Raw genomic sequence first — 72,089 nt, forward strand, 5'->3', positions numbered from 1 at the left:
CACCAGGGGGCCACAGACGCACACATAATATTGTACAAAATTCATTTTCGTCCGATATTCGGTGTGTGTATGGTGATGGGAAAGAGCCGACCGGTATCGGCAGAAGACTTGGATATTGATCGGGCTGGACGGCAAATTTTAATCGGGAGCCTTTGAAGGGACCCAAATATGAGCCATTGTTAGTGCTGAATCATCAGATCCAGGTAGAATTGTATTGTCTCTATATCTGACCATTCAGCTCTACACGTGTGTAATGAAACCAACATCTTTTCCAACAACGATCGTAATTGTTACGTCTATGGCCTCCTTAATATACAATTGCAATAAACATTGGTACAACAGCTCAACCTCTAGACCTGGTGCTGACCAGCAGATTTCTGCCCCAAAACTGTCTGAAATTGAGGAAACTCACTGGAAAATGGGAGACGGGAGACTGGGGTACAGAGGCCAAAATGTGGGAACTCCCGACTTCTACACAAGTCAGTCCCAGTGCATGCTGGGTATTGTAGTCTTACATTACACGTGGCAAATTGTTACACAAAAACTACATTACCCAACATGCACTGGGAGACACAGACTTGGCACATTAGGGAGCCGCGCAGGCAAAGTGGGAATAGTAAATAAATGTGTCAGTAGTGAGAGGAAGCGACTTTAGTGCGGAAATGTTTATTGGGGAAATGTTTATTGGGAAATGTTTATTGAGAAATGTTTATTGGGGAAATGTTTATTGGGAACTGTTTATTGGAGAAATGTTTACTGGGAAATGTTTATTGGGAAAAGTGTATTGGGAAATGTTTATTGGAGAAATGTTTATTGGGGAATTGTTTATTTGGAAATGTTTATTGGGGAAATGTTTATTGAGAAATGTTTATTGGAGAAATGTTTATTGGAGAAATGTTTATTGGGAAATGTTTATTGGAGAAATGTTTACTGGGAAATGTTTATTGGGAAAAGTGTATTGGGAAATGTTTATTGGAGAAATGTTTATTGGGAAATGTTTATTGGGAAATGCTTATTGGGGAAATGTTTATTGGAGGAATGTTTATTGGAGAATGTTTATTGGAGAATGTTTATTGGAGAAAGGTTTATTGGGAAATGTTTATTGGAGAAAGGTTTATTGGGGAAATGTTTACTTGGGGAAATGTTTACTTGGGGGAATGTTTATTGGAGAAATGTTTACTTGGGGAAATGTTTACTTGGGGAAATGTTTACTTGGGAAAAATTTTTGGGGGGGATTTTTATTGGGGAAATGTTTATTGGGGAAATGTTTATTGGGGAAATTGCTAATTGATATATTCGCTGGATGAGTAATAGGAAATATCTCACCCGGTAACAACAGTGACCTGGGTGTAAAAACCCCAGGTCAATCACATAAATAAAGATTACGATGTGGAGTCTCTAGTATGCACCTGTGCACTACTGTTTTTCAACAGAGCTGATTACTATACTATATCATTATATCATTATGATTATTTCTCTTAGGTTCTATTTTATTTTTCTGATGAGCTTTTTTTCAACAACATTTTTTCCTTATAGTATAAAGGTTTTAAGATTATTTGTTTAAAAACTGCATTTTAAGTTGCACTACAGCTTCGAAATAGTTAATATCAGGAGTTTCCAATGAATGTTAAACACCGGCTTTGATCGGATTACCAGCGTATGATGATGTCATTTCCTCAAAACTCCTTTAAAAAGCCGTTAGAAGTTTCTGTAAAGTTATGCCTATGACTACGTATCGCTTAGATACGAAACGCGTCAGGATGCAATGGTTTTAATGTATTTGAAATAAAGCGATAATTTTTACTTACTACAAGAGGCTTCCGGAGTGCTTGCTGACTTTTTCCTAAACTCCGGAAATGTTTATTGGGGAAATGTTTATTGGGGAAATTTTTATTGGGGAAATGTTTATTGAGATAAATGTTATTTGGGAAATGTTTATTGGGGAATGTTTATTGGGGAAATGTTTATTGAGATAAATGTTATTGGGGAAATGTTTATTGGGGAATGTTTATTGGGGAAATGTTTATTGAGATAAATGTTATTGGGGAAATGTTTATTGAGGAAATGTTTATTGAGGAAATGTTTATTGGGGAAATGTTTATTGAGATAAATGTTATTGGGGAAATGTTTATTGAGATAAATGTTATTGGGGAAATGTTTATTGGGGGGATTTTTTTGGGGAAATATTTATTGGGGGAAATGTTTATTGGGAGAAATGTTATTGGGGGAAACATTTATTGGGGGGAATGTTTACTGTAGAAATGTTTATTGAGGTAAATGTTTATTGGGGAAATGTTTATTGGGGGGAATTTTTATTGGGGGCAATGTTTATTGAGATAAATGTTATTGGGGAAATGTTTATTGAGGAAATGTTTATTGAGGAAATGTTTATTGGGGAAATGTTTATTGAGATAAATGTTATTGGGGAAATGGTTATTGCGGAAATGTTTATTGGGGGGAATTTTTATTGGGGAAATGTTTATTGGGGGATTTTTTTGGGGAAATGTTTATTGGGGGAAATGTTTATTGGGAGAAATGTTATTGGGGGAATGTTTACTGTAGAAATGTTTATTGAGGTAAATGTTTATTGGGGGAAACGTTTATTGGGGGACATGTTTCTTGGGTAAGTTTGGGTTCAGCCCAGCAGAACTGCTTCATGTCTAATGAGTAGCTCTAGTTTCAGTGATTAGTGAGAATGTTATATATTATTATATTGGGGTTTGGCTGGTGGAAAGAAATATTTTCTAGGGATGAAAAACTGAATGGGGGAAGTTTTGGGGTTCATGGGGGAGGAGCTTGTTAAACAAGTGGATTAAGGATGATACAAAGTTATAGTTATAACTAGAGATAAAAGGGAAACAGATGAACTCACTTTATGTTGCTGAACCAGACACACATATTATATTATCCTTATATTACTGCCCTGGGGCACTCAGCAGGGACCCCAAAACCTTTAACATGAGCCGCATCACAAACAGATGAAGCTAAAAAGAGGGTGACGGAGAAGGCGACATTTGAGGTGCAGTCGTGGGTGACGATGATGAAGACAATAATGAGACTTTCATAACAACTGAGGGAGTCGCTCAAGAAAATGCCATAATAAGTGCTGGGAATATCGCCCCCTGCTGGGAGTCAATGGGAAGACAATGAATATTAAAGGTCCCAGTTGTCGGACACTTGGCTGGAGATCTGGTGCCACCGATTCCCTCTATTAGAGAAATAAAGTTTAATTTCAACAGAATATTTCATAAATATTTCCATATAGAGCAACCAGTAACCTGCCCAATAGAGCTAACAATCTAACAAGAGAAGGGGTTGATTTGCAGTTGGGATCGTTGTGCTCTGGTGTCCGATTTAGTCATTCAGAGGTTAATGTCAGGCACAAGTCTGTGACTTTTCTTTCCAGTAAAACCTGTAGCCAGTGGTGGATTCCGGGGTGCAGGCCACTAATTTACAGCCAGGGGGCGCTACATCTTGCGGGGGGCTCTGAATGCTGCTGCCAAGACTCCTGGGCACCAACTCATTTCCATTCCATTAGCAGTACAAATTCCACCGCGCGTTTCTCTAAGAGTCGCAACCAGCAGTGCAGAGAATGACACAAAAGCTTTTCCTGGGGCAGGAGGTCACTTGGGTTAGACCTGGCGCCGGTGTTCTGTGCTTGGCATAATGGGCAGAGCTGAATGAAAGAGAAGGAGATAAAGTGGAAAGTCAATTACCATCATAAAGGAGACCTCAGATGTAGCACAAGATAAACCTTCACAATGTTGTTTCACACGGAACAAAGACTCGCACAAATGCTGCAACTGATGACTTTCAATGTATAAGGGGGAGATGCTCAGAATTAGGTTTTCGTGTATTAGGGAAATTTTTGTTTTGGGGTTGACATTTGAGTCACCCTGGGACTATGGCAAATCCCACTCGAGTGGCCTCCCAGGAGCAGCACCAGGATCTACGGGAGAGAGAGAAAACGGAGTGTGAGTGGCACCCCAATATTGTCACTCTGTGGGGCTCCTGTAGTCGTATACACAATTCTATATTATGGAATTATCCAGAAGAGGCAAATAGGCTGGAAATGCCGTGGATCCCTGTGTGGGTCACTGTGCCAAAATCCCCTAGCACCCAATCCCCTAGCACCCATTCCCCTGACACCCATTCCCCTAGCACCCAATCCTCTAGCACCCATTCCCCTAGCACCCATTCTCCTAGCACCCAATCCTCTAGCACACATTCCCCTAGCACCCAATCCCCTAGCACCCATTCCCCTGACACCCATTCCCCTAGCACCCATTCCCCTAGCACCCAATCCTCTAGCACCCATTCCCCTGACACCCATTCCCCTAGCACCCATTCCTCTAGCACCCATTCCCCTAGCACCCATTCCCCTGACACCCATTTCCCTAGCACCCATTCCCGTAGCACCCAATCCTCTAGCACCCATTCCCCTGACACCCATTCCCCTAGCACCCAATCCTCTAGCACCCATTCCCCTGACACCCATTCCCCTAGCACCCATTTCCCTAGCACCCAATCTTCTAGCACCCATTCCCCTGACACCCATTCCCCTAGCACCCAATCCTCTAGCACCCAATCCTCTAGCACCCATTCCCCTAGCACCCATTCCCCTAGCACCCAATCCTCTAGCACCCATTCCCCTGACACCCATTCCCCTAGCACCCATTCCCCTAGCACCCAATCCTCTAGCACCCATTCCCCGAGCACCCATTCCCCTAGCACCCATTCCCCTAGCACCCAATCCTCTAGCACCCATTCCCCTGACACCCATTCCCCTGACACCCATTCCCCTAGCACCCAATCCCCTAGCACCCTGTGATAAAACAAATTTGTAATCTAGAGGGTAACAAGTGTCAATTTATGTGATTGCTGAGTTGCCCCTAACTGCTTCAACAAATGGTAAGTGTATAATAACCTTTGCTCCTTTCCCTATGTGGATTCTCATGTTGGACATATAAATAAATATAAATATAAACAGATGAAGACACTTTGGTTTGTGTGTTTGACACAGAATAATGAAACACAGATTTTTCCCATTTAACAAAGAGAACTGAGTCACAGAATCCCATCTTATGCTGATAGCAGAAAACTTCTCTTTTATATAAAGTTGAGGACAAAGTTTGGCTTTTTACGAGAAACATTCATCTCAAAGTTCCTTCCCCCAAGTTGGGTCCAAAATGTGTGGGTCCATTCCCCATTGTGGAGATTGTTAATCGTGTGGCTGTCAGACGTCGGCTTCTCCCTGAGAGGCGAATCCCTAATGTGTTCCATGTGTCTCTGGTGAAACCGACAATCACTAATCGCTTCTCTTCTGAGCAGACCCCTCCTGCTTCGGTCACTGTAGATGGTCAACAAGAATACGAGGTGGAGAAGATTTTGGATTCAAGAATCTCTTCAATTCCTGATCCAATGGAAGGGTTTCGGCCCGAGGAGTGTTCTTGGATTAAACCAACTGATGTCCATTCTCCTTGACTGGTACTGGAATTCTACAAATAGTTTCCAAGGAAACCACAACCTCTGGCGTGTCCGATGGCGTTCCCATCTCCAGCACTGTCACGTCCAAGACGGCGGCACAATGACATCACGCGCCTGGCGCAAAAACATTTAAATAAGAAGATGCCAAGGTCACGGGTTCAATGCCCGATTATAGGAGTTGCTAGATTGTGTTCCTGGGTGTTCTTAAATTGATTATTAGTATTTTTCTGGACTTTTGACCCTGCCTGAACCTTCTGACTTTGATCCTTGCCGCCTGCCTTCTGAACTACTGCCTGAACTCTGACTACGATTACTCTTCATCCCTTTAGTTACCGCAAACTTGAATTGTGTTCTGAAGCTTCTTCCTTGGTCTGGACTTCCCTGCGTTAGGCCCCTGGCAGACACTAGGATAAAATGGAGAAAGTAGAGAAAGATGAAGACAGTAAGGCAAGATGGAGACAGTAGGACAAGATGGAGACCGTAGGGTAAGATGAAGACAGTAGGACAAGATGAAGACAGTAGGACAAGATGGAGACAGTAAGGCAAGATGGAGACAGTAGGACAAGATGGAGACAGTAGGGTAAGATGAAGACAGTAGAGCAGGATGGAGACAATAGGGTAAGATGGAGAAGGTAGGACAAGATGGAGACAGTAGGGTAAGATGGAGACAGTAGGGCAAGATGGAGACAGTAGGGTAAGATGAAGACAGTAGAGCAGGATGGAGACAGTAGGGTAAGATGGAGACAGTAGGACAAGATGGAGACAGTAGGGTAAGATGGAGACACTAGGACAAGATGGAGACAGTAGTGCAAGATGGAGACAGTAGAACAGGATGGAGACAGTAGGGTAAGATGAAGACAGTAGAGCAGGATGGAGACAGTAGGGTAAGATGGAGAAGGTAGGACAAGATGGAGACAGTAGGGTAAGATGGAGACAGTAGGGCAAGATGGAGAGACTAGGGTAAGATGAAGACAGTAGAGCAGGATGGAGACAGTAGGGTAAGATGGAGACAGTAGGACAAGATGGAGACAGTAGGACAAGATGGAGACAGTAGGGTAAGATGGAGACACTAGGACAAGATGGAGACAGTAGTGCAAGATGGAGACAGTAGAACAGGATGGAGACAGTAGGTAAGATGGAGAAGGTAGGACAAGATGGAGACAGTAGGGTAAGATGTAGACAGTAGGGCAAGATGGAGACAGTAGGGTAAAATTGAGACAGTAGGGCAAGATTGAGACAGTAGGACAAGATGGAGACAGTAGGGTAAGATGGAGACAGTAGGGCAGGATGGACACAGTAGGGTAAGATGGAGACAGTAGGACAAGATGGAGACAGTAGGACAAGATGGAGACACTAGGACAAGATGGAGACAGTAGTGCAAGATGGAGACAGTAGGGTAAGATGGAGAAGGTAGGACAAGATGGAGACAGTAGGGTAAGATGTAGACAGTAGGGTAAAATTGAGAAAGTAGGGCAAGATTGAGACAGTAGGACAAGATGGAGACAGTAGGACAAGAGGGACACAGTAGGGCAAGAGGGAGACAGTAGGGCAAGATGGAGACCATAAGACAATATGGAGAAAGTAGGACAAGAGGGAGACAGTAGGACATGATGGAGATTGTAGGGCAAGAGAGAGTCAGTAGTACAAGATGGAGACATTAGGGTAAGATGGAGACAGTAGGGCAAGATGGAGATAGTAGGGCAAGATGGAGATAGTAGCAAAAGAGGGAGACAGTAGGACAAGATGGAGACAATAGGACAAGATGGAGACAGTAGGGCATGAGGGAGACAGTAGGGCAAGATGGAGACAGTAGGGCAAGATGGAGACAGTAGGATAAGATGGAGAAATGAGGACAAGATATCGATAACACCCAGAGACAGCAGATAGTTGATAGGGGCTGATGGGAGATGTATTGCATAGTAGACAGCACAACCCTAATCTCTATATAAATATCTTTTGTGCTTCACACTGGGGGCCACATCTCATTCTGACTCACAGCAGTACAATGACCCTGTTAATTTCCCACGCGCCCAGAAATTAATTGTTCCCTCCCCCCCAATGACACAGTTTGACCCCTGTCACTTTCAGTCTGTCTCATTCTAAAGAGAGAGGACAATGAGCCCCAAATTGCAATGAATGATTCTCTTCTTCTGGGGAGAAAGGTCACCGGGGGGGGGGGGGATAAGGAACAGCTTGTGCTGCCATTGTGATTGCCTTCAGCTTGTTCTGGGTCCCAGTCTCCTCTCATTCCTGCACATTACACTTATTTATTAGTCACACACACTCACCCCCCAGACTTACTGTGCCCCCCACACCCAAACACACACAGACTGACACATAGACAGTCAGACACAGTCTATTAGACACAAAGAGACCACACAGACAGACACACACAGATACAGACAGACACAGACAGTCAGACACAGACAGAACTATGTTACATTTGCCCATGACCTGTATGACAGTGAGACCATGCAGCACCCCCACTAATGCAGTGAATGCAGCTGCGCATGCCCCGTGCAACCCTGTCTGTGCCAGTCTGGACCCGCTGCTGAGACACAGGTTCATATACAACTGTGGGATTTATATCAGACTGGGCCTCTCCCTGCGGCACCTGCAATTGCACCGGGATTCTGATGGGATTGTGGGTAAAATACATAAGGGGGAATTCACAAAACTGGAGAGAGACCATTTTTGGAGAAAAACTGCTGTAAATTACGATCTCCGTATTCACAAACAGAAATCGGCCTAAAATCCGACTTATTTGCCACTTTTCCATTTTTAAGTGAAAGAAAGTTTACTGACACTTTTATGAATTTCTCTTTCAAACAACATAAAAATGGCGCAGAAATGACCAGTAAAGTTCAGTGTAATGTCCCCATGAGTCAATTCTAAGAGAACTTGCTCTGCTTTGGGTCAGACAATCCTCATTTCACTCCTCTTGCACCAACCCACTATTTTATACACCCCCAAATCCTTTGCTAAAGATTCAGCCAAATACTGAACCCAATACTAATTTGCATATGCACATTAGGGGTGGGATTTTTTACCTCCTTGTTTTGTGACAAAAAGTCACACAATTTTCCTTGCCCCCTAAATTTCAATATGCAAATTAGGATTTGATTTGGTTCAGCTGAAGGGCAGAAAGTTTGGCCAAATCCTGGTGAAAAAGGCACAATCCGGAACTGAAACCTGGATTCAGTGTATCCCTACTTGTAGGTGCCCCATTGGGGAATTATTATCATATTAATGGGGATCAGCACTTTATAGTCCGGGCACAAGTCTGTGTCTAACCCTATACGTGTAAAAGCCTCAATAACAAAACAAGTAAAAAACTGATTAAATAAAATAAGTGTATTTTATACCATTTGATATGTAAAAAGTTTTATAACACTTACATTATTTTACTAGTTGTAGCTTAATGAATGAGACAATATTAGCAATTTGAGTGAATGGATTATTTAAAGGAAAAGTAAAGCCTCGCAGCAATTTCTTTTAGTTTTAGCAGCAACTTGACCTGAGATAATAAAACATATTTCAGATGCAAATCCCTATAATATGCAAAATAGCATTTCTTGTATCTTGTTACTGAAGTGCAATTACACAAACATGTAGGAGGTTTTATAAAGCCCGAGTTATTCCAAAAAAAAAATATGTATAATGTTTTTTAAGTAAAACCCCTCCCCGAAATCCTAATTTGATGGCTGATTGACAGGTGTAGTAAGAGCGAAAGACAAATTCACAAAAAGTGTCCTTAAAATGTCACGGAAAAGACAAAATCTGAAAACTATTAAGTTTAAAAGACAAATCCACAAAAGTGGAGGTTTGTGAATTAGGTGGGAAATCTGGGGTGAACTTACCCCATAGATTTAGATCCAAACATTCGACAAAAGCCGCCGTTTTGGGATGGGGCAAATCCTGGGTTACTTTCTAAGTCTTCTGCTGAGCCAAACTCAAAGCTTAGTGACTAGAAAGCTCCACAAAATGGAACCACTTTATGTCTTTGTTTCTCTCCTATTTAAATGTGCTGAGTATTGAAAACAATGTGTTAATACTCTCTGCACTGCTAGTTCTGACTCCTGAATGTAACACAAATAAGTTTCCAACCAGGTCTGTCCATTAACTGTCTTGCAACACTGTATCAGGAGTCAAAACCAGCAGTGCAGAGAAAGGGAAAGACACAATGACAGTTACACAGAACTATAAACCCAGTGAGAATGAGGAATGAATGGATATTGGGAAGTTGTATCAGGAGTCAGAGGCAGCAGTGCAGAGAAGAGAAAGGGACAGACACAATGACAGTTACACAGAACTATAAACCCAGTGAGAATGAGGAATGAATGGATATTGGGAAGTTGTATCAGGAGTCAGAGGCAGCAGTGCAGAGAAGAGAAAGGGACAGACACAATGACAGTTACACAGAACTATAAACCCAGTGAGAATGAGGAATGAATGGATATTGGGAAGTTGTATCAGGAGTCAGAAGCAGCAGTGCAGAGAAGAGAAAGGGACAGACACAATGACAGTTACACAGAACTATAAACCCAGTGAGAATGAGGAATGAATGGATATTGGGAAGTTGTATCAGGAGTCAGAAGCAGCAGTGCAGAGAAAGGGACAGACACAATGACAGTTACACAGAACTATAAACCCAGTGAGAATGAGGAATGAATGGATATTGGGAAGTTGTATCAGGAGTCAGAAGCAGCAGTGCAGAGAAAGGGACAGACACAATGACAGTTACACAGAACTATAAACCCAGTGAGAATGAGGAATGAATGGATATTGGGAAGTTGTATCAGGAGTCAGAGGCAGCAGTGCAGAGAAAGGGACAGACACAATGACAGTTACACAGAACTATAAACCCAGTGAGAATGAGGAATGAATGGATATTGGGAAGTTGTATCAGGAGTCAGAAGCAGCAGTGCAGAGAAAGGGACAGACACAATGACAGTTACACAGAACTATAAACCCAGTGAGAATGAGGAATGAATGGATATTGGGAAGTTGTATCAGGAGTCAGAAGCAGCAGTGCAGAGAAAGGGACAGACACAATGACAGTTACACAGAACTATAAACCCAGTGAGAATGAGGAATGAATGGATATTGGGAAGTTGTATCAGGAGTCAGAAGCAGCAGTGCAGAGAAGAGAAAGGGACAGACACAATGACAGTTACACAGAACTATAAACCCAGTGAGAATGAGGAATGAATGGATATTGGGAAGTTGTATCAGGAGTCAGAAGCAGCAGTGCAGAGAAAGGGACAGACACAATGACAGTTACACAGAACTATAAACCCAGTGAGAATGAGGAATGAATGGATATTGGGAAGTTGTATCAGGAGTCAGAAGCAGCAGTGCAGAGAAGAGAAAGGGACAGACACAATGACAGTTACACAGAACTATAAACCCAGTGAGAATGAGGAATGAATGGATATTGGGAAGTTGTATCAGGAGTCAGAAGCAGCAGTGCAGAGAAGAGAATTAGGAATAAATGGATATTGGTAAATTGTATCAGGAGTCAGAAGCAGCAGTGCAGAGAAGAGAATTAGGAATAAATGGATATTGGGAAGTTGTATCCGGAGTCAGAAGCAGCAGTGCAGAGAAGGGACAGACACAATGACAGTTACACAGAACTATAAACCCAGTGAGAATGAGGAATGAATGGATATTGGGAAGTTGTATCAGGAGTCAGAAGCAGCAGTGCAGAGAAAGGGACAGACACAATGACAGTTACACAGAACTATAAACCCAGTGAGAATGAGGAATGAATGGATATTGGGAAGTTGTATCAGGAGTCAGAAGCAGCAGTGCAGCAGTAAAGACAAGGGTCAGACTATGTAGAAAGGAGACAGTAAGTGTCAGTAAGAAGTGTCTAATACATTGGCTATTGCTGCAGTAACTTTGCACATACAGAACTCAGCCCAGTGATACCCCAGTTATAGAATGAGAGGGGGGTCACTGCTAATAAAATTCCATTGTGCTGCATCTGTATCCCAAGTCTGTTTCCATGGCGACACATTAACGATGCAGGAGAGGAAATATGACAGTTTGCAGCATGGAGACACAGTGATTGGGAAATAATTCTGCCCCCCCCACGTAAAGTCCTCTCCGACGCTGTGCCAGGGTGGGTACAGGTGGAGACTACACAGATGATACGAATAAAGGGCAACTGCAGGGAGTGTCACAATATCACTGTCTGCATCACGTTATTCTCCTGTTTAACTTGCCCTTTACTTCATTTACTGTACAGAGCCACAACTGGCAGTTCCCTCTTCCTTCTGTTTATAGGCCACATTATTATATATAAGGCAGGGACTAAATTAAAGAATGAGGAGAGCACTTCTCAATAGCAAAAAATGTGGTGGTTGTGTTTATTTAGGGCTACTACAAGACAAGACACTTGAGAAAGGTTACGTAATGACCCGAAACATGTTGTGTAGTAGCCCTAAATAAACACAACCACGCGTTTTTTTGCTATTGAGAAGTGCTCTCCTCATTCTTTAATTTATTACCAGATATTGGGATAGCGGTATACCCAAGAGAGGGTTTGATGCATTTTTGACAAACTAAAAAGGCAGAGCAGAGAACGTCTTTTGCTTATTAGACCTCAGTGCCCCTTGAAACCCCCAAATAACTGCTTAGAAATGAGTGAGCCAATGGGATATTGGCTCTCGTGCTGGTCAATAACGATGTCCAGTCCTTTCTCTAAATTATATTGTCTCCTGCCTGATCTGCCCCTAATATACAGAAACTGGAGAAAAGTGTATGAGGGGTTACTGCCTGCTCTTAAACCTCACCTTACTGTCTCCATGTTATCCCACTGTCTCCATCTCATCCCACTGTCTCCATCTTGTCCTACTGTCTCCATCTTGTCCTACTGTCTCTATCTTATCCCACTGTCTCTTTTGTGTCCTACTGTCTCTATCTTATCCCACTGTCTCTTTTGTGTCCTACTGTCTCTATCTTGTCCTACTGTCTCTATGTATTCCATATGGATCTTACCCAACTGTCTCCATCTTGTCCTACTGTCTCTATTTTATCCTACTGTCTCCATCTTGTGTATGCCAGCATGGTTTTATGTGTAATAGATCTTGCCAGACTAACTTAATTTCTTTTTATGAGAAGGTAAGTAGAGACCTTGATTCTGGGATGGCAGTGGATGTGATTTACTTAGACTTTGCTAAAGCATTTGATACAGTGCCACACAGAAGGTTACTGGTTAAATGAAGGAATGTTGGCCTGGAACATAGTATTTGTACCTGGATAGAGAACTGGCTAAAAGATAGACTACAAAGAGTGGTGGTAAATGGAACATTTTCTAATTGGACCAGTGTTGTTAGTGGAGTACCGCAGGGCTCTGTACTAGGTCCCTTGCTTTTCAACTTGTTTATTAATGACCTGGAGGTGGCCATTGAAAGTACAGTTTCTATTTGTGCAGATGAGACTAAATTGTGCAGAACTATAGGTTCCATGCGGGATGTTGGGGACATGATTATTTTGTACATTAGAGGGATTACAGACCAATAGCGGGTTTTTCTTTCCATAACAGAATATCCAAGTGACAGTAAAATGTACAATTGGTAGAGATGTTGGTATATATTGTTTCTATACATTGAGGTCGATGTTGAACTTGATGGACTATATAATATCTTGTATTACTGTCTCCATCTGATCTGATCATACTCTATAACCCAAGGAGCCCACTGTGCTGAGAAAGAACAAATTATCATAAATGCTGGAAGTGGCCACTTATTACACATGTCGGAGGAAGCAAAATAAATACAAAAGATCCTCTAATGTCCTAGACATGAGCCCACCTTAAAACAAATGTGCCATACCCCTCAAAAGGTTGGAAAAAATTGTTAAAAAGGATGTGAGGATCTCCAAAAATAAAGAAACAAATGTAAAAAGTAGAAAAAATAGAATAAATGTTTCTACTTTTTAAATTTGTTTCTTTATTTTTGGAGATCCTCACATCCTTTTTGGATACAGTGGTTTTGGTCTTTGCACCTTGGGACTGAGGTGAACTGTGAGTGTTTTCTCCTTCATTTTTTTTATCATATTTTCATATTTTTGATTTAATACTGATTTGTTGAGTGGTACCATAGATATTTGCTGTCATGTGGCAGTAGCACAAACCTAAGCTTGAAACGGCACTAGCCCTCTATGTCTGTTAATAACATACATAGTAAGTAAGGTTGAAAAAAGACACATGTCCATCGAGTTCAACCTTATATAATTTATTTTTTTATTAACTACCTATCTGCCAGTTGATCCAGAGGAAGGCAAAAAACCCATCTGAAGCCTCTCCAATTTGCCTTAGAGGGGGAAAAATTCCTTCCTGACTCCAAAATGGCAATCGGACCAGTCCCTGGATCAACTTGTACTATGAGCTATCTCCCATATCCCTGTATTCCCTCACTTGCTAAACACCATCCAACCCCTTCTTATACCTATCTAATGTATCAGCCTGTACCCCTGATTCACTTCCCAGCTCTCCCTGTAACACCCCTTTCCCTCCTCTAATCTCATTGGCTCCCTCCTGTCTGCTGGGAGGAGCTACTGGTGAATAAAGCATCCGACCCTTCCTTGTACCTATCTAATGTATCAGCCTGTACCCCTGATTCACTTCCCAGCTCTCCCTGTAACACCCCTTTCCCTCCTCTAATCTCATTGGCTCCCTCCTGTCTGCTGGGAGGAGCTACTGGTGAATAAAGCATCCGACCCTTCCTTATACCTATCTAATGTATCAGCCTGTACCCCTGATTCACTTCCCAGCTCTCCCTGTAACACCCCTTTCCCTCCTCTAATCTCATTGGCTCCCTCCTGTCTGCTGGGAGGAGCTACTGGTGAATAAAGCATCCGACCCTTCCTTGTACCTATCTAATGTATCAGCCTGTACCCCTGATTCACTTCCCAGCTCTCCCTGTAACACCCCTTTCCCTCCTCTAATCTCATTGGCTCCCTCCTGTCTGCTGGGAGGAGCTACTGGTGAATAAAGCATCCGACCCTTCCTTATATCTATCTAATGTATCAGCCTGTACCACTGATTCAGGGAGACAATTCCACATCTTCACAGCTCTCACTGTAACAAACCCCTTCCCAATATTTAGGTGGAACCTCTTTTCTTCTAATCGGAATGGGTGACCTCGTGTCAGCTGGAAAGACCTACTGGTAAATAAATCATTAGAGAGATTATTATATGATCCCCTTATATATTTATACATAGTTATCATATCACCCCTTAAGCGCCTCTTCTCCAGAGTGAACATCCCCAATTTGGCCAGTCTTTCCTCATAGCTAAGATTTTCCCTTTACCAGCTTAGTTGCCCTTCTCTGTCCCCTCTCTAATACAATAATGTCCTGTTTGAGTGATGGGGACCAAAACTGTAGGGCATATTCTAGATGGGGCCTTACCAGTGCTCTATACAGTGGGACCCCCTCCTCCCGTGACTCTCTGCCCCATTTAATACAAGTCAAGACCTTATTTGCCCTTGATGCTGCTGACTGGCATTACTTGCTACAGACAAGTTTATTATCTACAAGGACTCCAAGCTCCGTCTCCATTATGGATTTGCCTAGTGCAGTCCCATTAAGGGTATAAGTGGATATTGTTACATCCCAGGTGCAGGACTTTACATTTATCAACATTGAATCTCATTTGCCACTTAGCTGCCCAGATTGCCAGTTAGTCAAGATCCTGTTGCAAGTGCCACATCCTGGATGGAATTAATTGGGCTGATAGTTTTGTCTCATCTGCAAACACTGATACATTACTTACAATACCCTCCCCTAAGTCATTAATGAACAAGTTAAATAAAAGTGGCCCCAATACTGAGCCCTGGGGGACCCCACTAAGAACCTTACTCCAAGTAGAGAATGTCCCATTAACAATCACCCTCTGTACCCGATCCTGTAGCCAGTTTCCTATCCATGTGCAAACGACTTCATTAAGCCCAACAGACCTCAGTTTAGAAAGCAGTCGTTTGTGGGGCACAGTATCAAACACTTTGGCAAAATCCAAATAGATCTACTGCCCCCCCCCACTGTCCAGAATCTTACTTACCACATCATAAAATGCAATCAAATTCGTCTGACATGACCTATCCTTCATAAAGCCATGCTGATTGCTGCTCATAATGACATTCATTAGAACAAAATTTTGAATGTGATCCCTTAACAAGCCTTCAAATAATTTGCCCACCACAGATGTCAGACTTACTGGCCTATAATTGCCAGGCTGAGATCGTAATCCCTTTTTAAATATTGGAATAACATCAGCTTTTCTCCAATCCATAGGCACCATACCAGATGAAAGTGAATCTGAGAAAATCAGAAATAGGGGCTGGTCTAAAACTGAACTAAGCTCTCTTAGAACCCGGGGGTGTATGCCATCAGGCCCTGGAGCCTTGTTTACATTAATTTGTATTAAAGCTTTATGAATCATATCCTGAGTCAGCCACTGACTAGATTGAGCTGAGCCATTAGTGCAGTTATTAAGTGAGCCTGTGAACTCACACTCCTCTATTGTATACACTGAAGAAAAGAACTGATTTAACACATTTGCCTTATCTGTATCTGTTACAACCAGACTGGTACCATTATTTAATGGAGCAACACTCTCAACCTGCATCTTTTTACTATTAATATATTTTAAAAACCTTTTAGGGTTAGTTTTCACCTCCACCGCAATTAACTCTTCATTTCTTTTCTTAGCCTTTCGGATTGCTGATTTACAACATTTATTACAGTGAATTGCCAATGTCTCTGTGGATGCGATTACTTCGCCGTTTAGTAAATCTGTCCCATTGTGCACAGGCAGAGTTGTTCCCAGAGACACAGGATTAAATTATTTTTGCTGAAAGGCAGAGGTGCCGCACTGGGAGGCATCTGACTGGTTTAAGTCAGACAGCAGGAGGGCACAGCTCAAGCATCTCTCTTGCCATTCACTGGCATTAGAACCAGTCCGAGCTCTTCTCATCACTATTGTTGCAGTGGAAGCAGTGGGAATGATATGGGCGCTGTGCCTACATTTACTGACAGCAAAATACAAAATGTGCCCAATCTCCCAGGCTGAAGTTGGGCGGGTGACACATTGTCTCTGGTAGGGTGGCAGTGCCCCACAGCTTCCATTATTGTACAGATTTTACTTGGGAGTGAATAATCCGACTGTGTAATTGTTGTGCTAAAATAGCTGCTGCACTTGGCTTTATATTTAGAATTTCTGCTGCTTCCTATTTAAACACACGGCTCCTTCTCGAGTCTATTGGAGCAGATGTAAGTGCTGCTATTTCTGCTGCCTCCTCTGTACTGCCAACACATTTATAGCACGGATCAGTACCATCAGCACCAGGCTGCATAACAAGTGTCACCAAAAACAAAATCCTGGTCGCTACTGGCCGTGCCACCATTCAGCCCGGACTCACGCTCAGCTTTTGCACCTATTATTCTTTACACGTTGCTTTTTATATAACTGCTGTTTCCATATTATTCTTTGTATTGATCCATCCCTAGGGATAAGCCCCTCCCCCAAACAGCAGAGTAGGGCAAATAAGCCCCCTGTACACCAGCTCCATTACTTTCCCAGCCCAGGATTCATTGAGAATATAAATGATACTGATACAAACTAACAGCTCACATCTGCCATATACAAACCCAAAAGAAAGGACCCAGAGACTCGGGCAACAGCTTGTTGGCTCCACTCTTGCGTCCTACTGATCATCAGCTCAGAGACCACCTTTGGTCTAATAATTGCTTCTAAACCCCTTTGTAATCCATCAAAGAATCACTGTGCAACCTTACTGCTGAAACCTGTGCTGATGATGAAATCTCCTTTCCTCCTGTCTCATGGGTTGTCTCCTTACTTGCACACCCCTGAGGGTGATGAGGTTTATTGCCCCTCACTTGAGGATCATATCTCTATTACAGGCCATTGCTTGAATATTACACCATCCCCTTCATTAATTTGGCTGTGTGCTTCTGGGACCTTTGTCCAGTTGCTTTCTATTGTTTCATAGATGCACTAGCCGTTACACCATTAAGACTTATATACATGTTGAATGATTCCAGTAATTTAAAATGATCTGGATGCACTCGCACACCCTGGCCTTCCTACAAAAACCGCTCCCTAGTGCTGCAATAAACTCTAAGGGTTCCCCCTGCCGGCATTACCTTGTGTGCCAGACATTTTCTTTGCGCCAGCCCTATCTTGATGCCTTTACAACCCCGGCCTGGCACTAAATGCTGCCACCAGCTTGCCATGCAATATATTTGCTACTAGAGCACAGTGTCACCTGCACAGCTCTGCGCTTATCCAGCATGAGCCCCAAGAGCTTACAATCTATACTTTCACCACAAGTGGAGTCAGTAGCACAATAATGATGGCAAAGTCTTGTAAGCAAAGCTAAAAATTTGTGAAGCCGTCATCCACCATCGATGCGAGTTGGCACTTGGCTTCGTTAGGGATATGCGCCTTGGGCCCTTCTGTAGATGTTGGGGGGTGTACAGTCCTGAAGGGAAGAAGGAATCTAGGACTCAGCTCAGCACCCTATAACTGGAGAAGCTGCACAATCCTCTGTGTTCACCTTTGCTCAGAATAAAGAAGCCGCAACAGAGAAGAACGAAGAAGCCGATACGGAAAAGAACGAAGAAGCCGCAACAGAGAAGAACGAAGAAGCCGATACGGAAAAGAACGAAGAAGCTGCAACAGAGAATAACGAAGAAGCCGCGACTGAAAAGAACGAAGAAGCCACAACAGAGAATGACGAAGAAGCCACTATGGAAAAGAACGAAGAAGCCGCGTCTGAAAAGATCAAAGAAGCCGCGACTGAAAAGAACGAAGAAGCCGCGACTGAAAAGAATGAAGAAGCCGCGACTGAAAAGAACGAAGAAGCCACGACTGAAAAGAACGAAGAAGCCGCGACTGAAAAGAACGAAGAAGCCGCGACTGAAAAGAACGAAGAAGCTGCGACTGAAAAGAACGAAGAAGCCGCGACTGAAAAGAACGAAGAAGCCGCGACTGAAAAGAACGAAGAAGCCGCGACTGAAAAGAACGAAGAAGCCTCGACTGAAAAGAACTAGGAAGCCGCCACAGAGAATAAGGTAGAAGCCACGACTGAAAAGAATGAAGAAGCCACAACAGAGAATAACGAAGAAGCTGCTACGGAAAAGAACGAAGAAGCCACGACGAAAAAGAACGAAGAAGCCACGACTGAAAAGAACTAGGAAGCCGCCACCGAGAATAAGGAAGAAGCCGCGTCAGAAAAGAACGAAGAAGCTGCAACAGAGACTAACGAAGAAGCGGATACGGAAAAGAACGAAGAAGCGGCGACTGAAAAGAACGAAGAAGCCGCCACAGAGAATAAGGAAGAAGCCGCTACGGAAAATAAAAGTCACGTGATGAAATGTAAAGGTAAGTCCCACTGAACACCAGTGTTTCATTGTAAGACAGGGGGTCTGAGTGTGGTGGGCGGGGCCCAGAGATTGTTGTCGGAAGGGGCGGGGCATAATCATAAGAGGTAAATAAGGGCAAAGCTTTGTAAATTCGGCCGCTCAGTCCTCCCCACACTCTCTCCGTGATTAAGGGCAGAAAACGCGCCTGATTTCCCTTCCGTTAGATGAATAGAGCGGCCGCTGTAACGGGAGGAGGGTCCGTGAGAGAAATGAGTGAGAGAGAGAAAGGCTGGGTCGGTCCGTGTTGTCTGTAGGACGAGGTGTGTCCCGGGTGCAGGCGATACCGTGTGAGTGAGTCCGTGTGAGTGAGCGGGAGAGCGGCACGTGAGTGTGTGAGGCGGGAGGCGTGTAGGACAGTGTGAGGTACCAGTGAGATGTGTGCGGGGCGCGCGGCCCGAGGAGGCCGTTGATTGGCTGAGAGGAGAGCGCGCGTTCCTGTGTTGTGTCGGGAGCGCGCCCAGTGCATCTCCATCCTCCGCCCGGCCGGGCACGTCCTGGATCCGCGAGCAGCGGGCTGTCCCCTCGGGATCTTCTCCTCTCTGCTCCTCCCGCCCCGGGGACACGCCCACACACGGACTGGCCCGGGAACATGGCGGAGAGGTAACGTGTCGTGTCTGTGTCAGACTGAGGGGAGGGAGGGCGCGCTCCGGCCTCTGGGGAATCATCACTGACAGGAGCCTCCGGGGTACACGAAGGGGTTAATGACTGTCCGGGGGCTATTAGTGGGCACTCAAGGGGTTAATGATGAGCAGGGCGCCCAATGGACATACACTGGTTCCTCTGCAGCAGCCTCAGCCTGTGTGTGGGGAGGAGAGGGTTAATCTGTACTGGGGGGGTCCCACAATGCACCAGTCCCTGTTGTGAGGGGGAAGAGCCTGTCATTGAAGGGAAGGGGCTCAGTAACAGGTTGTGGTGCCTTTGAGGAGAGGAAGGGGATGATTTGGGTAAAGCTGAATATCCTTTTCATGAGAGAAGAGGAAGGGGTTAACAGGAAGTGAGCAGGAGCAACACTTGAGTGAGGGGCTTACAGGTAGTCACCCTATAGAGCCTCAGTGAGTGACAGTGGGAGGGGCCTGCAGGAAGGGGCCATGTAGGGGAGGGGCCAGAAGGGCCCATCATTATCTGCATTTGCCTTAGAAAGTGTCTGGGATTGAGAAGGGGAGGAGCTCATATATGGGGGTTGGTTCATGTAGGGTTAATATTTGGGATTCTATAAAGAAATTAGTCAATTCCAATTGGGGCCAATCCATAGCTTTCACCAAATGACAAATCGCCTACAGCCACACGCAGCGCTTTGTATTCCGAAGTCGCCAGAAGTTTCCTCGTGAGACAACTTCGGGTGACTTAGGAAAACGAAGCACCCCATGTGCCAGGCCGCAGGCGATTTGTCATTATAGCCGGCGAAAGACAGGAGGAAGCCATTCGGGGGAGATTAGTCGCCCCAAAGAAGAGGCAATTAGTCGCCGGGCGACTAAATCTCCCCGAATCGCCAGGTGTGCCCTTACCCTATGGGGAGATGTTAGAGACGGGGACAGGAAGCTGCCAGGGGCCCCATGTGGCTGCACAGGCCAGGGTGTCTCAGCTGTACCCCAATACGATCCTTGTTCCCCACATCACTGCAGCAGCCATTCATTTACATACACGGGTGCTAAATTGCACCAGAGCAGTAACCCATAGCAACCAGTCTTTGCTTTTATTTTCTAATGTGTAACCCTCCAAGCTCAGTTATACCAGGGAGCTGTCAAAACAGTATGGGTAACCTGCAGTTCATATCAATTTATACACAGGGATAGTTGGGCGGGGTAACTTGGGGTGCATGTCAGTATATACAGAGGGGAAGTTGGCTGTGGGTAACCTGGGGTGCATGTTAGTATATATATAAATATATATATAGTGGATGTGGTTAACCTGGGCTGCATGCACTGTATTGTCTGCTTCTGGGTGTGACAGATAGAGTGCTGGCGGGTGCTCTACATTCAGGGCACATATGTATCTGCAGTGCTGCTCCTGTTTCCTGACGCACGGCAGCAGCAGTGGGGGTCTCAGCACAGACGTTGTATAAGCACAGGGGTGATACCCCATCACTGAGCGCAGTACTGTAGGGGTGCAACTGTAGCTGCATTCTATGGTTGCTATGGAGATAGTGGGAGAGATGTATGACGTTGTGCCAAGGGATCTGGGCTTGGGTTCCTCCCATGAACACCCGTTGCTGTTGATACATGGGGGCGGGACTCACGGTTATTCCAGGACAGTCAGGACTGCGATACGATGTGATTCTTTTTAACCCTCTCCATGCTGGTTATGGCAGAATCTACAGTGCTAACACATGCACAGGTGTAGGCTCCATTATGCAGAGAGCTCCCAATACAGGAATGACATTTCCACTGAGCTCTATGTAAGGAACCAATTGTCACTGATTGGCTGAGTAATGACACAGAACCATCTACACCAGTGGCCCCCAACCAGTAGCTTGCGATTAACATGTTACGCACCAACCCCTTCCATGTTGATCCCTGTGGCCTCAAAGCAGCTGCTTATTCTTAAATTCCAGGCTTGGAGGCAAATTTTGGATTCATAAATACCAGGCCTACTGCCAAACAGAGCCTCAAGTAGGCTACCAGTCCATAGAGGGGCTACCAGCCAATCACAGCCCTTACTTTCTCGTGCTTGTGTTGCTCTCCAATTGTGGCTCACGAGTAAAAAAGGTTGGGGACCCTGTTCTATATAAACCCTTGTTGGGGCACAACTATCCTATTGGAGTTTCATTGATGACTCTTAAAGCATTCCGCATAATAGATCCTATACCTGTACCAGCGTGCAAGTGCCAAAGATTGAGAGGGCTGTCATTGGAAACCGGATGTGACATCATTGGAAGTAGACGTGATCAGAAAACAGGAGTAAAAATGGCTATTGAGAAGATCCGCGGCCCGACCAGCAACCCGCAAAACAGCCGACCCACGTCTGTACCCGAACCCGGAACTTCTACCAGCAACCCGCAGGGTATCTGACCCGCTGCAGGACTCTACCTTGTGTAATACTCTTGTACTCATGGAGTTAATCCGCATTAACCCCTGTCCTGTATAATTAGCTAGAGCTGGGAACAAGCCTGGATTGCTGATATAATTAACTGCGCTACTGCTGCTGTATGCACTGCATGGTACAACAGGGCTGCTCCTCCCACTGATAGCAACTGTAAGCACAGCACTGGCTGGAGTCTCCTCTGCACTCTCACCGGTACCTACAGGGTTAAGTCGGGCTGCAGTCAGTGGCTAGTCATAGCCCACCATACTGCTTGCCTTGTTGCCTCCAGGCTCATGCTGTAATGCAGTGGTTAGGGAGACACCCCTGGATGTGCAGGATTAGAGTGTAAGCTTTGCTGGTGCAGTGGCTGATAGGAGACAAGTTATGTGACTATTCCACAGTCTATGTATCTGGGGGTGTATGTGGGGGTGCTTGTAGTGCACTGGGGGGGGGCACATTTGGAATTTCTTGCCCCTGTGCCAAGAGAATGTGGCTCGTTAGGCCGGGGATTAATTCCTTTCCATTGTGCAGTTAATCTCCGGCTGTGTGACCAGTGCAAGTGCTGACAATATCCCGAGTGTGCGCGGGGGAGAGAAATGCACCTGTTCTGCAGCTGCCAATAATGACCTTCCTCCTCATTCCCCCAATTCTCTGGGGTGTTCTCTAAATAAGGGCCCCAGTATGAGCTGCACAGGGACCCGCGCCTCCCATTTCTACCCGACATAACCAGCACCCAGTGTCTCCTGTTTGTTCTGCTTGTACGGGTCACATGGTACAACCGAATCCCATAGAACTACATGTTAAATGGGGATTATTTCTCCCAAAATAAAAATGAGTCAGCGCAGAGACATGAGACTAATGGGGGGGTTACATGATCTTCCAGCCCAGTGTGACCTGAAATATCCCAGTCCCTATAGACAGGAGCAGATGGAGGGCCGCACCCGCGCCTGGGAATGTTACTAGAAGGCCAGTGAATGGGCCCACTGGTTATTATTACTGATCTCTGGGCACATTCCGTGTTGCCTTTCAACTGTGCATTCTTTGCTTTCTGAGTGTGCGCTGCCCCTTTAATTGTCAGCTGGGTGTAACACAGTGCAGCAGCATGGCATGTTGTTCTCTATGCTGATCTATAACTAGCTGCTGTGTAACTGATCTCTCTGTGTAACCCTTTCCCTCCCCGCAAAACAGTCTCCCATTGAGCAGAGTAGGGCACAGACAGCCTGTTAACCCTTGTGCTGGCAACATACAATATATATTTCATTGCTGGAGATAGAGGCCTGCATATGGCTTCATGTAGAGCTTTCTCTTTGTAACGTCCCAGGACAGAGTTAATGATACGGATATGCTGATATGTGTCATTATTATAGGGCTTCTATGTAACATACTGTATTATATGCTGCCTGCGGGTTATAATGCTCACATTGCCTCCTCCTGTTCTCTATGCTCGGCTTGTACCATTGTACTATATGCAGGCAGGGGTTGTACCATTGTACTATATGCAGGCAGTGGTGGTACTATTGTACTATATGCAGGCAGGGGTTGTACCATTGTACTATATTCAGGCAGGGGTTGTACCATTGTACTATATGCTGGCATGGTTGTACCATTATACTATATGCAGGCAGGGGTTGTACCATTGTACTATATGCAGGCAGGGGTTTTACCATTGTACTATATGCAGGCAGTGGTGGTACTATTGTACTATATGCAGGCAGTGGTGGTACTATTGTACTATATGCAGGCAGGGGTTGTACCATTGTACTATATGCAGGCAGGGGTTTTACCATTGTACTATATGCAGGCAGTGGTGGTACTATTGTACTATATGCAGGCAGTGGTGGTACTATTGTACTATATGCAGGCAGGGGTTGTACCATTGTACTATATGCAGGCAGGGGTTGTACCATTGTACTATATGCAGGCAGGGGTTGTACCATTGTACTATATTCAGGCAGGGGTTGTACCATTGTACTATATGCTGGCATGGTTGTACCATTGTACTATATGCAGGCAGGGGTTGTACCATTGTACTATATGCAGGCAGGATTTGGGGGCACATTACTAACCTCTGAGCCTATTCTTTCAGTTATTCTTCATTTTTAAAGGCAATGAGATAAAAATAAATTTAGAATCCAAAGCGGAGCATTGTCTTTAAATGCAATGCACATTAATTACAGTAATTAAAGCAACACTAATGAATTCAGGTTCATTCCAAGAATATTTAGGGAGTGAGAGAAGTATGTATCAGTCATTTAAAGGGCAAGCTCACCTGACAATTAACCTCTTGTGTGATGTAGCCATTGATACCCTAGCATTGTCATTTGTTTACGTTTTTTTACCTGATTTTGCAATTGGCATACTGGCTGCCTGGGGTAAAGGTAATACATGCCCCATTATTTACCCAGCATTGGCATTTATACTGAGGGCTTTATACTTTATTGTCACTTGGGGCAATAATTAGTTCTGGACTTTATATTCACTGGGAGTGATAATGAGTTCTGGACTCTGTAGCAATTGGCTTTAATACTGAGGGCTGAACTTTATAGTCACTGGGAGCAATAATTAGATCTGGACTTTATAGTCACTGGGAGCAACAATGAGTTTTGGACTTTTTAGCAATTGGCTTTAATACTGAGGGCTGAAATTATAATCACTGTGAATGATAATGAGTTCTGGACTCAATAGCAATTGACAGTGATACCAAGGGATGGACATTATAGTCACCGGGAGTGATAATGAGTTCTGGACTTCATAGCCCCTGGCATTGACACCCAGGACTGGACTGGAGTGATAATGAGTTCTGGACTTTATATTCACTGGGAGCAATAATGAGTTCTGGACTTTGTAGCAATTGGCTTTAATACTGAGGGCTGAACTTTATAATCACTGTGAATGATGAACTGTACTTTATAGTCACTGGAATGATAATGTTCTAGACTCAATAGCAATTGGCAGTGATACCAATAGTCACTGGGAGTAATAATGAGTTCTGGACTTTATATTCACTGGGAGCAATGAATTTTGGACTTTGTAGAAATTGGCTTTAATACTGAGGGCTGAAGTTTGTAATCACGGTGAATGATGAACTGGACTTTATAGTCACTGGGAGTGATAATGTTCTGGACTCAATAGCAATTGGCGGTGATACCAAGGGATGGACTTTATAGTCACTGGGAGTGACAATGAGTTCTGGACTTCATAGCCCCTGGCATTGATACCCAGGACTGGACTTTATAGCTTTATACAAATGGCTGGAGTTCTAGTCACGGGCAGGCTAACTATATGGTGATACAGAGGAATGGACTTTATAGCAATGTAACCTGCTGTCAGCGCAGGAGTGGGTATGGCTGCCCTGCAGTTGGTGAGGTGGGTACAAGGTTAAACCTGTCAGGTTAGTGGTCCCCACGCTGGGTGTTAGAATTAGGGCTCAGTAGGACAGGTGCCAGTGTGACTAGGAGATATGATGCTGTGCCCATGTGCCAGGGGCCAGTAAGACTGCATGGGGGGAGTATGATAGGATTCATGAGAATGAGCAGGGAATGTCATGTTTCTGCAGCAGGACTAGTGGAACAAGCATCGGAATTCCTAGTATGGGTGCGCCCATTCCAGTAAGGAGTGTATGTTCCCGGGATGTTTGGGAATGTCGGGATAGTCTCATCAGTGGACTGTAGATATTGTGCTGATATACAGCGCCAAGCTCTTATACATTTATTTACAGTGTGTGCAAATGATGTCATACTGACCCCTGTGACCTCACACTCTCTTTCCTCTCTCAGCTGATTAAGTACAATATTGTCCGACTGCAGTCTCTCCATCCGGAGCAGTATCTGTGCCCGCTCCTTGCAGCCTACCTATGGGCATCATGTGTCCATTATACGGCACAAGCACCCGGTGTACCCGGTGGTACAACTGTAGGGTGACTAGGGTGCAATATTATCACTTCCTATTGGTGGGATGATCCTGTTGCCAGAGTAACGGTGCAGTACAGGTGAGGGCGGGGCATTGCATTGTGCAATTACTGCCTCTTACTAATATGCTCTTATTGGTTGTTTTACCATCGGTCAATCTTATTATTCACAGCTCTCCACCAATCAGGAAGCAGAATCATTTCTCTTTCCCAAAGACTGCATTACAGGAAATCTTCTGCTTGTCTGACCAGCACATGATGGGTTAACCAACGAGGCCCTCCTGCTGATCCTAATCCTGTTCCCATCACTTCTTGGCCTTTTGTCTCGTGAACCTTCCATGGGCGCAGACACTGGGTACAATGGCATATTATGGGGTAGCACTTGCCCAGCTAGCTCTCCTTCCCTCGCTGGCGTTAGTATTGCCGGCTACTGGGAATGGAATTGGGTGAGGGGGTATAAGGCATCGCACCCCTGTCTAAATCACACTGCGCAGGTGCCCCCCAGGTAATAGCCCCCAGGCACTTCCTCTCTTGTCTGAGCCCCCCTCCTGGGTCCAGTTTTACAATTCCAGCATATAACCTTGCCATTGCACTCTTTATCTCTTTATTCACTCTTTTATTTTGTTGCTGCACTTTTTATTTTTGTCTTTTCTTAATTTTTTTACACATGGATTAAAGGTGCTATTGGCCCATAAGACCAGGGTATGGCCATTGACACTGGACCTGGTTCTGTCAAGAGTTCCAACTGCAGGTCTGTTCTGCAGTATTTCTAAAGTTTTTCATTAGGACACAAAACGCTGTGATTCTAGGGTTAAACACTAGTGACGCTGTAATTCTGCTCTGTTTGTGTTTCAGGAATACGCGTCCCTCGCTGCTGGGCATGTCAGGAGGTGGCACCTGTGTGTATGGGGGTGTGTGCGGCACAACAGGGAGTTGTAGGGACTCTGACCTCTGGCATCACATGAATGAGGGCACCTGACAGACCCCAGTTGCATGTTTAATGAAATTACATTGAAAGTTGCCTCCTGTGTGAATTGAGCAGTGAATTAACTGTGTGTACGTCTGTACGACATGCTGGTATTACACCGACTCCGAATGAGAAACTGGAATCCCATCTGTTATAAACAGGGACTTCATTAATAATTCATAGTCTCCCAGTGTTTAACATCCTGGTGCCCCAGCAACTGTGAGATCCTATTCAGTACCTCCTATGTATTATAAGGGATACTGTACCCCCTACTGTAAATGATAAGGATATTAGAAGTCACTGAGGGGTTGGTCTGTGACCATATAAAGGCACAAGGCTGCAGGCTGAGTTATACAGGGAACTCTGAGTATCACTCATGTATTATAAGGGATAATGTACCCCCTACTGTAAATGATAAGGATATTAGAAGTCACTGAGGGGTTGTTCTGTGACCATATAAAGACACAAGGCTGCAGGCTGAGTTATACAGGGAACTCTGAGTATCACTCATGTATTATAAGGGATAATGTACCCCCTACTGTAAATGATAAGGATATTAGGGGTTATGAGACCATATGAAATCTTTTAACTGCTGTAAACCGCTAATACGCACACATGGGTGGGTATTTGCCTGGCACAGCTGTCTCAGGATCAGGATCTCAGGGCCAATAGTTGACACTGACCCAATGGATGTTAGTGACACAATAGGCAGGTTGCTGATAAGCATTTGTATCAATAATGAAGGGAATCTGGTTGTGACTGACTCATCCCTGATACTCACTTACATGCTCTTCTGGACAGGTCTGTTGTAAATCACAGTAGGAGATGATTCAGTAAAATAATAAAGTCATTAGGCAAATGGATTTCATATACATTAGAGATGCAGTGAACCGTCAGGATACTAATGGCTTATAATATTGTTCAGCATAACTATATCGGTTAACCTATTATTCATTGGTGGGGGGGAAAAGAGATTTCACCATCAGCATAGGAAGGGGTTCTTTACTGTAAGGGCAGTCAGGTTATGGGATTCCCTACCAAGAGAGGGGGAATGAGTGATTTATTGGTGGGGAGGAAAGGAGATCTCACCATCAGCATAGGAAGGGGTTCTTTACTGTAAGGACAGTCAGGTTATGGGATTCCCTACCAAGAGAGGGGAATGAGTGATTCATTGGTGGGGAGGAAAGAAGATCTCATCATCAGCATAGGAATGGGGTTCTTTACTGTAAGGACAGTCAGGTTATGGGATTCTCTACCAAGAGAGGGGGAATGAGTGATTCATTGGTGGGGAGGAAAGGAGATCTCACCATCAGCATAGGAAGGGGTTCTTTACTGTAAGGACAGTCAGGTTATGGGATTCCCTACCAAGAGAGGGGGAATGAGTGATTCATTGGTGGGGAGGAAAGGAGATCTCACCATCAGCATAGGAAGGGGTTCTTTACTGTAAGGACAGTCAGGTTATGGGATTCTCTACCAAGAGAGGGGGAATGAGTGATTCATTGGTGGGAGGAAAGGAGATTTCACCATCATTATAGGAAGGGGTTCTTATTGTAGGAGGAGGAAGTAAGATGGTGCAAAGGAAATAGATATGACAAAGTTACAAACATGTTTGTTTCCTCTCTCCAGGCTGGAATGGGTGGAGATCATAGAGCCTCGCACGCGGGAGTGTATGTACGCCAACCTCATCACTGGAGAATGTGTTTGGGACCCCCCGCCGGGAGTCCGGATAAAAAGGACCAATGAAAACCAGTGGTGGGAGCTGTTTGACCCAAACACGTCTCGGTTCTACTATTACAATGCCAGCACTCAGAGGACTGTGTGGCACCGGCCGCAGAACTGTGACATTATCCCTCTGGCCAAACTGCAGACCCTGAAACAGAACACGGATTCCCCCCGAGCATCGACAGAGAACAGCCCCGGGCGGGGCAGCAATATTAGCAGGGAGGGCAGCACGAGCTCCTCTCTGGAGCAAGAAGTGGAGGGCGGAGGAGAGAGATGCCCAGATCAGGCCAAAGCCAATCGCCATTCAGCGCCATACTTTGTGGTGAAAGAGGAGACAGACCGGTAATGTACATTCACTTCTGTGGGGCCCGGGGGGGGACTGGTACTGCTTGTTCATTGGTTATGGGCCGTGGCTGGGGGCATAATACAGCTGGGACTGGTTTCTCTGCTATATACAGTATATAGATACATGTGCAGCCAGCGTTTGGGGCTCATGGTATAGGCTCACGGTATAGGCTCACGGTATAGGCTCACGGTATAGGCTCATGGTATAGGCTCACGGTATAGGCTCATGGTATAGGCTCATGCCAGGCAGTCCATAGCAACCAATCAGGTATTTCTGTTCAAACAACAGAGCAGTCTATTTCACCAGGGGTGCAAATGTACCAGGGCCCGTGGCCCCTGCACCCCCGATGGGGCCAGTCCTGGGAGGTAAATCAAGCAGCCAAAAGAGGTGTTTTTTTTTCTTTTTACGTGCCCTGCATGACCTCAGCTACAGCCAATGGTATGCACAGAAATTGGTGCAACTGTAAGTTGATGTGTCAAGGCTGACAGACAAGATCTTGGAAGGATTCTGTACTCTGTGCTGCACATTGCCCATCCCCCAGACTATTAGTAAATAAAGAATGTGGGACCTCACACCTGGTAAGGGTACAAATCACATTTATTGCACTACCTTGTGCTGTTTAACCCTTTCCTTGCCTTAATGTGCAAAGTTGCAGTTGTGCCGTCCCGCTATGAGTTCTGGGTTATTTATACATAGAATTGTCACTGGGCCATCCTGCTATGAGTTCTGGGGATATAAATGGGGGGGGGGGTCCAGTTGCATTACGTTTTTTCCCGAAGCCGGTGTTCGCATGTGTGAGATCAATCAGCCTCAACCTGTTTGTTACAGTACTAATATACAGTATATGTATTTACATACATATGGACACACCTTAGAATGAATATGAGCCACGTGTAGTTCTTTTTGGTATCAATGTGCAGACATGCAGTGAGTGGCTGGTATCAGTAGCAAGTAGGCAAATAATGAGGCCGGTGAGTGGGCTCTTGATTGGCGCTCCTTTTGTACCAGAGACTCGTGGCACCAATCAGATGGGTGATCAGAACTGAATCTGGACCCGCTGCTGCCCAGGACTCTCACATTATTATAGGGCTGGGGGGAGCCTGCGCTTGGTGCATTGGGTGAGAGGGGAAGGGATTGGGAGCCCAGCCTGAGTGCATATGTGTTTAATAGTTAGGGGTAACAAATAAGAACCCCCCCAGAAGCATTTGTGTGTGTGTCGCCTACAGAATGTGCCCCAGGGGAGGCCACTGTGAGAGCTGCACAGATACAGTCAGTGCCTCCTGATATTGGAATTTCTCTGTCCTCTTTAATCAGTGGAATTGAGTGTTGGGAAGTAACATGGGGCCCTGCCATTTCTCTCTGCCCCCCCCAGCACCCTGCTCCTTTAAATTGAACAGGGGGAGATAAATGAATGCAGATTCTGTGATATGGAAATGATTCTCCCAACGCAGGGAAATATGTGCAGCCATTTCTGTGACTATAGAGCCCTGTGTTGTCTCTTATTGTCTCAACATAGTAACATAGTAAGTAAGGTTGAAAAAAGACACATGTCCATCGAGTTCAACCTTTTTTTTTTTTTTTTTTGTTTATTAACTACCTATCTGCCAGTTGATCCAGAGGAAGGCAAAAACCCCATCTGAAGCCTCTCCAATTTGCCTTAGAGGGGGAAAAATTCCTTCCTGACTCCAAAATGGCAATCGGACTAGTCCCTGGATCAACTTGGACTATGAGCTATTTCCCATAACCCTGTATTCCGGCCGCAGAACTGTGACATTATCCCTCTGGCCAAACTGCAGACCCTGAAACAGAACACGGATTCCCCCCGAGCATCGACAGACAGTCTCCCGTCTGTCTCACTTACACCCCCCTGACTGTATGTGAGGCCCCTCACTAGACCACACCACTGTCTCTTTGCTGGTGAATAGAAGTAGATTCCCTGGTAGCATTGCTCTTATAAACCATTAGCTTCCAATGCTGTTAGTCTCTAGTTCTGGGACCCTGGCTATTGGCCAGACTGGGAAATAAAGGAACAGTTTGTAGGGCTGCAAGTGCTGGAGCATAAACCTGCACCCCCTTGGGCCCCACATCTCTTGGGCCCCTAGAACTGGTTGGTGCAGTCTATGGCCTAGGCAATCTGGACAGATCCCTTGTACTGTGGGTGAGTCTGTGTGTGTGTGTGTGTGTGCCAGAACAGAACCACCGGGTCTTCAGCGTCTCCCCATTACTTCCTACATTCTGGTTCTAAGCCTATAGAATCCCATTATAATGATCCTATGGAGGCTGGACTCCCCTCACTGAGTGTCCATCTGTCTGTGCCACCCCAAGTGTTTCCTTGTGGGGCCCCTGCAGCCCCCCTCTCTCCAGATATTCCAGTGGGTCTCCCATTCCCAAAAATCTTCCCTACCTCAACTGTATCTATTGTATCCGCCCTTTCCCTTCTCTCATCAGGCTGAGCTCTGGGTGCCAGGCCAGTGTACCCCCTTATTGCCTTGCGACTGTGTGCATAGAGAAGTGGGGGGTCACAATAAGTGCAGAACCAGAATCTGTTATGTGTGAAGAAACACAGACTGACGGATTGTGTTATTATTATTGGGGGGCTCTGAACGCATTGTTTTCAGGTTTGACTGAATCCTCCAACAGATTTGGCCAATTACAGTCCAGGTTGTTCCCTGTTCTGATTGCTGACCCGGATAATAACAGATCATGGTCTGTTGGTCTGTATCTTAGATACTGGGTCGCTGCCATAAAGCAAGGCAGTGCTGCTGTATTCTGCCAGAAAGGAAGTAGGGTCAATCACATGACTGACATAGACATTAGTAGTAGCTGAGGATTAATTGAGTAGGAATGATACAAACAGAAGTGACCCATTTAGCATTAAGTATGAGAGTGGCAGTGCCCGGGGGCTGCAGTTAGGGCAATGGGCAGCACAATGTGGGGCAAACGCTGGAGGACAGAGGGAGCAAGTAGTTGCTAAAGTTGTAAGAGACAAACACTGTGTGGTATTTCTTTCCATCCCCTGAGACCCTCCAGCTGTTGTGCAACTGCAAATCCCTGGCCTCCCTGTTAGAGAAGCAGTAGTTGAGTGATGGCTGTGACCAGCAGTGCAAGGGTACAGGGATGGGGGTCTTTGTGGGAAGCTGTCAGTTCTGGGGCCTCTCTGATCTGACCTTAAAATAAACATGAGACTGAAGCTTGTGAATTATTCAGCAGTCTCTTCCTCTGGGTGTGTATTGAGTCAGAGCACAGCCGAGCATGAAACATTCCTCAGCTTCTTTCCCCTTTAATGTTCCGCAATCAATACACATTGTGCACAGGCTCAAGGTTACACGGACCTTTTATTGTACCGAAAATGTGATGAGAAATCTCAAGTGCAACTCTGCAGTCTCTCCCTGTAGCAGTGAGGCAGGGCCTGGGCACCGAGCAGGTCTCATAGACACAGGGTGGGGTTGTCTGTCTCTGCTGTGTCTCTCTCTGTCTCTCTCTCTCTCTCTCTCTCTCTCTCTCCCTCTCTACTGTTTGTCTCTCTGTCTCTGCTGTGTCTCTCTCTCTCTACTGTTTGTGTGGCTGTGTGTCTGTCTGTCTCTGCTGTGTGTCTCTCTCTCTCTCTCTACTGTTTGTGTGTCTGTCTCTGCTGTGTCTGTCTGTCTCTGTTGTGTGTTTGTCTCTGCTGTCTCTCTCTCTCTCTACTGTGTGTCTGCCTGTCTCTGCTGTGTGTCTGTGTGTGTCTGTCTCTGCTGTGTTTCTCTGTCTCTCTGTTGTGTGTCTGTCTCTGCTGTGTCTCTCTCTACTGTGTGTCTGTCTGTCTCTACTGTGTGTCTGTCTGTCTTTGCTATGTGTCTGTCTGGTTCTGTTGTGTGTCTTTCTCTGCTGTCTCTCTCTCTCTCTCTCTACTGTGTGTCTGTCTGTCTCGTCTGTGTGTGTCTGTCACTGCTGTGTGTCTGTCTCTGTTGTGTTTCTGCCTGTCTCTGCTGTGTCTGACTGTCTCTCTCTACTGTGTGTCTGTCTGTCTCTCGCTACTGTGTATCTGCTGTGTGTCTCTGTGTATCTGCTGTGTGTCTGTCTGTCTCTGCTGTGTGTCTGTATGTCTCTGCTGTGTTTCTGCCTGTCTGTCTGTCTCTCGATACAGTGTGTCTGTGTATCTGCTGTATGTCTGTCTGCCTGTGTGTGTTGGTCTCTGAGCAGAGCAACAAGTGAGCAATACAGGAGCAGAAGGGGTCCTGCCTCTCTCATCCATGCTGGGTATTTATAGGGATAAAGAGACAATTTCCCATGAATTTTATAGAGACAGTCTGGTGCCAGTGGGCAGAACATAGGGACCAGCAGAGTCCTGAGCTTCAGCACCATGGACACATCCCACATTGTCCTCAGCCCTGTCCTGAGTGTGTAAATGAGTGTGTGTAAATGAGTGTGTGTAAATGAGTGTGTGTAAATGAGTGGCTTTGAGTAATTGCTGTTATGGCGGCAGTGGTTAATTAACCCTTTCTAGGTGTGTCTCCCTCATTGATTGATAAAGACTGACCATTGGTTCACGTGAGAGGAGCAGTAATGGAAAGTGACAGATAATAATATTGCAGCCATTTGCCAGCTATTCATCTCAACATGTTGCCTTCGGAGCTGACGTCCTTTTATTCTAGAATCAGCTCTTTTCCCAGAAGCAGTCTGGTCTCTGTTTAAACAAACCCCCACCCAGTCTGGGGATGGGGGCTGCAATAGGGCCACAGTCTGTGTGAAGTTATGTGGATTGATCAGAGAGGGACAATATGTGGGTGCATTGGAAATGGTAAAGGCTCCAGTGATCCAGGGTGTTATTATATATATATATATATATACATGAGCTTATTCTCTTGCCCACCCACATACACACTGTAGTAACACAGTAAGGCTGGGCCCCCACTACTTGTCTGTTTATGAGCAGCACTAATAGGACTGTGTGTGTAGCCTGTGATTATGGGACTGCAGTGCAACTTGGTCTGAGCAGGATCCTTCCATAATGCCGGGTCACAAATTGACATGTGATGAGGTTTTCCATGAACGCTGGGCTCATACTTTATTATGTGACACAGTGTATGAGGTGCGGGGATTACTGAGAGCTGTGCAGGGAGTCACACAGCGGAGCATGGGTCCCCAATCACAATAAGCTTTAAACAGGCCTCCCTAATAATGCATCATCTGCATTTAATGGGTTAAACCAACTGGCAATTCCATCCATCCCTACTGATCTATTCCCCCTCCACCCCCAAATCAATCTGTGATCAGGATCAGGGCTAATTGTAGCCACAACGGATTTATTGGAAGCCGGGAAAGTCTCATCTCTGGTTCTGTAATCAAGCTATTTTTATTTTAGTAGCGTAAAGGAATAATTAGCTACCTGAGAGGCTTCCACTCACCCCACGCACCCCTTCATCTACTTTCATACCTGCCTCTTGTGTACAGGAATCTGCCATCTGTCCTTTACTTCCCAATACACGGAATTACACTGAGCTGCAGAGCCCACATCTGTTTGCTTTCATACAAGGGTCTCCATATATCCCAATAATCCTAGTTCCCTGTATAACTCAGCCTGCAGCCTTGTGTCTTTATATGGTCACAGAACAACCCCTCAGTGACTTCTAATATCCTTATCATTTACAGTAGGGGGTACATTATCCCTTATAATACATGAGTGATACTCAGAGTTCCCTGTATAACTCAGCCTGCAGCCTTGTGCCTTTATATGGTCACAGAACAACCCCTCAGTGACTTCTAATATCCTTATCATTTACAGTAGGGGGTACATTATCCCTTATAATACATGAGTGATACTCAGAGTTCCCTGTATAACTCAGCCTGCAGCCTTGTGTCTTTATATGGTCACAGAACAACCCCTCAGTGACTTCTAATATCCTTATCATTTACAGTAGGGGGTACATTATTCCTTATAATAATGTGTGAGGCTTAGAGTTACCTGCAGCCTTGTGCCTATGTATGGTCACACAGTTGGGCCCCATGTATGCTAAGCTTGCAATGGCTGAGCACTTGTATAGATACACATTTCAGGCATTTATAACAGTGACCAGTCATTTATACCCCGACATTTAACCAGTTGAATGTCTATTGCCATTTTGGAAATATGAAATTTTATGTTAAGTTTGGTTTCCTTCTCTCTTTGGAACAGGACATCATCGCTGAGGTGGAATTCGGGGACCAAAGAAAGAATGTTGATTAAAGTGACAGACCGTGAGCCCAGTTTCCTGATGCAACAAGGCAATGGCTACACTATAGACAACCCACAAGGGACCCGTTCCAGGAAGGTCTCAGGAGGGCAGCCGTCTCCCATTATCCACACCTTCTCTGCTGATTCGGATAATACCGTCTTCTTCCCTGAGAGGAAGCCCTCGCCGTATATGAAAAGGGCGGATCATGTTGGGGGCTGCTCTCCTTTACTTGGAAGAGGGGATTCTTTCTGTTCCCTACAGTCCCAGCATAGAAAGCACTCCAGTGAGTCTCAGCCTTCTTCTCCCCGTTACGCCTATGAGCCTCCGCTTTATGAAGAACCTCCCATGGAATACCAGTCGCCATTGTATGATGAGCCCCCGATGGAGATGCAGTATGATGCCAGTGGGAATTACAGAGTCATGTCCCCACAGAAGTCACCTATTCGCAAGCCACATACATATCTGCAGTCTCCCAAGCAATCTTCCAACTCTCCCTACCAGCAACTAGTCCTGACCAAACAGAAATGCTCGGACAGGTTTATGAGCCTGGATTATAGCCCTGCTGGAAAGGAATATGTGAGGCAACTTGTCTATGTGGAACAGTCTGGCTCAAGCCCAAAGATGAAAACAAGTGTAAGACATAAATACACCCCAAATACAATGGGGGGCTCTTACTCCCTGCAGCACAACCCTCCCTATATGAGGGAGCAGCGACTAGAGGTGAAATCTGGAGATTACAGTAGCATGGAAGGTTCTGATGTGCGACACAACCAGCCACAACATCATGGAGACGATTCCATGTCTTGGTCCAGTCAGCAGGACACCATGTCTTCCACTGGATACTCCCCAAACACAAGGAAAAGGAAAAGCAGAAAACCTTCATTGCCCTCGGAACCCAATACCGTTCCTTGTGAAGTGTCTGGAGAAAGGGAGACATATAGTGAGCAAGGAATGGCTGAAGAAAGACCTTCATCCATGCCCAACAGACCTTTGATGTGTAGGACAGAGAGCAGGTCATCAGAATCAGACATGTGCCGCAATTCCCCGGAAGCTTTCCTGGCCCAAGCCAGATTAGCCTGGGAAGCTCAGCAAGCCCATTTCCACATGAAACAGAGGAGCAGCTGGGACTCACAGAAAGATGGCTCTGGCTATGAGAGTGATGGTGCCGTGCCTTTGCCCATGCCAGGCCCTGTTGTTAGAGCATTCAGTGAGGACGAGGCACTTGCACAACAGGACAGCAAACACTGGAAGAGGAGTAACTTTGAGAAGCTGGGGTTCCCTCAGATACTACTGGAGAAAAGTGTGTCAGTTCAGACCAACCTGGCATCTCCTGAGCCATATTTGCACCCCTCTCAGGTAATGTTCCAGCCCCTATAGTTATAGCACTTGATGATGATAGGCTTTATGTTGACTTGTAGTTTGTACAAAAGTTCTTCATTTGGTGCAGCTGTTTCACCCAGGGGGCATAATTATGTCACTGTGGGGGGGGCAGAGGGATCAGCATATAAAGTCTCTGTACAGACCCGGGGTCAGAGGAACAGGACTGGAATCAGGAAACAAATCACGTGTCTTTACTCTTATGTCTGGGAGCTATAAATTGGCAACAGCTCTTATTGCCCCAATGACCTATTAAATGGCAGAGAATTTAGCAGCGCTGCCAATCTAAACACTTTTGATGGAACACCTGAGCCCACTGTTGCCCTCACTTACATTTTGTATATCCAAGTAGGGTTGCCAGATGGTATAATGTGCCACGTGGAGCTCCTGAATGAATGCCCCCGGGAGCACCAGTCCCATGCATTGTGTCAGCCTGTGCCTTATTATCTTCTATAGGAATGTGCTGCAGCCAAGCTGACTATTGCCCTGGTTAGTGCCCCAGGGAAAGGGGCAGCTAATACTGGAACCACCAAACACTTGTTATATCCTGTAATGAAGAATGGAAGAACACGGGGCAGATTTCAGCACAGACATGCACACTTGAGCGGTCAGCCGACACACGTACAGGGGGCAGCACATTGACATGCCTTTAGCATTAGTCATGGGCACACTTACTTAGACTAAGGATGGGGGTATACTTTGCCTAGGGAGAGGGGTGCTGGGAGTGCAGGAGTGGATTGTGGGAAGGCATACTGTGGCAGAGTAGAGGTGGGAGGGAGACCTAGGAAACACGAATAATAAATGCTGACTTGTAAATTCCCTGTCTGGGCCCTGAGATTTGACTCTTGTATATAGAAGGATAAGGCACCTGTACCCAACAGGAAAATCTCAAATCCATTTCTCTTTCATTTCCATTTTGTCCCCTGTGCTAATAAAGTGCCTGGTGCCATCTGACTCCCAGCCTCCAGCTCCTGCTGTCCCCCTGCCCACATCTCTCTCATCTCTCTGCAAAGCATCCCTGGGCCTCAGGCTGTGAGAGACTCAAAGGGAATGTGCACAAATGCTTATTTTGGGAAGTATCCACGAGAGAATCGCCCCCTTTCTGGAAACCTTTATCCTCCGTGTGGGTTCAGCCCACAAGCAGCAATGAGAGCACAGGGGCAGCTATCACCTATTTACTGAGGCTGATCAAAGACACAGGGCCTTCAGTTCAACCTCAACTTTATTGATCTCACTGGGTTCCTGGTACCAATACATGATGCACCCAGACTCCCCCAGGACCCCCCGAATGAATAGCAATCCGTGTAGGGTCTGTGGTGTGTACAATGGCACTATCCCACCCTGCACCTGGTGATCTTCAGCTCTACATTCTGCAAATTTCATATCACTTGGCCAGTGAGCTGTCACTTAGTTTGGGTATCTGATAGCTAAAAGTCCAAGTTTCAGACGCTCTAATTGGGTGTTAACTGGGGTGTTCATCGTGGGATTTTGGGTTCAGATAAATTTCCAGTGGGCTCAGATTTTGTGATTCTGCTGTTCCCACTGAAGTGAGGGGAGTCTCTTTATCATGGTACTGCCTCTCAGAGCTTTCCATTTAATGATGTGCGAGAGAAGCGCCCCCGCATGGGATACCCATTAGCTTCTGTTGCTAGATGATATATTCTCTATTCTCTAGTGGTGCCGAGCTGATTGCTTCTCCATCCTGCTACATTACATGGAAATGTGCGCTAACAGAGCGTGACCCAATCTGCACTGTCACATTCAATGGCCAATTCCTCTTTAAAGGGAAACGATTTCTTATGGCAGCAGGATGAGATAACCCCATAGGTGCAGCACAGGGCACAGTCAAGAGAAACATCTCAGTTATGGACTAAATGGCACATTATTATCTCTAGGGTTGTCAGTTCTGCAGATGAGAGCACCCTGTGTAGTGACATATATAAAAGGTACATATACAGGCAATCACATTAGCAATGATAGAACCAAAGAGAACAATAGAAGTGTAGATATCTCCATCTTGTCCTTCTTGTTCCATCTTGTCTCAGTTCCACCTTGCCCTAGTGTCTCTATCATGTCATTCTTTCCACTTTGTCCTATCATCTTGCCCTACTGTCTCCTCCTTGATCTTCAGTCTCCACCTTGTCCTCAAATCTCCATCTAGCCTTATTGCCTCCTTCTTATCCTACTATTGTGCCTGTCTCAGCTCTACCATCTTGCCCTACTGTCCCTATGTCTCCATCTTATCCATCTTGCCCTAATTTCTCCCTCTTGTCCTACTTTCTCCATCTTGTCCTTCTGTCGCCATCTTGCCTTACTGTCTCCCTTTTGTCCTGCTGCCTCCATCTTGCCCTACTGTCTCCATCTTGTCCTATTGTCTCCATCTTGTCCTACTGTCTCCATCTTGCCCTGCTGTCTCCATCTTGCCCTACTGTCTCCATTTTGCCCTACTGTCTCCATCTTGTCCTACTATCTCCTTCTTGTCCTACTGTCTCCATCTTGTCCTACTGTCTCCATCTTGTCCTACTGTCTCCATCTTGTCCTACTGTCTCCATCTTGCCCTACTGTCTCCATCTTGCCCTACTGTCTCCATCTTGCCCTACTGTCTCCATCTTGCCCTACTGTCTCCATCTTGCCCTACTGTCTCCATCTTGTCTTACTGTCTCCATCTTGTCTTACTGTCTCCATCTTGTCTTACTGTCTCCATCTTGTCCTACTGTCTCCATCTTATCCTACTGTCTCCATCTTATCCTACTGTCTCCATCTTGCCCTACTGTCTTCATCTTGCCCTACTGTCTCCATCTTGCCCTACTGTCTCCATCTTGCCCTACTGTCTCCATCTTGTCCTACTGTCTCCATCTTGTCTTACTGTCTCCATCTTGTCTTACTGTCTCCATCTTGTCTTACTGTCTCCATCTTGTCTTACTGTCTCCATCTTGTCCTACTGTCTCCATCTTATCCTACTGTCTCCATCTTGCCCTACTGTCTTCATCTTGCCCTACTGTCTCTATCTTGCCTTACTGTCTCCATCTTGTCCTACTGCCTCCATCTTGTCCTGTTATTTCCACCTTGTGCCACTTCCATCAGCATATACTGACTATACCTAACTATGGTACCTACTGCTTTGCAGGGCCTCTGTATTTTTGCAGTCCAAGGGATGTGTCCCTATTTGCCCCCACAACATATTCCCTTTACATACACAGCTCTATAGAAACAAGAGGAATTCAGTATAATTGAAGTTCTGTATTATTGGCATAAATGTGTTTATCGGCTCCATTCGCATAACTGTTGGTAGATTATGGTATAAATGTGACATTTTCTTGTAGCTGTGAAAATGCTGAATAATGCAATTACTGATGATTCCCACTGATTTATATTAACACTCTCAGAGCCGCCATCTGTCCCAACATGTCCTACAGTATCAGAGCGTGGCACTGAGTCATTGCTGAATATTTTCAGCCCCATCTCTTCTCTTCATTCTCCTCCTTAATCTTCCCTCCCTCGTTAACTGTTTGGCATAATTATTCATCTGCCATTCATGCACTTCTCTCATTATTCTCTCATTATTCCCATACACACACTCCAGCATTCACATCACTTCTCATGTAAAATAAAGCCCATCCGCCACTTCCACACAATATAATTTGCTTCTGTTCATTAATAGTGCTGACCATTCTCTTCCAACCAGCTCCTGTTCTTAACATTCATATTATCCTGTCTAAACCATTTATTCTCATTCTTCTATCCACACATTCCCACCATTCTATCCACACATTTCATCATTCTGTCCTCACATTTCCACCATTCTATCCAAACATTCTGTCCACGCTCTCAACATACTATACACACACTGTTATCTTTCTGTCCACACATTCCCACCATTCTATCCATGCAATCTCACTGTTCTATCCAAACACTCACCGTTCTATCTACACATTCTCACAATTCTATCCAGTTGTTCCTCACGGTTCTATCTGCACATTCTCACCATTCTACCCACACACTCTTATCACTATTCACACATTCCCACCAGTCTATCCACACACTCTCGCCATTCTAACCACACACACTTGCCATTCTATCCACACATTCCCACCATTCTATCCACACATTCTCTACATTTTATCCACACACTCAACCATTCTATCCACACAATCTCACCATTCTATCTAAACACTCTCACCATTCTATCCACACACTCTCACCATTCTATCCACACACTCTCACCATTCTATCCACACACTCTCACCATTCTATCCACACACTCTCACCATTCTATCCACACACTCTCACCATTCTATCTACATTCTCTAACCATTCTATCTACACACTCTCACCATTCTATCCACTGGTATTGGGCTGGCTTGCACTTCACTACTGTGATGCATACACAAAAGATTGAAGAGGTCCCAGGCTCAAGATACTTTTTACCTGGGCCAATCAGTACCTGACTAAGCCCTGGTTAAATACTAATTGGGTAAGGTATAATTTTGGGCCCATACCTAAGCCCACAGGCAAAGGCAGCCCTTTGCATGGCCACGTGAAGGTTCCACAGAACACACAGACCAGTGAGACAACAGAACACAGTAGATCTAATAACAAGGCCATTGCAGTAGAATGAGGATATTTTGCATGGTGTGGATAGAAAGAAATGGGCTATCAAGTCAAATTGACCATATTAATTTGTGTTTTTGTTGATGATTTAAAGCTACATAGGCAATAATGTGATACACTGTGTGACTGCAGTGATTGATTCAGTTCTCTTCTCCCTTAGTCTGAAGACCTTGGTGCCTGTGCTCAGTTTGAGAACAGCCGGCACAATCGGAACATGATGCCAAGTTCTAGCTGTGTCTTCCCCACCTTCACCCTGAGGAAGCCTTCTTCTGAGACGGACATTGAGAACTGGGCTTCAAAGCATTTCAACAAACACACCCAGGGGCTCTTCCGACGGAAAGTATCCATTGCCAACATGTTGTCGTGGAGCAGCGAGTCCATCAAGAAGCCCATGATCATGACCTCAGACCGTAATGTGAAAAAGGAGGCCTGTGAGATCTTTAAACTCATCCAGATGTATATGGGCGACCGGAGGTCCAAGTCCGACCAACTGAGCGTGGGGCTAGAGATTGCCACCAAGGGCTGGAGCATGCAGGGTCTGAGGGACGAGCTCTATATCCAGCTGTGCCGGCAGACCACCGAGAACTTTCGTTACGAGAGTCTGGCTCTGGGCTGGGAATTAATAACTATTTGTCTGGCCTTTTTCCCTCCTACCCCCAAATTTCACTCTTACCTGGAAGGATATATTTATAGGCACATGGATCCAGTGAATGACACTAAAGGTAAGAGGCCACATGTTACTTGTTCTGTTTGGATCTCCCTGACCCAGACACTCAGACTGAAACAAACCAAAATTCAGCCACGATTGCTGCCAATACCTGTTTCTGCTGTGAAACATGGGGTACAGTAAGGACTCACATGCTGAGTTATGCAGTTTAGAAGAAGGAAGGAATGAGGGAGAGGGTTCAATTATGATTTGGTGCAGTTTTCCAAAATGAGTGAATAACTGGGCAGTGTGGTGCTGCATTTGTTGCTAACTGAGGCCATTATCTATAACGTTCAACCCCTGATTCTGTGGTTTCCCGCCTGGAACTCTGGTTTCCTACACCCCAAAACATACAGTTTAATCGCCTCCAGCTAAAACTGACCCAGTATGTAAGCTCACTGGGGCAGGGACTGATGGGGATGTGGTAGGACCTTAGATTGTAAGCTCACTGGGGCAGGGACTGATGGGGATATGATAGGGACCTTAGATTGTAAGCTCCACTGGGACAGGGGCTGATGGGAATGTGATAGGCACCTTATATTGTAAGCTCACTGGGGCAGGGGCTGATGGGAATGTGATAGGGACCTTAGATTGTAAGCTCACTGGGGCAGGGACTGATGGGGATGTGATAGGGACCTTAGATTGTAAGATCCACTGGGACAGGGGCTGATGGTAATGTGATAGGACCTTAGATTGTAAGCTCACTGGGGCAGGGACTGATGGGGATGTGATAGGGACCTTAGATTGTAAGCTCACTGGGGCAGGGACTGATGGAAATGTGATAGAAACCATAAATTTGAGGTTCACTGGGCAGGGACTGATGGGGATGTGATAGAAACATAGATTGTGAGCTCACTGGGGCAGGGATTGATGGGGATGGGATTGGGACCTTAGATTGTAAGATCACTGGGGCAGGGACTGATGGGAATGTGATAGGCACCTTAGATTGTAAGCTCACTGGGGCAGAGACTGATGGAAATGTGATTGGGACCTTAGATTGTAAGATCACTGGGGCAGGGACTGATGGGGATGTGATAGGGACCTTAGATTGTAAGATCACTGGGACAGGGACTGATGGGGATGTGATAGGGACCTTAGATTGTAAGCTCACTGGGGCAGGGACTGATGGGAATGTGATAGGACCTTAGATTGTAAGCTCACTGGGACAGGGACTGATGGGGCTGTGATAGGGACCTTAGATTGTAAACTCACTGGGGCAGGGACTGATGGGGATGTGATAGGGACGTTAGATTGTAAGCTCACTGGGGCAGGGACTGATGGGAATGTGATAGGGACCTTAGATTGTAAGCTCACTGGGGCAGGGACTGATGGGGATGTGATAGGGACCTTAGATTGTAAGATCACTGGGACAGGGACTGATGGGGATGTGATAGGGACCTTAGATTGTAAGCTCACTGGGGCAGGGACTGATGGGAATGTGATAGGACCTTAGATTGTAAGCTCACTGGGACAGGGACTGATGGGGCTGTGATAGGGACCTTAGATTGTAAACTCACTGGGGCAGGGACTGATGGGGATGTGATAGGGACGTTAGATTGTAAGCTCACTGGGGCAGGGACTGATGGGAATGTGATAGGGACCTTAGATTGTAAGCTCACTGGGGCAGGGACTGATGGGGATGTGATAGGGACCTTAGATTGTAAACTCACTGGGACAGGGACTGATGGGAATGTGATAGGGACCTTAGATTGTAAGCTCACTGTGACAAGGACTGATGGGGATGTGATAGGGACCCTATATAGCAAGTTCAGTGGGGCAGAGAAGTCTGTACAATGCTGCAGAATATGTTGGCACTATAATGATCTCTTCCCCAGGACTGAACAGAAACACTAGATGTTGTGCAGTAAATATGAGTGGCACTAGGGGCAGGGTTATGTTCCGCACGTGTGGGTTTTGTCACTAAACTGAACGTGTGCCGGTCACATGGGCAGATCCATCAGCACCACCTAGCGGCTAAATGCCCATGTCTGTAGCCAATATGCCATGTATTTGTCTCCTGCCAGTGTAACAGTGGGTCAATTCAGTGTATTTAATTAACGTTTGCTTATCCCGAGTCAGCAGGTCAGTTGTGTCCCACGGGGCCCCTGGGACTGAATTAAAGGTGAATTAAAGGTGAGAGAGGCAAATGAGTGGGGAGAAGGTAAACGGGATACAGATTGTGTTGAGTAATGGCTGTACATAAGAATGTGACTGTAATTCCTTGTGATTTGGGGGTGTCTAGTACTAATGGAGCTGAGAGCTTTGGGGGATTAAAGCAACGTGGGATTAGTGTGGATTAGTGTGAGAGGGGCTGGAATGTAATTAGGGAGGTGCATTGAGATATTCTATAGAGGAGCTCAGAATACAATGGTAACTGGATTGACTGGTTTTGCCAAGACGCTTATTAATCAGGTCCCAGGAGCCCCAGGGTGACTGGTGAGGATAATACTGTGTGAGCCGCTCATTGTATGTCTGCTTGCCATTCATCTCTTTACACTGCACATGGGACCAAGATAATAATAATAACAATAATGTAATAATGGTACGACCTACCCCAGCGGAACCTGCACAGTCAGGGTTGTAGGATCACTGGCAACATTGAACTACACCGGCATCATCTGCTCATGAATGTCAGTGTGGGGGCACTACAGCCTGTACTTTATATTGCACCCTCTGGGCCCCCCAGGGAATCCGTCTGTACAACTCACATGCACAACAGTGTTATTTCCATAAGATCAATTGTGGGGAACATTTGGGGTATCCCCAGTGGCATAAGCACCTGCCCAAGGTCATGCCCTCAAACGTTGTGTATAGCAGGTCACATGTCAGAGCCTAACATGATTGGATGGTAATCACTAGACCTACCCAAGCCCCTTCTCCATGTTATTATACCTCTGCCTAAACGTGATTGGATGCTAATCAGTAGATGTAGCCAAAGCCCCGGGCTCTAATGACACGGTACCCCCTCAGGTACAGTACCCCTGGATCAGGATGGGGTATTGGTGCAATGTAGGAGGCGGGTCTGGGGTACAATTTGCCCCACTCTGGGTGTGTGTTCCATTGGGTGTGTTCCATTGGGTGTGTTCCATTGGGCGTGTTCCATTGGGCGTGTTCCATTGGGCGTGTTCCATTGTGTGTTCCATTGGGTGTGTTCCATTGTGCGTGTTCCATTGTGCGTGTTCCATTGGGCGTGTTCCATTGGGCGTGTTCCATTGGGCGTGTTCCATTGGGCGTGTTCCATTGGGCGTGTTCCATTGGGCGTGTTCCATTGGGCGTGTTCCATTGGGCGCGTTCCATTGGGCGCGTTCCATTGGGCGCGTTCCATTGGGCGCGTTCCATTGGGCGTGTTCCATTGTGTGTGTTGCTGGTGTTCATGGCTCTGTTTGTTTCCCAGTGAATCTGCACATTAAAGATCTTCTCGAAAGGAACAATAAGAAGAAATGCAAAGTCCGAAAGAAATCCAAGTCTTATATTGAAGAGCATGATGGTAGGGTCCATTCAGCTCCCCCTAGTGGCTGCCTGTCGCTATAACAATTTCCAACCTGCTCCTCTGCTCTGAGTTATTCTCAGCTGAACTACAACTCTCCCTGTGTGTGACCAGATAGCACAACATATCTACTAACCCTCAGGGAGTGCTGCATTGTACTGGGGCTCAATGTACAAAGGTCTCCTCCTCCTTGGCCTGAATACATGAATTACTCCTGCCCCAGTGTAACCTCTGATCCTCCCCGGCCCCTCTGCATTGCTCCGTCAGGCTGTAGGGCTGGAGTTGGCTCTATGTTCTCTATAACCTTCCCCAGCCAAACCCTGGGATAACCCCAACCTCCAGCAATGAACATCCTCAGGGTCCTAGTGTTAGTCACACATACGGCCCATCTTCTCCCCCTACTAATTGCTCCTTCAGTGATTAAGCCCCTGTGTTGCTGCTGGGCCCAAAGTCAGTTCATAGGGAAAATCATCCTGAAATAGAAATAATGGACTGGATACTTTGTGCCATTGGTCAGATATACAAGGACAGTGTCTGGTCCTGTAACTACTAATCTGCCTCCTGCCCAAACTTCTTCCTTTACTTCGGCTCCTCTTGGCCATTTTATTTTAACTCCTTACAAACTAAACAAACATTATATGTATTTAACCCTTTGTTGTGTGGCCCCTTTAAGTTGCAAAGAGTGGGCTTTGTCACAGAATTGTTTTATCCCATTCTGCCAGTCTCCACATATGTCTCTATGGTACTGTGCCCCCAGAGTTGTGCCCGTGCCAGACTTATAGACTTGCTTGAGTTGAGTGGGGTGGGAGGGGGTGCAGTGTGATCTGGGTGTGGGGGGCACTCATTCTCAGGGAATATAAAGTCTCAAGCTGCTCCTTATGTCCTGAGGAAATGGTAAATGGGGTGTCTGGGGAGCCTGCAATGTGGGTTTGGGTTGGATCATGGATTAACAGACCCACGCAGGTCTCTCTTTGCCTGTTACAGGTCTGTCTCTTAGACTGAAAATGGGCCCAGATCATGTGCACTAGTATCGCTCAGAACCCACTGTACCACCTCTGCACAACTATCACTCAGAACCCATTGTACCACCTTTACACCCGTATCAGTCAGAACTATATGAATGGATCAGATCAATCCTGCCCCCATCAGGATCATGGAGTATAGTACATAGTGAGGAGGGCACCCACTGTACGACCTTTACACCAGTATCACTCAGAACCTATTGTACCACCTTTGCACCAGTATCACTCAGAACCCACTGTACCACCTTTACACAACTATCACTCAGAACCACTGTACCACCTTTACACCCATATCAGTCAGAACTATATGAATGGATCAGATCGATCGTGCCCCCATCAGGATTATGGAGTATAGTACATAGTGAGGAGGGCACATGGATACAGTTACTATGTGCAGGAATGGTGCGAAGGTCTGTGTGTATATACAGTATATACAGTATATATATATATATATGGTGCAGTGTATCTGACTGTCACTCTCTTGCAAAGACGCTCTCTTGTTGGTTGGAGCAGGAGTCTCGCTGGCACTATGGTGCTCTATACCCCCCTTGCCATGTTACTGCATTTCCATTATGTTCCTCTCCTGTTTTGGGGAACAGAGGGAGGAGCCAAACATTGGGTGGATCCAGTGAGAATCTTTCTGCTGAAATCAAACAGAAAAGGTTGAATTGGGAGCAGATAGTGGTTCCTAATGTACAATGTGGATACTATTTCCTTTATCCGTACAATGTTATTTGTCACCATCAGGGGTAATGTGACTTTCAGCAGCTCAGTCTCGCTTTATGGCCGGACTCCTAGTGCTGAACTGCTGACATCATCTGGGCTGTACTCTCTTTTTCTCTCTGTCTCACAACTCGGGGCCACAACACAGTATTCTGTACTGCGAGTGTGAGTCTGGGACATAGGGATTAATAGTGTTCCTTTCTCTTTCAGGAGTGGCAATAAGTATGTATGCCAAGTACTGTTACCACAAGCTCCAGAAAGCCGCCCTCATGGGAGCCAAAAAGGTATTTGCCCCAATCTCTTTCTTTTATCTCCCATCCCTCTGTCTCTTCCCTCAGTGTAACTCCCATCCCTCTGTCTCTTCCCTCAATATAATTCCCATCCCTCTGTCTCTTCCCTCAGTGTAACTCCCATCCCTCTGTCTCTTCCCTCAGTGTAACTCCCATCCCTCTGTCTCTTCCCTCAGTGTAACTCCCATCCCTCTGTCTCTTCCCTCAGTGTAACTCCCATCCCTCTGTCTCTTCCCTCAGTGTAACTCCCATCCCTCTGTCTCTTCCCTCAGTGTAACTCCCATCCCTCTGTCTCTTCCCCCAGTATAGCTCCCATCCCTCTGTCTCTTCCCTCAATGTAATTCCCATCCCTCTGTCTCTTCTCTCAGTCTATCTCCCATCCCTCTGTCTCTTCCCTCAGTGTAACGCCCATCCCTCTGTCTCTTCCCTCAGTGTAGCTCCCATCCCTCTGTCTCTTCCCTCAGTGTAGCTCCCATCCCTCTGTCTCTTCCCTCAGTGTAACTCCCATCCCTCTGTCTCTTCCCTCAATATAATTCCCATCCCTCTGTCTCTTCCCTCAGTGTAACTCCCATCCCTCTGTCTCTTCCCTCAGTGTAACTCCCATCCCTCTGTCTCTTCCCTCAGTGTAACTCCCATCCCTCTGTCTCTTCCCTCAGTGTAACTCCCATCCCTCTGTCTCTTCCCTCAGTGTAACTCCCATCCCTCTGTCTCTTCCCTCAGTGTAACTCCCATCCCTCTGTCTCTTCCCTCAGTGTAACTCCCATCCCTCTGTCTCTTCCCTCAGTGTAGCTCCCATCCCTCTGTCTCTTCCCTCAGTGTAGCTCCCATCCCTCTGTCTCTTCCCTCAGTGTAACTCCCATCCCTCTGTCTCTTCCCTCAATATAATTCCCATCCCTCTGTCTCTTCCCTCAGTGTAACTCCCATCCCTCTGTCTCTTCCCTCAGTGTAACTCCCAGCCCTCTGTCTCTTCCCTCAGTGTAACTCCCATCCCTCTGTCTCTTCCCTCAGTGTAACTCCCATCCCTCTGTCTCTTCCCTCAGTGTAACTCCCATCCCTCTGTCTCTTCCCTCAGTGTAACTCCCATCCCTCTGTCTCTTCCCTCAGTGTAACTCCCATCCCTCTGTCTCTTCCCTCAGTGTAGCTCCCATCCCTCTGTCTCTTCCCTCAGTGTAGCTCCCATCCCTCTGTCTCTTCCCTCAGTGTAACTCCCATCCCTCTGTCTCTTCCCTCAATATAATTCCCATCCCTCTGTCTCTTCCCTCAGTGTAACTCCCATCCCTCTGTCTCTTCCCTCAGTGTAACTCCCAGCCCTCTGTCTCTTCCCTCAGTGTAACTCCCATCCCTCTGTCTCTTCCCTCAGTGTAACTCCCATCCCTCTGTCTCTTCCCTCAGTGTAACTCCCATCCCTCTGTCTCTTCCCTCAGTGTAACTCCCATCCCTCTGTCTCTTCCCTCAGTGTAGCTCCCATCCCTCTGTCTCTTCCCTCAGTCAGGATGTTGTCGCTATGGTAACCAGCTCACACTAGCAGCCACAATTTTCATTGGTTCTGAAGCCTGTTTGAATTGTAATGATCAGATCTCTCCCAGCATTATCCATGTGTCTGTCTCCCCCTTCATGTGTGCGTCAGAGAGGGAGGGAAAGCTGTTGTGGATTATATGAGGCTTAGTCTTGTGTCTGTGAGATTTAGCTGCTGCCCCCCGCACTGCTTGTAACCCCCTAAATAAATCCTATTATGTGTGGTGAGTGCACTGTGCCAGGGGCCCTACCTCCTGCCATTAATCTGTATTTAGCCTTTAATTCACAGCCAATCCACCCCTCCCTATACACAAACACTTACACAACAAATAATATGCACAATGCACTGCCGGCTCAAGGGCAACAAGTATATAGATATGTGTATAGTTACAATATATAAACACTGTTCCTTCTGGTGATCTCCTTCTCTCAGGGGCTCCCATTATTGATAATATTTATTTATATCATTATTATATGTCTGCGTAATCCCAGAGATGTTCAGCTGCTTTATAATAAAGGCAAACCGACACAATGAGCCAGGACCAAACAAGCAACAGGAGTTGGAAATGGGCCGATTCTGGTGCATGGCAGCTGCTTGCTGGTGGTTAATGTAGTGATCTGAATCTATTTTCTGTAGTGATCTTACTGGCATATCTGAGGTTAATGCAGTGATCTGAATCTATTTTCTGTAGTGATCTTACTGGCATGTCTGAGGTTAATGTAGTGCTCTGAATCTATTTTCTGTAGTGATCTTACTGGCATATCTGAGGTTAATGCAGTGCTCTGAATCTATTTTCTGTAGTGATCTTACTGGCATATCTAAGGTTAATGCAGTGCTCTGAATCTATTTTCTGTAGTGATCTTACTGGCATGTCTGAGGTTAATGCAGTGCTCTGAATCTATTTTCTGTAGTGATCTTACTGGCATATCTGAGGTTAATGCAGTGCTCTGAATCTATTTTCTGTAGTGATCTTACTGGCATGTCTGAGGTTAATGCAGTGCTCTGAATCTATTTTCTGTAGTGATCTTACTGGCAGGTCTGGGTTAATGCAGTGCTCTGAATCTATTTTCTGTAGTGATTTTACTGGCATATCTGAGGTTAATGTAGTGCTCTAAATCTATTTTCTGTAGTGATCTTACTGGCATATCTGAGGTTAATGCAGTGCTCTGAATCTATTTTCTGTAGTGATCTTACTGGCATGTCTGAGGTTAATGCAGTGCTCTGAATCTATTTTCTGTAGTGATCTTACTGGCATGTCTGAGGTTAATGCAGTGCTCTGAATCTATTTTCTGTAGTGATCTTACTGGCATGTCTGAGGTTAATGCAGTGCTCTGAATCTATTTTCTGTAGTGATCTTACTGGCATATCTGAGGTTAATGCAGTGCTCTGAATCTATTTTCTGTAGTGATCTTACTGGCATGTCTGAGGTTAATGCAGTGCTCTGAATCTATTTTCTGTAGTGATCTTACTGGCATGTCTGAGGTTAATGCAGTGCTCTGAATCTATTTTCTGTAGTGATCTTACTGGCATATCTGAGGTTAATGCAGTGCTCTGAATCTATTTTCTGTAGTGATCTTACCGGCATGTCTGAGGTTAATGCAGTGCTCTGAATCTATTTTCTGTAGTGATCTTACCGGCATGTCTGAGGTTAATGCAGTGCTCTGAATCTATTTTCTGTAGTGATCTTACTGGCATATCTGAGGTTAATGCAGTGCTCTTAATTCTCATATTAATAGGGATCAGCACTTTATAGTCAGGGCACAAGTTTGTGTCTAACCCTATACGTGTAAAAGCCTCAATAACAAAACAAAAACTTTTTACATATATAAAATACACTAACTGAGCTTTACTCCATTTTAATAATGGGATAAAATATCGTTTAATATGTCGTATTTATTTTATCTTTTGTTGTTTGAAAGACAAATTTATAAAAGTGTCAGTAAAACTGGTTTTCACAAAAAAAATGAAAAGTGTCGGTTGAGTGGGAATTTAGGGAGACTTCTGTTTGTGAATGTGGAGAAAGTGTTTCACGCCAGTTTACCATCACTTTTACTCCAACAATAAACTCTCTCCACTTTTGTTAATTCCCCCCAATGACTGGATCAAGTGAAAGATGTTTGTGTTGCTGTGAATATTGAGTTGTGTAACAGTGTTTGTGTGTTGTATGGACTCCACCAACTTCCAACAACCTCTTCACAATTCCTAATGCTTCTTGCTTTTGTCTCACACCCCGTGTCACCCCCACAAGTTTTCTATTGGATTGGGGAGACCATAACGTCAGTCTTGTTGGTGTGGAACCAAGTTGTTGCTCAGTTACTGGGGTGTTTGGCCTCATTGTACCCCCATTTCAAGGGCATTTGCTCTTGGGCATAAGGCAACATGACAAGTATTTGGAGTGAAACTGATCCATGATCCCTGGTATAAAGGGATAAATAGGCCCAACAAACACCCCCATATCATGATGCTTGTGCTTCACTCTGTACTGGGGCTTCAATTCAGTGTTTGGGGGGTGTCTGACAAACTGACTGTGGCCCCTACACCCAAAAAGAACAATCTTGTGTCAATTGTAAGCTCTTCAGCCAATAGCTTCACTTCTAATTGTAACAGTATCACAGGTAAGTTTACTCCTTCTTTCATCTTCCTGGAGCTGATCATTGGCTGAGTCTGTACCATTTTGGCTCATTCTTCTCTCCATTCAATTGGTCCTTTTGTTACACAGCTTTCAGGTTTGAGTGAGAGCAACATGACATGAGAGTTGGGTCTGTTTCTATGACTCTACTACACCTACTAGTGAATTATTTGTCATGTCAGTGATATTAATTGCTGTGTGTGTTGCACATTCCAGGGCCTGAATAAGCCAAATATTGAAGAGATCAAACACGCCAGGAATGCAGTGTTCAGCCCCTCCATGTTCAGCAGTGGCCTGCAGGATATCATGAGTATGCAGAGGGACAAGTACCCCGACCGACAGCTGCCCTGGGTACAAACCCGCCTCTCCGAGGAGGTCTTGGCACTAAATGGGGACCAGACAGAAGGCATTTTCAGGTATGGGGGGTTATATATATATATATTAATTAGTCTTCTAGTGACTCACACAGTTAAAATGTATTATTAGTTAGGAGGGGCAAGTGAGGGTCATCACATGGGCTACACTAACGGAATGTTCTTCTTTCATGTGGGATAATGAGGTGTGACCGGTTCTCTTTTTAGGGTCCCCGGGGATATTGATGAAGTAAATGCCCTGAAGTTGCAAGTGGATCACTGGAAAATCCCTACGGGACTGGAGGATCCTCACGTTCCTGGTAAGAAACAGAGAGAAATACTCACATTTCCCATAGAATTCCACGTGTGCCCCCACATGTATGATCAGTCTCACGTGTGCCCCCACATGTATGATCAGTCTCACGTGTGCCCCCACATGTATGATCAGTCTCACGTGTGCCACCTGCATGTATCATCCGTCTTACGTGTGCCCCCGCATGTATGATCAGTCTCACGTGTGCCCCCACATGTATGATCAGTCTCACGTGTGCCACCTGCATGTATCATCCGTCTTACGTGTGCCCCCGCATGTATGATCAGTCTCACGTGTGCCCCCACATGTATGATCAGTCTCACGTGTGCCACCTGCATGTATCATCCGTCTTACGTGTGCCCCCGCATGTATGATCAGTCTCACGTGTGCCCCCACATGTATGATCAGTCTCACGTGTGCCACCTGCATGTATGATCAACCGCGTGTGTGGCCCCTGGTTTCAGGACAAGTCACTTTACAGTATGAGTATCTTCAGCTCTTGGGCTTATGGTTTGTGTTAAGAACTGTCTGTGAGGAAAGCTTTGACAGTGTCCTCACTCTAATCCTCCTCTATGGAAGCAAAGTGTGGGCTCCTGTCACTCCAAGCCAGACCAATCCAAAAGGGATTCTAGTCCAACAGAAATATTCCACCTGGAATTCTATAAGTACCTTCTCCAGGTCCCCCGGAGCTCCTCAAACTCTGCCTGTCAGTCTGAGCTGGGCACATTCCCCTAATGTTTCTCATACACGGTGCTCTCATACTGGCACACTTACACACACATATACACTAACACACATATACACACACTTACACACACATACACTAACACACATATACACTTACACACATATACACTAACACACATATACACACACTTACACAACAGCAGCCCCATGAACAGACTGCGCAAGCGATGTGACAGAAGGCAGTGGAGGATGAGCCCCAAATACTCAGCACTGAGGGACCCCCACTTCCAGAGGCAGATATATATATAGAGAGAGAGTCAGAGGCAGATAGAGTGAGAGGGAGAGATATATATATATATATATATATATATATATAGAGTGAGAGGCAGATGGAGAGAGACAGAGTGAGAGACAGATATAGAGAGTGAGATAGGGAGTCAGATGGAGATAGAGTGAGAGAGAGTGGGAAAGGTAGATATATATATATATATATATATATATATATATATAGAGAGAGTCAGAGGCAGATGGAGAGAGACAGAGTGAGAGACAGATATAGAGAGTGAGAAGCAGATGGAGAGAGAGTGAGAGACAGATATAGAGAGTGAGATATGGAGTGAGAGCGTGTGTCATTATTCATAGGCACCAGCTGATCATCTTGTATCGGCCCCACTGGCCCCAGTGTGAAGAACACTCATAGACTAAAGGACAGATCCAATGAGTCTTATCTCTGCCTCGCTGAACAATAATGTCCTGATGGGAGAGATTAGGGAACAATGGGAAACACTCACTAATCTGTCGCCCCGTGGCCTTCGTCAGTGTCATTGATCTGCAACAGGGAAACCTTGTCAAGGCTGCTCTGCTCACTGGAATAAAGAAACGGTTTAGCCAGATACCTCCCAAGCACCAGCTACATGAAGCCACCAGAGAGTAACAGCACCCCTCCTTCTCTGAGGCACCCCTTCCCAAATAGCACTTTGCTCTGCAGTGGGAATGATAATGTACCTACCAAACAGGTACAACAATGATTCTGTCAGTCTCAGCATTATTCAAAGTCTCAGCATTATTCTCATTATTATTTTGTCAGCCTCAGGATTATTCTGTCAGTCTCTGCATTATTCTGTCAGCCTCAGCATTATCCTGTCAGTCTTAGAATTATTATGTCAGTCTCACCATTATTCTGTCAGTTTTTGGATTATTCAAAGTCTCAGCATTATTTTGTCAGTCTCTGCATTATTCTGTCAGTCTCTGGATTATTCTGTCAGACTCAGTATTATTCTGTCAGTCTCTGCATTATTCTGTCAATCTCTGGATTATTCTGTCAGTCTCAGTATTATTCCGTCAGTCTCTGCATTATTCTGTCAGTCTCTGGATTATTCTGTCATTCTCAGTATTATTCTGTCAGTCTCTGCATTTTTCTGTCAGTCTCTGCATTATTCTGTCAATCTCTGGATTATTCTGTCAGTCTCTGGATTATTCTGTCAGTCTCAGTATTATTCTGTCAGTCTCAGTATTATTCTGTCAGTCTCAGTATTATTCTGTCAGTCTCTGGATTATTCAAAGTCTCAGTATTATTCTGTCAGTCTCAGTATTATTCTGTCAGTCTCTGGATTATTCTGTCAGTCTCTGGATTATTCTGTCAGTCTCAGTATTATTCTGTCAGTCTCAGTATTATTCTGTCAGTCTCTGCATTATTCTGTCAGTCTCAGTATTATTCTGTCAGTCTCAGTATTATTCTGTCAGTCTCAGTATTATTCTGTCAGTCTCAGTATTATTCTGTCAGTCTCTGCATTATTCTGTCAGTCTCTGCATTATTCTGTCAGTCTCAGTATTATTCTGTCAGTCTCTGCATTATTCTGTCAGTCTCTGCATTATTCTGTCAGTCTCTGCATTATTCTGTCAGTCTCTGCATTATTCTGTCAGTCTCTGCATTATTCTGTCAGTCTCTGCATTATTCTGTCAGTCTCTGGATTATTCTGTCAGCCTCAGTATTATTCTGTCAGTCTCTGCATTATTCTGTCAATCTCTGGATTATTCTGTCAGTCTCAGTATTATTCCGTCAGTCTCTGCATTATTCTGTCAGTCTCTGGATTATTCTGTCATTCTCAGTATTATTCTGTCAGTCTCTGCATTTTTCTGTCAGTCTCTGCATTATTCTGTCAATCTCTGGATTATTCTGTCAGTCTCTGGATTATTCTGTCAGTCTCTGGATTATTTTGTCAGTCTCAGTATTATTCTGTCAGTCTCTGGATTATTCAAAGTCTCAGTATTATTCTGTCAGTCTCAGTATTATTCTGTCAGTCTCTGGATTATTCTGTCAATCTCTGGATTATTCTGTCAGTCTCAGTATTATTCTGTCAGTCTCAGTATTATTCTGTCAGTCTCTGCATTATTCTGTCAGTCTCTGGATTATTCTGTCAGTCTCAGTATTATTCTGTCAGTCTCAGTATTATTCTGTCAGTCTCAGTATTATTCTGTCAGTCTCTGCATTATTCTGTCAGTCTCTGCATTATTCTGTCAGTCTCTGCATTATTCTGTCAGTCTCTGCATTATTCTGTCAGTCTCTGCATTATTCTGTCAGTCTCTGCATTATTCTGTCAGTCTCTGCATTATTCTGTCAGTCTCTGCATTATTCTGTCAGTCTCTGCATTATTCTGTCAGTCTCAGTATTATTCAGTCAGTCTCAGTATTATTCGGGCTAATGATGCTATTTACTTTGGTATTGTTGTTATAACCCCTTTTCTTCTGATGTTATAAACACTTTTAATTTTAACTAGAGTGTGCAATCCCTCAGTTGATTTTTGTTCAGCGTTATTCTGTCAATCTCGGGATTATTCTGTCAATCTCAGGATTATTTTCATTCTCAGGTTTATTCTGTCAGTCTCAGTATTATTCTGACAAAGATCTGTGAGTGTCAGTTAAAGAGCCAGCAAGATCTGTGTAGCCAAAGCACTGGTGGGAATTCATGGTCCGAAACAACATTACTGTGAGACACAGACACCCATTGTCAATATTAAGCAGGTATTTGCCTGTTTTGTACTCACAGCAGGATTTTCCACAAAACAATGAACGTTTCAATTTCACAAAACACAGGAAAATAATCAAATTCCAGTTCATTCCTCTGACACTAAAACAGATTGATCGACAGGTGGCCTGAAGTCCATTGCTTTAAGAAAGGGTGTGTGGGTGCTATTGGCTACAGAGTGTTTGGGGTAACATAATGCAGGCCCTTTACAGTCTGAGAGACACTTACCTGGGCACATTGGATCGGGTGTTGGAGTCGGACCTTTATTAACCTGCACCTCCATGGTGAGGTATCCAATCTAAAGTATCAGGGTGATTAAATGGATATGAGCTGGATTTGTGGGGTCCAACAGGAGAGCCTGTAAGCCATATAAGTGATGTAGAGCGCCACCCAGTGGAACTGTTTGTTCATTTCCTGACTGGGACGTGTCTCATCCGTTGGCTACAGGGAGAGATGTTGTGATGGGGGGTCTCTCTTCAGTACAACAAAGGCACCCCATACTATGGAGCACCCACATAATCCAACCGTTACCACTTTTTTTCTCTCTGCAGCATCTTTACTCAAGCTGTGGTACCGAGAGCTGGAGGAGCCGCTCATCCCCCATGAGTTCTATGAACAGTGTATCACTCACTATGAGACCCCCGAGGCGGCAATCTCTGTGGTCCACTCCCTCCCCAGACTGAACAAGATGGTGCTCTGCTACCTCATCCGCTTCTTACAGGTAACGCCAGATACCTTGTGTAATACTGTGCACCCCGATATTTCATACTGTCACTACTGCTTGTCCATTACAGCTGGATCTCAGACGTTAGCTGTCTCTTAGACTGTTGTGTCTTCTCTGCTCCTCCAGGTATTTGTGCAACCTGCTAATGTGACTGTCACAAAGATGGACGTCAGCAATCTGGCCATGGTGATGGCGCCTAACTGCCTGCGATGCCAGTCCGACGACCCCCGCATCATCTTCGAGAACACGCGGAAAGAGATGTCCTTCATCCGAGTCCTTATTCAGCACCTCGACACCAGCTTCATGGAGGGCGTCCTATAGCAAAGCAAAGACTTGGCACCCTGGGGCGAGGGCATAGAGAGGAGGCGCTTACTCATTGGCCAGTCTGGCCGCCCCCCACATCTCATCACTTGGTCACCCCCCATGTTCCATGTACAGTAGAGACCATTGCTACATCCACCATCTGCCTTGCCATTTTGTACAGAAATCATGGAGTGACTGCTGAACCAATGGCCTTTCTGCTTTTACTGCTGTGGCAATAACCACCGGGAACCCAACTGATTGGACTTCCCACCACAACTTGGACCAAAGTTCAGCCAATGAGATGGAGGAGTAATCTGAGGGGAGAATGATAGACAAATGATGCATGAACGTCTCGTCATCCATCACAAAGACCTGGGATGTATGTGAGAGACTATTAGTGGCACGTGCACTACTGGCCGGCTACTGAGTGGGACCAGTGAGTCCAGCAAGGATTGGGCAACAAGATCCTTTAGAAGAGCTTAATACTGTGAGCGGTAGAACCATTGTCCCTTTCTGCTACATTATTTGCCTTAGTGTTTCACGTGGGTGGTCCCGGCCTGTTGCCAGGGTAACAGTTCCGCAGAGAGCATGTTCCCAAAATAATCAGTAACACTAACTGTCAGGCCCAATTCAACCCGGTGCCACATCAGTCTCTATAGCAGGAGAAGCAATAGATTGATGTCCGACAGAAACGTTCCCACAATGGGGCACAATAATTGGCGAATACAGAGGGGCCACGTTGGCACATTCATAGCTTTGCTAAATCCAGGATATTTGTCACCCCCCCCCCCCCATCATTGTGACCTTGTACAATCCCTTCCCTGGCATTTCACTGATGCCACGGCAATGTCTGTGTTACGTGGCACTTTGTTTCCATTCTAGGCAGCGGCCGCTTATATGTGGGTATATGTGTGTGCCAGGCGTGTAGGTATGTATATGTGTGTGTTCTACTCTTCCCTGTACTGGTCCTGGGATGTGGTACCCACAATTCCTGAGCCCTCGGACTACTAAATGAGTGACCCAGAAGCACCGCAGTCCCGACACATTGGTCCCAATCAGAGGGGGCACAATGGCAGTGTTACAGCAGCTCTGCCAGAAATGAAGGTTTGTTTCCATAGTTACCTGCGGCATATGCCATTGCTGTATTCCAGAGCTTTCTGGATAATAGATCCCTGCATATACATGTACTGTGTATATATATATATATAATGAGCAGAACATGGTCCCAGGCTGCATGTTTGGGGCGGTACCACAGGCAAAAGAGAACATTTGTTATTTATTTCTTTTTTCAGTAACTGTCATATGATCCGTTCATAGAGGGATTAAATAATGTGACAATAACTGCTGATGGAGCTTCCAGTTTGTGGGCTGAAGCCAACACTTGTGCATAGAGCTGGGAAGCTTCTTATTCATTATTAGTATTGGGGGGATCACATCCAGCAAAACTCCCAGGGGATCCCAGCCCCCCTCGTGTGTAAAGCAGTGAGATGGGACACAAAGTGTTGTCCATTTATTTTGTATTATTGTAAAGAGCTGCCACACCAACTGCCACATACAGCAGCCTTACACAACTGCCATTCTTGCACTCACAAGTATCATTAGATACCTCCCCCCAAAGCTTCTCCAGTCCCCCCACATGTTCTTGTATGAGTTGGGAGGCTGCAGAGGAGGGCACCCAACATTGCGGCTCAGAAAGAGGAGACAGAGATAATTATATATCAGCATCAGGGGCTGCGGCGCAGAAGGAGGAGCTTATCAAGGTGTAGGAACAGGGAAGAAATATAATGACATTACTGGTGTCAGAAGCTGCCATAATGCTGCAATGCCCTGTCCTGACCAATAGGTGGAGCCTGTGCTTCATTGAAATTCTGACAATGTATGGAAAAGCAGTCAGCTTGATATTCACTGTCCCCACCCCCTAGAGGAGGGCGGAGCTTGAATCATAGACACAGGAAGTGGAGCAGAAGGGCAGGGACAGGAGCCAGGTAAGTACTGCAGGAAGAGAGATGGTTACATTGTAAATGGGCAAATGTATTTGTGCTTAATAGATTGGCCCCTGTATAGGGCCCCAGCAGTATGTGCAATACCTCCTGGGACATTCTCCTGACCCCTCCCCCCAGGGCCAATCACGTCCGTGGTGCAGGCTGAAAGCTGGGGTTGGTGGGACCCTCACCCAATAGGCTAATGTATATATTTATGGTGTAACTTACTGATGTGTGATATGTACAGTGTATATAGAGGTCTATACACCTTGGGGCAAATTCACTAAGCGCTGAACGCTAGCGTTACTTCGCTAGCGTTTGTCATTTTCGTTACTGCGCAAATTCACTAACAAACGCTGGCGTAGTTTCGCTAGTGTTACTTCGCACCCTTACGCCTGGCAAATTTTCGCTAACTACGCAAATTCACTAACTTGCGCAGTGTACTGAACGCTACCTTTTACGCCAGACTTCCTTCGCCACCTCAGACCTGGCGAACCGCAATAGAGTAGATAGGGATTGCTTCAAAAAAAGGCAAAAATTTTTCTAAGTCCCAAAAAACGCTGTTTTCTACATTATGGGTGATAGGCTGAAAAAGATCGAAAAAATTTTTGGGGCTCCCCTCCTTCCCCCCTACATTTCCTGACTCATGGCAACTTACCTAGACAGTGGGCACATGTGTAGGGCAAAATAAAATTTTTATTTGCTGATTTGAAGGTTTTCTAGGCATTTGTAGTGCTGATACGTATTCCTCCATTGAAATTTGAATTTCGCGCCGTATGCAAATTAGCCTTCGCTAGCGTAACTTCGCTTTACATAGCGAATCAACACTAGCGCAACTTCGCAACCTTACGCTACCCCTGTGCGCAACTTTGGATTTTAGTGAATTTGCGAAGCGCTGGCGAAACTACGCCTGGCGAAGTGCGGCGAAGTTACGCCTGGCGCAACTACGAATCTTAGTGAATTTGCCCCCTTGTGTTTTGCTGCACCATCTCCATGGACTAAGACAAGCCCAGGCCATCTAGTAGCAAGGGTATTGTCCATTATTTTTCTCTGATACCCCGGCCCATTGGCTTCCATGTAGCTTATCCTGGGCAGAAGAGCTTATGACTACAGACTATAATAGTATAGTCTAGCACTTCCTTGCTGCACATTCATGTATCTGTCATCATGTTCTAGAGCGGCTCGTTGCCCACAACCCTGAACCTTATAAGCTCTAAATCATAATGTTCTAGTGCCTATCATTTGCCAGAATCCCCAATTTCATATTCATAATGTTCTTCAGCAGACGGAGATGTATTACCAAAATTCCTCAATCTCACAAGACCCCCTTTCATTATAATGTTCTAGAGCAGGATATTACCCAGAATTCTTGATCACATTGGAACCTCTTTGTCATAATGTTCAATATTATGTCCTTACCTAGAAGCCCTATGTGATACTGGTCAGACCTTGATTGTATTAGAACACCTTAATCTTAATGTTCTAGATTCGATTTACCCAAAATCCCTGATCTCATTAGAACACCTTAATATTAATGTTCTAGATCCGATTTACCCAAAATCCCTAATCTCATTAGAACCCCTTCATTGCAATATTGTACCTTCCAACCCACCCTACAATCCATAATCATATTAGAAGTCCTTAGTCCCTGTTGTAGAGCAGGACTTTAAGTCCTTAAGTAACCCGTTAACCGTGTTCTAGAGCAGGTGCTTTTGCAGAATCACTAGATTGAGAGTTCTAGAGCAAGGCAATTGCCATCTCTGTAATAATGTCCTACTATTAATTGTTGGAATGATCAGGTTGTTTGTTCCAGATCATGTTAATACCAGGAATCTCTGGAGGAATCTGATGATGAGGAGGAGGAAGAAGGTCCAAAGAAACTAATCAGTGAGGAACATGTACCCAAAGAGATGGATAGGTCCATAGTTTCTGAGGGGGGGGGTCTGTAGAACACCCCAGATTCACTTGAACGTTTAGTCCTACTCCCTGGTACCAATGTGTAATGGGATGGTCCATATTATTAGGACCTCTCAGAGCGTATAGTAGTCACACAATATTGCAAATAATGTGGGGCCCTGCACAACTTGATTTTAGGTATTTTAAATATGTGGCCCCTGAGCTGCTGCTAAACTAGAACTCCCTGCATCCCCATATGGGTACAATTTGTTGCAAATATATACTTTCTGGTTCTGGCTTTAAGTAGAATCCTAATAAGTATAAGCTTTAATTCTTGTTCCTCAACCCTCACACTGATCCTTAAATACTGTCTGTGCCCCCTGTAAAGAATCCCCATACATTGTGGCACCATATAGTAAGGCTGGGGCAATGGTTGGCTCTATACAGTAAGGCTGGGGCAATGGTTGGCTCTATACAGTAAGGCTGGGGCAATGGTTGGCTCTATACAGTAAGGCTGGGGCAATGGTTGGCTCTATACAGTAAGGTTGGGGCAATGGTTGGCTCTACAGTAAGGCTGGGGCAATGGTTGGCTCTATACAGTAAGGTTGGGGCAATGGTTGGCTCTACAGTAAGGTTGGGGCAATGGTTGGCTCTATACAGTAAGGCTGGGGCAACGGTTGGCTCTATACAGTAAGGTTGTGGCAATGGTTGGCTCTATACAGTAAGGCTGGGGCAACGGTTGGCTCTATACAGTAAGGTTGGGGCAACGGTTGGCTCTATACAGTAAGGCTGGGGCAATGGTTGGCTCTATACAGTAAGGTTGGGGCAATGGTTGGCTCTACAGTAAGGCTGGGGCAATGGTTGGCTCTATACAGTAAGGTTGGGGCAATGGTTGGCTCTACAGTAAGGTTGGGGCAATGGTTGGCTCTATACAGTAAGGCTGGGGCAACGGTTGGCTCTATACAGTAAGGTTGGGGCAACGGTTGGCTCTATACAGTAAGGTTGGGGCAATTGGACTGGGCAGATTATCACTATGTGAGAGATGGGACAGGCAGCAGGGGGTCTCTATACTGTGAAATGTTTCTCTTTTAGAATTTTCCTGAGTATTTGGGTGAGAATTCTGCATTTTTTCTTACTGACTTGTGCCTGACTAATGAAAGGGAATGTCAAATAGCTCCCAGTATATTGATTATAAAGGGGCCCCATATTGTATTACGTCACCAGTTTCCGTTATACACAGCTGAAACGTGAGTACTGTCTGTTTAAATGTCAACTGTTCTTCCTTAGTAAGCAGGGGTGGAGCCAACTAGGATAGGGACGGCCCTAGAGGATTAAGGGTGTGTGCAAGGATGTCCCAGATTTTGGAATATTGGCAGGTATGATATATATATACTGATTTGTACAATACTCACACAGGCACGTCCCACATCAGCTGCAGTTCAACTACAAAGCCCAGCCTCTAGTGGCTTCTGGGAAATGTAGTTGGACAGTCCGTGTGTACTCGACAGCTATTTGGTGGTCTCATCCCCCCCCCCCCGCGTGCTTCTTGGGCACAGTTTACATTTAGGGAATAGGCTCTTTGCTCTTCAGTTCTTGGATGTGAGTTTTTCACTGTTTCTACAGATCGATTTTATTTTAATGACTTTAATTTATTATAAATATGAAACGACTGGAAGGGAATAAAAAGCGACTCAATTCTGTGTTTCTCTGTCCAACGGTCCTGTCCCTTCTTTGCTGTGACTCATGAGTAGAAATCACAATAAATTCACCCGAATAAACCGAGAACTCAACCAGCGTCACATGGTTTTTATCTACTCTGGCTCCGCCCTAGAGGTTCCTTGGGATCCCACATTGTACTTCCTGAAGTGGGCGGGGTTATATTCTTCTCTAAGAGCTCCCACTACTGGCAGGGAGTAAATCTGCAGATTAAATGGAGCAACATGGCAGCTTCTGTATCACAAGAATGAAGTGAGCGGGGGTCGCCCCTCTTGGCACCAAGGCCTGTAACAATTAGTAACAAGGAAGATGATGAGAGAGATCTCTATTGAAACCCCATCTCCTTTTTGATTGTAAGCTCTGCTGTACAGGTTCTAATGAGTCTGTGTGTGTATATATATATATATATATATATATCACTAACTGCAATACCCTTGTGTCTCCTGCAGAGGGAGCGCCTCACACACAAACCTTTTACACAACTGCACAATCTTCAGAAGGGAAAGATTTGGCCCATGGAGAGAAGTGAAATAGTTAAAAGGCCAGAGGTGATTATCACTCATTGGTTTATTATTAAGCTCAGGGATAATCATCACAACATTAGCAGAAAGTGAGGTCTCTCATTGAAGCTGATGGGCTGAGCTGGAATCAATTCTGCTGCAGGCTGCACTGGCTTCTATGCTGCCATGTGAATGTGAATTCATTAATAATGAGAACATGGGGGGCCACTGGGGCATGTTCTGGGGAGACAGATCTCCTGCTAAGGAGGAGACAGAGGCCCAATCACAGGGTGCAGCGTTTCTACCCTCATTCCTTGTGAAGCTTTCTTCCCCTTTAATGGTCCTTTTTCATGAGTCTCACTTGAAACTCCCTGCCCCCCTCATCCACACCAGCAACTCCCTGCCCCCCACACCAGCAACTCCCTGCCCCCCTCATCCACACCAGCAACTCCCTGCCCCCCACACCAGCAACTCCCTGCCCCCCTCATCCACACCAGCAACTCCCTGCCCCCCTCATCCACACCAGAAACTCCCTGCCCCCCTCATCCACACCAGCAACTCCCTGCCCCCCACACCAGCAACTCCCTGCCCCCCTCATCCACACCAGAAACTCCCTGCCCCCCTCATCCACACCAGCAACTCCCTGCCCCCCTCATCCACACCAGCAACTCCCTGTCAGTCTCATCCACAGCAGCAACTTCCAGCCAATCAGAGGCGACCTCTATGTCACGACATTAAGAGCCGCTTTCCCGCGCGGATGACGGAGCGGATGTTGCTATAACAACAGTGAGGGACTTCCGGTGTGTGTGCGCCATGTTCTTGACTGCGCCTCTCCGGGGCCTCTATCGCCTTCTTCCGCGCAGGAACCTTCACTCGCCCCCGGGCCACTACCAGCAGGGCCAAAGCCCCGAAGCCCGAGTGCGCGAGTATTTCTACTATATCGACCATCAGGGGCAGGTGAGCCAATCAGCGCAGTCTGTGTGCCAGGGGGACGTCACACACAGGAGCCAATCAGCGCCGCTTCTGCGCAGTCACTAGGGGCGGGGCAACCTTCATTTCCCCGATATTCTGTAGCGACCCCGAGTAACTCACTGAGTTTAGTCCGACCCCCTCTCACACTGTTACCCACTCAGGGCCACTGGCTCCTCGTTACCCGCCCACTAAATACTTGGGCCTGTCAGTGACGTGTTACTGCTCTCAGCCCCGCCCACTAAATACTTGGGCCTGTCAGTGACGTGTTACTGCTCTCAGCCCCGCCCCCATTCTGCTGCTGCACTGACTGCCAGGAACTGATTCTAAGCAATGTTTCAATTGCTCTTTGTTTTGTTTTTTGTTTTAATTGTGTTTTATTTATTTCTTCTCACTTTCTTCAGATTTCCAATGGGGGTCACTGACCCCATCTAAAAACAAATGCTCTGTAAGGCTACAAATGTATTGTTGTTACTTTTTATTCCTCATCTTTCTATTCAGGCCTCTCCTATTCATATTCCAGTCTCTTATTCTCATCAGTGCTTGGTTGCTAGGGGAATTTGGACCCTAGCAACCAGATGGCTGAAATTACAAACTGGAGAGCTGCTGAATAAAAAGCTAAATTTAGTCAAAAACCACAAATAATAAAAAATGAAAACCAATTGCAAATTGTCTCAGAATATCCCTCTGTACATCATACTGACAGTTAATTTAAAGGGTAACAAATCCTTTAATTCAGCAATTTAGTAAGGGCTGTGTCTATATGGCACCTCCCACACCCGACTAGTAACTTCCCTCCCCCCTCTCTATGCCCCTCCCACATCTCATCCCTACAGCTCTTCTTGGATGATACAAAAGTGAAGAATTTCATCACATGCTATAAGGGTAAGTGCTATAGGGGAGAGCTGGGAAGTGAATCAGTGGTACAGGCTGATACATTAGATAGGTACAAGGAAGGGTCGGATGCTTTATTCACCAGTAGCTCCTCCCAGCAGACAGGAGGGAGCCAATGAGATTAGAGGAGGGAAAGGGGTGTTACAGGGAGAGCTGGGAAGTGAATCAGGGGTACAGGCTGATACATTAGATAGGTACAAGGAAGGGTCGGATGCTTTATTCACCAGTAGCTCCTCCCAGCAGACAGGAGGGAGCCAATGAGATTAGAGGAGGGAAAGGGGTGTTACAGGGAGAGCTGGGAAGTGAATCAGGGGTACAGGCTGATACATTAGATAGGTACAAGGAAGGGTCGGATGCTTTATTCACCAGTAGCTCCTCCCAGCAGACAGGAGGGAGCCAATGAGATTAGAGGAGGGAAAGGGGTGTTACAGGGAGAGCTGGGAAGTGAATCAGTGGTACAGGCTGATACATTAGATAGGTACAAGGAAGGGTCGGATGCTTTATTCACCAGTAGCTCCTCCCAGCAGACAGGAGCCAATTAGATTAGAAGAAAGGAGGTTCCATGTTAAGGAGGGAAAGAAGAATGAATGATTCATTGGTGGGGAGGAAAGGAGATCTCACCATCAGCATAGGAAGGGGTTCTTTACTGTAAGGGCAGTCAGGTTATGGGATTCCCTACCAAGAGAGGGGGAATGAGTGATTCATTGGTGGGGAGGAAAGGAGATCTCACCATCAGCATAGGAAGGGGTTCTTTACTGTAAGGACAGTCAGGTTATGGGATTCCCTACCAAGAGAGGGGAATGAGTGATTCATTGGTGGGGAGGAAAGGAGATCTCACCATCAGCATAGGAAGGGGTTCTTTACTGTAAGGGCAGTCAGGTTATGGGATTCCCTACCAAGAGAGGGGGAATGAGTGATTCATTGGTGGGGAGGAAAGGAGATCTCACCATCAGCATAGGAAGGGGTTCTTTACTGTAAGGACAGTCAGGTTATGGGATTCCCTACCAAGAGAGGGGGAATGAGTGATTCATTGGTGGGGAGGAAAGGAGATCTCACCATCAGCATAGGAAGGGGTTCTTTACTGTAAGGGCAGTCAGGTTATGGGATTCCCTACCAATGTGGCGCCTCTATATAACATAAACAAATCACTGGTGATGTTGCCCATAGCAACAATGAGAAATTTGATTTGTACGTTCACCTACAAGTTAGAAAACAGAAGCAACAATTTGATTGGTTGTTATGGGCAATATCTGCAGTGATGTTTGTCTGTAATGTTAATAAATATGCCCCTTATTTGTGCCCATGTCCCAGCATGCTTTGTGCCATCCCCTCAGTGGGCAGTGCAGTTGCCATGGGAATCAACTCTAGTCTAGCGCCCCCTGGTGGTGCAGAATCACTCGCTGGGTGGGGGGGGCAGATTGGTGTTTGTTGCCCTGACGGTTCTTTCCTGATACAGAGCGTCAGTTCTTGGGGTTCTTCTTCAAGCAACTCCGGAGGAATGAGACTGGGCGGTACCAGGATGATTTCCCGTACGTTTCCCCCTGCGGCAGAGAGAGGAATTTCATTCGCTGTGATGACCGGCCAATCGTATTCACTCACCTGCTGACCGACGGGACCTCGGGGGCCCAACTCCTGTCCTACTGCGGGGGAGGGGACAAACTGACCGTTCCATTTGAGCCGGAGAATCTGGTGATGTTGCCGGACAATGGGCGTCTGTACCACCCGGCCCCGGAGAGATGTGGCGCCGTCGGACTGGTCAAATCATCGCTGGCGTTTGAGCTGAGCCCCTTCTTTGTGTACCCCCCTAATTCACTGGGTGACCCCCCAACACACTTCCACTGGAACGGCACCCGCATCCCCCTCACCCAACAACTGCTCACCCTGCTCTGAGTAGTAACTTTGCCTTTAAATCTCAGTCACGTGTGTAAGTTGTGCCCTCTGGGGGGCGCCAGGGATCAGGCCGTGGGGTAAGAAGCCGTGTGTATAATTATAAGCAAGGGGCAAGCAGCTTGCAGTTGGGCTCATTTATTGGATTACTATAAAGATTCCTTGGCTATTATCTCTTTCCTTATTACTTTTACTCCCCCATTCCCTGGAGGTTTAGTCAAGTGATAATAAACTCCATATAAACAAACCCCTCCCTTCCCTAAACTGCAGCATGTGTCTCAGTTTTACGGACAAGGAGAAGTTCATTATACTTGGGCTTTAACTAGGAACTGTCATTCCATACATTATTTCCCACTCTCAGTTACACAAGGAAAGGCATTATATTCCATGTAGAGTGCGGGGAAGAACAGGAGTAATGGCAGTAAGCTCCGCCCCATCCATATTCACTGACCAATGGGCTCCTTTTCTGCACTGTGCCCAGTTGAGGGCTGTGTATATGGCCAATGTTGTGAGTTAATGTGCGTTGTATTTACAGGCAGTCGTGTGATTGGTCGTTTTCATTAATTCCACTGGAATTCTGGGAAAATGCTGGGAAAATTACCCTATTACTAAATTTGTACCCTGCACCATGGCTTCCTGTTGCACAGCACTTATGTACATCAGCCTGTGCACCCAGTAAACATCAGCTGGGCAAATGATCTATGCTTGATGCACAAGAGCTTGCAGTCTAATCAGAAGCTGATGTGGAGGCTTCACATACATTTTCCCAGCTAGGCCCACCCATGATAGGAACACCCCAAACCTGCTGCATAGATACTGCTATAGGGGTTACAGGTGCACATTACTACATTGTGTGACTGTGACATCACTACGCACTGTGACATCACTACACATGGTCCATTATCAGGCTCTCGTGGATTCTGACAGCCTGAACCCCTTAACCAATTGAGATGTACAGAATATTTCAGTTGCACCACTGAGAGAAGGGGTTCATTGAATGACCCCCCAGTGTTTGTTCCCAGAATTGAATGAGCAGTTCATCAAGTCCCTCGGAGAGTGAGTGGCGCAGGTTTCTGTGCAACATGATTGGCTGCATGAAACACACAGTTGCACAGCAGGGGATGATGGGAAAGGGACACACTGAGGGCTCCACTCTCTGCCACAACTTCCCTGTATTAATATTTACTCTCATATTTTCAACTCAGCTCCCCCTACAGGCCACTCCCACCCAAACCATGGGCCACAGGCCACTCCCCTAAACCACCATCAGCCCCATCCAAATCCTGGTGCAGAATCTCTGGGATGTAACTGACAGAAAGATTTGGGGCAGATACACCTTCACCAACTGACCCTCTGCGTAACTTAACCCCTTCCCTTACTTGGCCAATATACATGCAGCTCCAGTCCAGCTCCATTGTGTTTTTTACTTTAATCAGAGTCCAGTCTCGCTCTGTGTTTATTCCACAATTGGAAATCCATCAGTGGCACCGATCTGTGGTACCAGAACCAACAAGATGGAGACAGTAGGACAAGATGGAGACAGTAGGGAAAGGTGGAGACAGTAGGACAAGAAAGAGTCAGTAGGACAAGATGGAGACAGTAGGACAAGATGGAGACAGTAGGACAAGATGGAGACAGTAGGACAAGATGGAGACAGTAGGGCAAGATGGAGACAGTAGGACAAGATGGAGACAGTAGGACAAGATGAGGACAGTAGGGCAAGAAGATGGAGACAGTAGGACAAGATGGAGACAGTAGGACAAGATGGAGACAGTAGGACAAGATGGAGACAGCAGGACAAGAAGGAGACAGTAGGACAAGATGGAGACAGTAGGGAAAGATGGAGACAGTAGGGCAAGATGGAGACAGTAGGACAAGATGGAGACAGTAGGGCAAGAAGATGGAGACAGTACGACAAGAAGGAGACAGCAGGACAAGACGGAGACAGCAGGACAAGACAGAGACAGCAGGACAAGACAGAGACAGTAGGGCAAGATGGAGACATAGGGCAAGATGGAGACAGTAGGACAAGATGGAGACAGTAGGACAAGATGGAGACAGCAGGACAAGACGGAGACAGCAGGACAAGAGGGAGACAGTAGGACAAGACGGGGACAGTAGGACAAGACGGGGACAGTAGGACAAGATGGAGGACAGCAGGACAAGATTGAGACAGCAGGACAAGATGGCGACAGTAGGACAAGATGGGGAAAGTAGGGCAAGATGGAGACAGTAGGGCAAGATGGATACAGTAGGACAAGATGGAGACAGTAGGACAAGATGGAGACAGCAGGACAAGACGGAGACAGCAGGACAAGAGGGAGACAGTAGGACAAGACGGGGACAGTAGGACAAGATGGAGACAGCAGGACAAGATGGCAACAGTAGGACAAGATGGGGAAAGTAGGGCAAGATGGAGACAGTAGGGCAAGATGGAGACAGTAGGGCAAGATGGAGATAGTAGAACAAGATGGAAAGAGCAGGGCAAGATGGAGACAGTTGGGCAAGATGGAGACAGTAGGACAAGATGGCAACAGTAGGACAAGATGGAGACAGTAGGGCAAGATAGAGACAGTAGGGCAAGATGGAGATAGTAGAACAAGATGGAAAGAGCAGGGCAAGATGGAGACAGTTGGGCAAGATGGAGACAGTAGGGCAAGATGGAGACAGTAGGACAAGATGGCAACAGTAGGACAAGATGGAGACAGTAGGGCAAGATAGAGATAGTAGAACAAGATGGAGACATTTGGGCAAGGTGTAGACAGTATGACAAGGTGTAGACAGTAGGACAAGATGGAGACAGTAGGGCAAGATGGAGACAGTAGGACATGGTTGAGACAGTAGGACAAGATGGAGACAGTAGGACAAGATGGAGACAGTAGGACAAGATGGAGACAGTATAATAAAGATGGACTAAGAGAAGACAGAGGCAGTAGAGGAGTAGAGGTGGGGGTAGAATGGGTCCTTGTGGTTGTCTCTGGTGTAGAAGATTATTCAGTACTGACTTTGCTTGGGGGCACAGAGTGATGTGAGTGTGAGACTTCAGCCCATTACTCCACCTTGTCTGTGTCATATTTGATCTCTTACTTCCAACATGTGGCACCGACCCCCACATCTCAACTGAACACAGTGACTGTGCCACGCCCCCTCCATTAGGAAAGTTTTCTGATTGGTCACATTCTTTAATACTTTGCATTTCAATGAGTCACTCGTGTGCCCCCGACCTATGACCCCTCTAGAGGCAGTAGAACAATTTACATTGGGTGACAAATCTCCTTATGTTCCATCAGTGTTTGGGCTCCACATGTTGTGAATTCACTTGGGGGGAACTGAGGGTGTCGTTGAATAACTGCCCCCAGCAGGGCCGGTTTTACATAGTGGGAGCCCCTAGACCCACATCGACCCTGTCCCTCCCCTTTATTCTTGCAAGTTTTCCTCATCTGGACCTGAGCAATGGGGATTGGCGGATGGGAAATTAAAAAAATAATTGTATTTCCTGCGCCTCCCCAGTGTTTTTGAACCAATGTGGGTGTGGTTGGGCAACATGCCACCCCCTAAAATCCTTGCGCCCCAGGCCTTAGTAGCCTTTCCACAAATCCAGGCCTGGCCCCTGTGAGACTGGCACTGTGCGGGGGGCATTATCTCCTGTCTCCCAGATACAAGTGGCACCTCTAATACGGACATGGGAGGGAAGGCAGCCCCCGCCTAGGAACCATTGGGGTGACTCCTCGTCTCTGGGCACCCGCTGTGCCCTAATTATTTCTTCCCAATCCTATAAAATAATCAGATATTCCCTTCAGTCTATGGGAGTTTCTGTGGTTCTGCAGGAACCAATCAAATATCATTTGGGCAAATTGTTTGATCTGCAGAGAATTAACCCTTTGAACACCAGACTATACTGAACATCTGTGTTGTTAGACACTAGGCAGCAGGAAATCCAAATGCCCCTCACTGTGCGCTACAAATGCCCCTTACAGTACAAGCCATTGGCCAATCTCTCAGCATAGTGTCCGAAAACAGAGAATTTGGGGAAATGAAGTGAATCCCATCCAGTCCCGGATCTGTCCACATGTTTCAGTCTCTTTACAACTACCCCCCAGGCTCCCGTCTCTCAGTGGTTCCATGATTACACTTGTCTCTATGGAACAGGAAAGCTCATCAGCTGCTTCCTCCCTGGTGTAAATGGAAGTTCAAAAGCGGTTGAATATTTCTGCTTTCTTTCTGTTCCCATCCACTTGCCTCTCCCTCCAGCTTCATTTTATGACTCAATATAAATTTATAATAATGTATATTTGGAAAATAGTTTGGGATTTGTTTTATTCTTCTGAGCAAATTGCAAGTGACTCACAGAAGTGCCTTAAAGGCACAATTAGTTTACTTCAATGCTTTTCCACAAGTGCCGGCGTATGTGGCTGTGACTGGGAAATGGTATCAATAACATATAAACCAGCAATTTAATTCCTAAATCTGTAATGTGCGAGTGCGAATTATACAACACGACCCACACAGTTCTATCTGCTGAGAGAACAAACCAATTAACCCTGCGTGACCTGAGAATATAATAGGCAACTGCCACCATCCCTCACTGAACTGACATTCTGTAATGTGTTTAATTCTGTATGGGAAACCCAAGTGTCACACTGAATAATATAATTTCTGCTCAGTCAGTCACATTCTGTTAATCCACTAAAAATAGTATTCATCTGTGTTATTAACTACCAGTAAACCCCCGATTCTCTAAAGAATCGTTAATGAATGAATGGTAACAACAGTGAGGCAGCAAAATGCGATGGGTGCTGATTCACTCGGCATCCCCAGGCAGCAACTGGCGACGCTAATTTGTGGGGATGTAGAGTGAATCTGTGCCTATTGCTTGTTATTACCTATCTGCTATTAGAATTCTTAAATTTTGAGTTTATTGGTAGTAAAGTGTTACTGAAAAATTTCTTTATAAACAACATTTTTTGTGAAAATGTTCTCCTGTCCTTGAATGAGTTCTCCCTGGTGAGCTGTACTTAAAATCTTGACTTTAACATCAGATGAACGCTGCACTCTTGAAAATGCAACATAAAGTTGACCATGACCAAACACAGGCTCAGATAGGTAAATGCCGACTTTATCCAATGTTTGTCCTTGTGATTTGTTGATTGTCATGGCAAATGCAGCCTTAATGGGGAATTGTCGTCGTTTAAGTTTAAAAGGTAATTCCTGGTCAGAACTGGTAAGGTCAATTCTGGGAATCAAAACAGTATCACCGCTATGGGATCCTGTAAGCACTTCTGCCTTGATAACATTTTGTCTCATGCTCTTCACAACCAACCGTGTACCGTTACATAAACCTTGCTTAGTGTTAAGGTTTCTTAACAGCATGACTATTGTT

The 72,089-nt window shown here is 45.7% G+C and overlaps 2 protein-coding genes across 3 annotated transcripts; both read left to right on the plus strand.

Annotated features, from left to right (window-relative positions):
• The first annotated feature begins 18,951 nt into the window (after positions 1 to 18,951).
• LOC108719777 (rho GTPase-activating protein 39) lies at positions 18,952 to 58,668 on the plus strand. 2 transcript variants are annotated; one of them, XM_041568231.1, is made up of 10 exons: positions 18,952 to 19,542; positions 28,464 to 28,901; positions 35,060 to 36,455; positions 41,248 to 41,809; positions 45,188 to 45,280; positions 47,236 to 47,309; positions 51,677 to 51,876; positions 52,042 to 52,133; positions 56,390 to 56,559; positions 56,689 to 58,668. In XM_041568231.1, the coding sequence occupies exons 1-10, from the start codon at positions 19,532 to 19,534 to the stop codon at positions 56,881 to 56,883; spliced, it is 3,231 nt and encodes a 1,076-aa protein (XP_041424165.1). In that variant the 5' UTR covers positions 18,952 to 19,531; the 3' UTR covers positions 56,884 to 58,668. The 2 variants fall into 2 exon arrangements, with proteins under 2 accessions (XP_041424165.1, XP_041424166.1); XM_041568232.1 differs by lacking the exon at positions 45,188 to 45,280 and having other exon boundaries at positions 18,954 to 19,542.
• A 4,938-nt stretch (positions 58,669 to 63,606) lies between these two features.
• c8orf82.S (Homo sapiens chromosome 8 open reading frame 82 S homeolog) lies at positions 63,607 to 66,956 on the plus strand. The gene is made up of 3 exons (XM_018224025.2): positions 63,607 to 63,916; positions 64,765 to 64,813; positions 66,279 to 66,956. Exons 1-3 carry the CDS (start codon positions 63,773 to 63,775, stop codon positions 66,710 to 66,712), a joined length of 627 nt encoding a protein of 208 aa, XP_018079514.1. The 5' UTR covers positions 63,607 to 63,772; the 3' UTR covers positions 66,713 to 66,956.
• The last annotated feature ends 5,133 nt before the right edge of the window (positions 66,957 to 72,089 follow it).

Source organism: Xenopus laevis, chromosome 6S, assembly GCF_017654675.1.
Source record: "Xenopus laevis strain J_2021 chromosome 6S, Xenopus_laevis_v10.1, whole genome shotgun sequence".
Taxonomy (NCBI): domain Eukaryota; kingdom Metazoa; phylum Chordata; class Amphibia; order Anura; family Pipidae; genus Xenopus; species Xenopus laevis.

Excerpts from the sequence above, each read along its gene's own strand:
- LOC108719777 (XM_041568231.1), top strand. Across the intron at positions 28,902-35,059 it reads GTGAAAGAGGAGACAGACCG|GACATCATCGCTGAGGTGGA; the intron begins GTAATGTACATT and ends TCTTTGGAACAG. Across the intron at positions 36,456-41,247 it reads CATATTTGCACCCCTCTCAG|TCTGAAGACCTTGGTGCCTG; the intron begins GTAATGTTCCAG and ends CTTCTCCCTTAG.
- c8orf82.S (XM_018224025.2), top strand. The coding sequence starts at position 63,773 with ATGTTCTTGACTGCGCCTCTCCGGGGCCTCTATCGCCTTCTTCCGCGC. Across the intron at positions 63,917-64,764 it reads ATATCGACCATCAGGGGCAG|CTCTTCTTGGATGATACAAA; the intron begins GTGAGCCAATCA and ends TCATCCCTACAG. Across the intron at positions 64,814-66,278 it reads TTTCATCACATGCTATAAGG|AGCGTCAGTTCTTGGGGTTC; the intron begins GTAAGTGCTATA and ends TTCCTGATACAG.